At 32.1% G+C, this 65,666-nt stretch overlaps 2 long non-coding RNA genes across 2 annotated transcripts; both read left to right on the top strand.

Annotated features, from left to right (window-relative positions):
* Positions 1-24,419: 24,419 nt before the first annotated feature.
* LOC143238006 (uncharacterized) lies at positions 24,420-42,793 on the top strand. Its single transcript, XR_013020379.1, has 3 exons — positions 24,420-24,629; positions 34,786-34,880; positions 41,997-42,793. It is a non-coding gene; the product is annotated as an uncharacterized LOC143238006 (long non-coding RNA).
* A 5,683-nt stretch (positions 42,794-48,476) lies between these two features.
* On the top strand, positions 48,477-51,834 carry LOC143239539 (uncharacterized). The gene is made up of 3 exons (XR_013021232.1): positions 48,477-48,950; positions 50,556-50,737; positions 51,514-51,834. It is a non-coding gene; the product is annotated as an uncharacterized LOC143239539 (long non-coding RNA).
* Positions 51,835-65,666: the final 13,832 nt, after the last annotated feature.

Raw genomic sequence — 65,666 nt, 5'->3', positions numbered from 1 at the left:
AAATGATACTCATTTATGTCAGATGTGCAATCAGGTACTGTACACTACTTGGAAGGTCGTAGAATTCCAGAAAACTTTGTATAAAAACTCATATTTGAAGTTGAAATTCATTTGAAAAGTTCAAAGTAAATAAATAAGTTACATTCACTGTCAGATTAGCCAGTGGATACTCTGAAGCCTATAAAAATAAATCAAAAGATGAGAGGATGCTAGCTATTGATTGCAAACAACTGTGGATTTGCCAGGCTTTTAAGTGTTATTATGAAATGTAAAACTACTTAGAAACCAATGATATGGGTTTTTTAATAAAGGAAACCTTCATCTACAACACAAGGAGAGACTACTATCTCTTGACTGTGACTTTCTACAACTATAATAAACATGTTTTGACACTGAATCAAATTTTGACAACCTAAACACGTTATTTAAGACAGATGCTTCAGACATTTACGCTAGACACTCAATAATGCAAATAGTAATTCCTGCAAAGCACAACACAGTTCACTCACAACTGTTAGACGAATGATACGGAAAAAAAAAAACATTTTTATTTTATAGATGAGATTATTATAATCTTAGAATCAATAAACTAATTCAGATAACCTGGAACAACGTCATTATTTTTTGTATAGTGATGTAATCCATATACTAGAAGTATGGTATAGGTAGTGGGTGTATTGACATTTACATCCTATGGAATGGTGACAAAAATGCTTCAGAGGAACCACATTCCACAGCCTGTCTTATGTGATATAGTTAGCTTTGACTTTAACTGAGTAATTGATAACATTTACCTTTGCTATCTGCACTGATTAGTGTATTCTATGAAGAGGAAGAAATTAGCAACGAAGTGTATACTCTCAGACTTCAGTCCTATCAGTCATGTATGAGATACTCTGATTGATAAGTTGCATGTTATCCACTGACTAAGGTGACAAACAGTTCTTTGAGAAATTGACTGAGGATATATCATAATGTCACAGCAATATGTTAGTGACCTTGCAATTATACCTATCAGAAAAACATACTAAATGTAAAGATTCTCATCTGTGGTGAATTAAATATACTATTTTACGTTTTACTTGCAAAGTTAGAAGGCATTGTTTACCACTATTTGTTGGTAAAAGAGTAGCCCAAGAGTTGGCGGTGGGTGGTGATGACTAGCTGCCTTCCCTCTACTCTTACACTGCAAAATTAGGGACGGCTAGCACAGATAGCCCTTGAGTAGCTTTGTGCGAAATTCAAAAAAAAAAGAAACAAACAAACTTATGAGATTTAGGTTAGTTCTAAATACGTGTATTAAGCTAACAATACAAAATAATTTAGATAATAATAATAATCAATTAATAACATTTGCTACATAAAATTGCAAAAATAACGCAATGAAATGACAATAAATAAAAGTACTTAAATAACCCTGTCGACTGAAACTATTTAAAAAAAGAAAACGTGTCAAAACCATAACCTTATTACATCATGCATGTTTTTTCTCCCTTGATGTGTGTGTATTGTTTTGCTTATAATAAAGCCACAACGGGCTATGTACTGTGTCCACCGAGGGGAATCTAATCCCTGATTTTAGAGCTGTAAATCTGTACACTAACCCAAGGACTTTCCTAGTAATACAGTAAATCACCCCATAGTAAAACGTCAAAGGTTAATTACATATGTGACAATTTCTAGCACACATTATAGTTAAAAATGTGTCGACTTAGTAAGAGTAATTTTAACATAGTAAAAATAATGCTTATGAATATATAGAATAATAAGTAAATGATAAAATAACGCCTAAACTGTTCTTGAAAACATAACAATATCAAATGTAGAACAGAATAAAAATAAAACATGCCAAACATAACACGTGGTATGTCTGAAATCTTTAGCATTCTTGCTATAACTGTCAACTGTTACAGTCCTCTAGTGGCACAGCGCCATGTCTCCAGATTTCTACCAGTAGAAATCGGGTTTCAATACTCGTGTAGCTTTCTGCTCAATTAAAGACAAAAGCAACAACGATCAACTGTTATAACAGGTAACAAATTTAAATAATATAAGAAATAAAGTTACAACACTCGTTCGAGTGATAAAGAAAGAAATCTTAAAAGACAGTTTAAGAAAACTAATAGGTTAATGTCATAGAATACATGAAAATGTTATATAACTTGTATTAACTATATATATAATAGCAAGTTAAACTAACGGAAAGGCGCGCCTTGTGCCATAGCAGTATGTCTGCAGAGTTACATGCGTGGAACCATGTTTCAATACGCGTGGTACTCACAACAAGTTAACCCATTGTAGAACTGTGGGCTTAGCTACCGATAAGCTAATGGAAGGTAAAACAATAATGTTCGATATACCAAATTGTTTTTCCATAAAATAATATTCAAAGGAAGTACTGGTTATACTTCAAACTTTATAAAAGTATATAATAGTCTTGCAATTACTGAACTCATAATGAGTGTAAAAAACATTTTCAAGTTGATATAATATATACTTTTGTTCCAAACGAATCATGAGAAGTTTTATTTTGCAAAATGAGAGTGAAACTAGGGCTTTATCCACAAAACATTTTGATGATGAAAATATTCTGTTGTATTTAATAAGCTAAGAATAGTAAAAATATAAATATAATTTGCCTTAGGGTGACCAAATGTCCTGTTTTTGTCAGGATAATCTTATTAATTGATATTTTTGAAAAATATTCCAAGAAGTTATCGGATGAACAAGACATCCCAGTTTTAGCACATGCATCAAAATGTCAGTCACACTGAATCGCAAATGTCATGATTCTACTTGACTTGTTCGTTATTGTAACACTTGATCTCTTGCTGCCAAAACTCTTTCGAAAATTTCATCTGCACGTGATGAAAAACTTAGAACCGTGGATACTTTATAGTTAATACTACTGGTGTATCCTTATAGCAGTCAGTCAATATATGGTGAGCGGTTACACATCAGAGGCTGTTCTGTGAAACAACATTTTGAAAGTGGAGGTGAAAATGATCTGTTGAGAACGCGCTAACGAATAGTTACAAATAATTTGAAGTTATAGGTGAAAATAAACTTTATTAATGAAAACTATTGATTCAACACATACAGTATCTTAATGTGTCATTAAAAAAAGAAGGTGTGCAAGAAACCGTATTTATTATTGAAGGGCTTGGATGGCAAATGTTTCACAAACGATTCTCTAAGATATTTTTATTATTGAAAATGTTTCACTTTTAAGTGTTGAAAAAAGGGTGATACAGTGAAAGCAATTGAGATGGTTACTAAGGTTGAATGCTCTGTAATACCTGTTTCCAGATGCTTGGTAACAGGTTATAATATTCGATACATTAAAAACAGTAAAAATTTAAGATATTTGTTAGAACAAGATGCTGCATAACGTCAAAATACGATGTTTAATTTTAAGGTACAGTATATAATACGATAAACAAATTTAAGACGTAGGATAGGATAAAGTGCTTTTTATGTCAGTATTTTTGTAATGAATTTTATGGGTAATTTAGGTAACCGAAGTAATACGTTTTAAAAACTGATGCTGTAAGTAATAGTTGCACGTTTATAAGAGACTATTTCATTATCTATATATAACTCGGATTTATGACCTATATATAACTCGGATTTATGACAACTACACTGATAGTAAAGAAGGGTACTACTGCTCCATTTCTAAATAAACTGACAATTCTGAGTAACTGACGGTAAAGTAAAAGCTTGTTCAGGTATCTGATTCTGATTTTTGTATATCTGGATAATACAGTGTTTGTTTCGTAAATAAACATTACTCATTTCCACATTAATAAAATTTATCAAAATAAATTAAATAATATAATTACAAAAGTAATCAATATTCATATTTGTGATCAGCTTAAGAGCGTATTGATTGACTTATGTCACGTGTTACGTTTAGTCCTACATAATGAAGCTCGAATACTTCCATACAGAATGATTTACTTTTAAAGTACCAGGAACAGACAAGTGTATACCAAATTATAATCATTTATCTGCTATATGTTGTTAATGAAATGTGACTGTGAGTGTTTTTCAAGCTGGTATTAAAAAATATCCCATCCTGCAGTTTTCGTCTGTGCCGTAAATTTAAATTACATGAGACAATTTATAAATGTTTTTTTAATAATTACCAAGAAACGAGAGTAAAATGTAATAACAATTAAACAAAAATTAAATCTGCCTCTTTATTATGACCAACAGATTTCTCATTCGAAAAATTGCTTCCATATAGATATATATATTTAAAGGTGATATGATTTAATAAGATTAATACATATATGTATATGGAAGCAATTTTTCGAATTAGAAATTTGTTGGTCATAATTAATTTGTCAGATTAATTTTAATTAATTGTTCTTACATTTTACTCTCGTTTCTTGGTAATTTAAAGTATTTATTTAATGTTAGCACACGGTAAAACTCGCTAAAGAGAGAAATATACCAATCACCGAGAAGATCTGTATTCATGATATTTTTCAATCTACAGATCCATTCTGTATTGACTTTGGCCAGAGTAAGCCAACACCTGAATCGGTGTGAGACAAAAGTACTAAGCTCTTAGTATCATAATTTTATAATGTCTCGTTTTTTTGTTTACATATATTATTACTTGAACAACCAAAAAATTTCGTTTGACTTCTAACTGTAAAGATACATTTAACAGACTGAGCATACCTAACTCTGGAATACCCACACATTTTGTAAAGAGATTCCAGTAACTTTACAAAGAAAAATGTTTTTCAATTACAATATGATAAAGAACATATAACTGAAAACAGTGAAGCAATAAGTGACATAGAAAGGAGGTATTGCTCAACTTATAGAGAATTACTTTGTGTTGTTTGAATAGTGACTTACTTAGAACATTATGTACATAGACAATAGTCTATGGAGCAGAATAGACAATTCAAACTAAATGTCATTCACCAGGATCATTCTTGGAAGTATGTTGTTGAAAGAAGAGCCAAAGGAACAAATAAGAGATGAATTTGAAAGAGGAAACTCAAACTATGCTTCCTGAAAATCTCTAATGGCTAATGGAGGTCACATTTAGAGAGCTGAATAGAAGCTTTTCTTAATTTATGCTTATTAATATTTTAATTTAACAGAGATGAAATGGAACACAAATATCAGGATCAGGAGAACAGTTGTGGAAAAACCCTGTGAGACTAAAATCTACAAAATTTCAACAGTATTCAATTATTAAAGAATGGAAGGCATTTGTCGACATTTATAACTTTATTCTATTCGTGATGACGAGAAATTCACTTGAAGTGAAAATGTATTCTCAAGGCTGCTGGTATGGGTATTAGCGCTTTATTTAAAATAAAGTACAGAATAACGATCTTTTAGGTCATCTTCAGGTTTGTTAAAAACTGTTAGAAACTGTTTATTTGTTCGATTTTGTAACTAAATACGATTTGTATGAACGTAATGACAAAGGAGTCAGATTACAGAAAACTCACCACACTACACTTACGCAATCACAAGCTCTTCAATCCTGAAAAGGAAAGCGAGAGAGCAAACAACTACTACTATCTCTTCTCTTTGTTTCTGTTACAGATTGTTGTAACTTACTTCTTTCATGGAAATAGCTGAAGAAGCATTCCGTTATTTATTGACCATAAATTTTGCTGTTTGTTTATCGTGACAAAATGTAGAAAATGTTGGCAACTCAGTCTGATCTTAAGTCAATCATTGAAGTCTAGCAGGCTCAGTGTCAAAGAGGAAGAGATCGGGAAAGAGGATAATAACGATCCACAATTGAAGGGCGAAATATTAATACTGATCAGAGGTGTGTCTTTGACAAAATAGGTGCTCGCCTTCATCATCAACAAATGCATGAAAAGAAGTATGTCAGTGCAACAAACTTGAGCCTCTTAGAATGTTTGTTAGTGAAGGAGGTTGTGCTATTAAATTATTCTTATTTGAAGTAGTCAAGGTGACATTTAAAACTATGCGGCCATTAGATTACCTCCTCTGTGCCATTGCAGCACGAACAAGCTTAGATGATTTTTAATGCAGACTCCTTAAATTTTATATGAAACACGACAGTAAGCCAGTGTATTATTTGTCTCTGCACATCGTTTACGAACAAAAATCGATAAAAGTTTTTCGTAATGTCAAAATAATAGTTGTAAATGAAGTATCTGCGTGTCTAGTCTCAATTTGCTGTACATTCATGTAACAGTAAGAGAAACATTTGAAGAGAAAAAGGCATGATTTGGCTTCAGAAACATGCTTTTCTTGGAGACTTTTCTAATTAATAATTTTCTTATCCATAAGCGAATTGCTCAAAAGTTATTTATGAACTAAGATTCACAGTGGATCCTAAGAGAAATGCGAGACAGTGCAGCCTATGATGAACTCTTTATTAGTGAGCAACAGAAAAATAATGTTGGATTGTGTGAAGCATGTATATCCAATTGATAGAACTCTTGAAACACTTCAAAAATGTGTTACTGATGCATCTGTAATAGAAAATTTTGTGAGATTTAGCAATCAGGAGAGAAACGTTTGCTTATTTTTTAACTAGAAAAGTATGCGTTGGCTTTAACAAGGAAATTCTCAAAAGCCTATTACTGAAATACATAAAATTACCTGCAGTTATTCAGTAGTTGAAACAAGTGTGTGTAAATGTAACTGAACAATTAGAAAAACACAACAGTGAATGTATCATGACAGCAACACTAGAAGCCAGAATTTCACTAGCTGTAGCGGTACTTGTCATGCTACACCATAATATAGTCTCCAGAAAATAATAATGGAACCATTGGTAGTGCACTTACAATCACTATAAGCCACGTAGAAAGAGACAAAAAGTAGATTTATGCTTATAAAAACATTACGTTTACAGGAAGTAATTTTCAGTGAGTGTGGCATGTTTTGTCACCATTCACAAACACTAAAGCATATCCATAAACCATGTTATAGCAGACCTTTCAGATAAAACGTTTAGTGAAGGAATGACATATGTAGCATTGTTAAGGGTGAGATCACTATCAATATTTTATTTAATTGCATTTGATCCTCAATCTATTAAAGTTAGTAGGAGTGCCCTTAAAAAGATAAATTGTTTAAGGAAAATATATAAACAAGCTTTTAGTCAGTTGAAAAATTACAGCACAATGCGTATTCTACTCTTAATATAAAATCAAAGACCAAGTAAACCAAATATTAATCTAAAACCGCCAGACCCACATACAATTGGGTATATAAAAGGTGATAGAAACTATTTATTCAATTTATTCCAATTTATCATAACACAATAAAAAGACTAATATGTGGCTGTACATTTAGCTATGAACAAATGATCAAAATGTCTCATTTCTTATCAGTGAGAGATATTTTAACGTTCAGAAATAAACGTAAGATAAAAATATATGCAAACAATGCAGTTTTTTAACTCCAAATAATCGCCTATTTACTAAAACGTTATTTTTCACGTATGACACTGAACAAGTCAGATTAGATAAACCCCTTCTTTATTGACAGAACATTGAATGATGACGTTACTCAAATGGTTATGTAATTATGATACCTAGCTGATCAGTTTGATATTGTACATTTATTACTAAAGTGTTACTCTGACTATCAATTATGATGTTATTAAAATAATGGCAACTACAAATAATGTGGTATTAATATCATAGAAAGTAACTGGTAGCACACTGGGTTGGTGTTTGCTCTCTTGGCAGGATAATGAAAAGGAAACCACTTTAGCTGATGTTTGCCTGTTATTGCAGGATACTGAAAATTAACCTACTTTGGCTGGTGTTTCAATGCCTTGCTACAAAGTAACCCACCTAGCAGATGTTATAAATGACTAATTCAATTAAACCTGTAATTCAGAGTAGTATCACACGTGTGTTTGGGTCAGGTAGTTATTCCATGAAGCAGTCATTCTTCCTCCTTGGTAACCAAATCAAAGAAACTATATCGTACTTCATTATTACAGAAACTGCCTCCATTGTGGTGGTGAAGGTTCTCTCACACAGGTGCTGACACCTTATTTTGCCCAGTATCTCTTCCTCAAACGTGTCCACGGGTATATCCTTGTGATCTGCTAAGATTATTACCGAATAAGCTCTAATATATAAGTAACACATATGATTTGCATAAGCAGTTAAGTTTTCTCAAACATTCCTTTCCAAGTTTTGAATTTATTTTGATAGATTTTTTCTGTTTTCCACTGGGTTAAACCTCTGAAACAGCTTAGTTATGATTCTCTTACAGTTCCAAAGTTGCTTTTCATGCAAGTACAGGATAAAGCCTACAGCCAGAATATCTAAAGTCAAGACCAGGCTTTGAACATCTTGTTTTGAAGTCAAGACATTCCATATAGTTATGCGCCTGAACTGCTTTAGGATATGGTCTAAGTCTTTCTTTTTTGTGTGTATACATTTACATCTTGGTCGAGGGGCTGTGACCATGGCGAGAAAAAATATCATTCGTTACATTTCAATCATTCCCTGACTAAAGTGTCTTTAAGACAAATGGATCAGCAAAGTAGAAGCTTTCAGGGGATCCAGTGCTATATTATGGCCTGCATACAGCAAACAATACCATGGTTTACAGAATTTTCTAAATTGGGTTTATTGTTATATTTAAAAAAGTGTATGACATATAATTCTGAATTACGTAAATTGTATTTTAATTAAACACCTCTGAACTAACAAATGGGCGAAACAAACATAATTCCAAGTGAAAAATACACAGTTAAATATAATGTTCAACTTTGCAGATGATTCAAAAGCACGGTAATTAATGTATAGTGTCTTGGCCACCAATATTTATCTAAATTATTTTCTAAGAAAGAAACCACAATCTACCAACAAAACAAGACAGTTCTTTTGTGTAAGTCAAGTGATACAGATTAATGTATTTACCAAGCAACAACTTCAAATAAATGTGATATGTACTCACAAAAAGTTTCCTATGTTTTTAAATATATCTAAAAATATACTTTTTTCTTTATTAATATTTAAAACTCTGCACCATAAGGTGAAACTATTAAAACGTTTTTGGTCTTAATACATTTTGTGATTTAATTTAAGTGCAATTCTATTTGTTTTGTTCGGATTTATGCAAAGCTACTTGAGGACAATTTTCACTAGTGATCTCTGACGTTGGAGTTATAACAACCCCACTGCTGAAATGGCGAACATATGTGGCTACAAATTTTTTACACCACGATTCGTAAAGAGAGAATCGATATTCCTAAGCACTACACCATGCCAAGCCCAGGTTCCGTTCTAGTTTGAATTGAATGTTTTAAAGTAGACTGTTTTTCAAGCTTCATATGTTTTCCAAAAAAGAAAATAAGTGTAATCTCCAAAATCAGTATCTCTACACAATTTTAAGATCCTATCCTCATTATAATACAAGAAAGTAAAGGGACCAATTTCAAGAAGTATATAATTTTAAGATCCTATCCCATTATAATACAAGAAAGTAAAGGACCAATTTCAAGAAGTACACAATTTTAAGATCCTGTCCTCATTATAATACAAGAAAGTAAAGGGACCAATTTCAGAAGTACACAATTTTAAGATCCTGTCCTCATTATAATACAAGAAAGTAAAGGGACCATTTCAAAGAGTACACAATTTAAGATCCTGTCCTCATTATAATACAAGAAAGTAAAGGGACCAATTTCGAAGTACAATTTTAAGATCCTATCCCCATTATAATACAAGAAAGTAAAGGGACCAATTTCAAGAAGTATATATTCGATTCAAAAGCTCTTATTATTGAGTAAAACTGAATTATGCATATTTTAAATAAGAAATAGGAAAACAGGATTAAAACTAACAACATTCAGTTTATACAACTGATATTGACAATCTAACACTACTAATTTCTTTCTTTAACGTAGAATCACGTAAATATAAAGGAAATTAAAACAGTATACAAAGTTTGAAATATTCGTTTAATTATTTCTAAACAAATTGATTATTGTCTTTATATGTGGTCTTTTCTTTTCATTACACAAACATAAACTAATCTGACAGAACCTAATAAATGATTACATAATTATTAAAAATAATTTGTATCTATTGTTTATTGGAGCTTGAATAATTGGTTTCAGTATATAGCCTCAAAGTCATCAAGGCGCTGTTTATTTAAACAATCACGGAAAAGCCAGGTATGATATATGAATGTATCATACGTTTTGTATCCCAGATCTGATAGATAACGTATTAATGTTTTCGTGTTGAAGGTCTATTTTTCGTTTATAAAATCGCTAAATAGAATTACTAAGTTGTTCACTTGGTTGCTTGCATTATTGGGATTATTGTAGGTGAGTTTTCTTTAGATGAGACCACTATAGTATAAACTAAGCTACGAATATAAGCAGTGATCTATTCAGGCTGCCAAACACTGGACTAGCTGAAGTATGTTCCGTATTTGTTGGCATGAGATTGGCTCTTAGTCACGGGGATGATTTATGCTGCTGATGAAAGAGAACATTGTCGGGCCCGTCTTTTATCTTTAGCCTTAAAGAGGACTAGAAACTGTTTGTTTGTTTATGAATTTCGCACAAAGCTACACAAAAAATTGTTGACATTATGATAGAACAAGTGCAACATCGATTGTATGACCAAACAGTCTTCCTCATCAATGCATGCGAGGCCTTCCAAATGGTCCAATCAACCTGCAGTTTGAGGTATAACGATGTGAAGAGAGGATATAGCTTTTTTGATGGACTGTATGCTGATGACTTGTATACCGACTTGAACTTCTTTAAGTACGTTGCGAGGGAAAAAGAGGATCAAAATAAATAGTTTTAGATCACATGTGGAAAACACACATTGGCTAGGATGATCTGAAAAATAACTGAGTGCCTAAAGGTGGTGTTTGTTTTGAATGCTGGAGTTGAGCATTCTTTCAGCGGCATGAATTGCATTTTAAATAAGCTAAGAAAGTGGGTGGGCTAAGACACGCTTCAAAGCTGCGTGGATATTACCGTCGACGGTCCTCGGTACTTTCAGACACCTTGTTGTCAGGGGTTATCGTGTGATACGCACGGAATAAAAGCAAGACGCATTCGTTTTTTCTAAAAGTAGCTGAATGTATTTTTAGCAATTTTATTATTTTGTCAAGTAGTTTATTTTTTATTTCTTTGCTTTTTGAATTTTGCGCAAAGCTACACGAGGGCTGTCTGTGCTAGCAGTTTCTCCTAATTTAGCAGTGTAAGACAAGAGGGAAGGCAGCTAGTCATCACCACTCACCGCCAATTCTTGAGCTACTATTTTACCAACAAATAGTAGAATTGATCATCTCATTATGACACACCCACTGCTGAAAGGACGAGCACGTTTGGTGCTACATGGATTCGAAACCACAACCCTCAGATTACGAGTCGAGCGCCATACCGGGTCAGTGTTAATTCGTAAAAATTACCTTTAAGTAACGTAGCCAATAATAACAAAATATATCACTGTTATTTGTGGAGTCAGGTATCTTAATTATAATACAGTATTTTCCATTTTGTGAATTTTAAGCTTGAATTTGTTCCACCCAGCTTCACATCTCCTCTGAAGGAAAGGTCTGAAGTCAAGACCGACATTAATACTTTCTTTTCTTGTGATGCGAAATATTTAAAGTTTTTAATTTTATCTTTTATTAGTTCATGAAACTTATTAATAGGATTATTTTACTTATTTCATAAGAACTTTGTAAGAATTTCGATATTTTAAACATGATTGGTTTTATTTATTTTCATAATCTGCCCATTTTTTATTGACTTTATCACATATTCTTGTTTGATTGAGATCTTGTTGTTTTAATCCATGAATGAACTTCTTAACTAAATTATAACATTCTAACTTAATAACATTTCTCTATTTAGTACATTTTATTTTGCTTGGTTTGATTTTCGCGCAAATCTACACGAGAGATACCTGTGCTAACCGTTCTTAATTTAATAGTACCAACAGGGGTACTGACCTTTTGCACTTGGTAAAGTTGACTGCACTATTGTAGAACTTTTTACTTTTTCCGCCTGTTTTGTTTCGCTCTAGTTACTAGGATGACGCATTCTAGATGACTATGTCAGTGTATGTGTATTCTAAACATATTTTAGTATTGAAGAACAATAAAAAATATTTTAAATAATTTTATTCCCCAGAAACATAAAAAGTGGTAAAGGAATGATAATAATAAAATAAGTAATTATTCTAACCTGTATAAAAGATAGTGTGCGTCGCTTTATGTCACGTTTGATTTCTCAAAATAATAGGAGTTATAACAGTCAAGTTTATTTATTCACAAATAACAGTTCATCTAATATCTGCCTATTACGATTTTAGTGATAGGGGGCTCATGGGAACCTTAAAACCTTGTAAGTGTAAAGAATCCTGGTATAATTTAAATAAATTAATAAATACGCCTGAAGTAAAGTCATAATGTGAGATAACCTAGCCTAGAGTCCAGTGTATAAAATTTATCATGCAAGTAAAAATATCGATTCAGTTTTAATAATTAAATGATTTCTGAATTTGATCAACGGAGACTCTAGATTAAGAAATTAACAGATATATATACTTTCCAGTTTTATGTGTTTATACATTTCATTTTGTACTATTAGTATATAGACTGCCCCCCCTCCCCCGCCAGTACAGCTGTAAGTCTACGGATTTACAACGCCAAAATCAAAGATTCGATTCCCCTCGGTGGGCTCAGCAGATAGCCCGATGCGGCTTTGCTATAAGAAAACACGCACACACTTTTTTTGCTAAGCAACATGACATAAAACAATTGTGAGAACGCATTGTTATCAAAACACACTTTCTTGTATTAGAAGTTGTTATATTAGAAACCACTTTTCTCTATGTGACTTCTTTTTGCCACCTTGCCTCATTAAAAAGATGCGCACGCGCGTGGATAAGATAGGTAATAATACCCAAGTGCACACCTTTAGGGTCCACTTAGGATTTCAGGTTTTAGGTATTTTAATCTTGGAATTATGGCGGTTACAGAGACACGTCCTTTGTTATGAAAGATTTATGGGATTTGGAATGCCTCTTTAATATTTTAAGAATTTCTAGTTTTGCTAGAGGGATTTGCACATATGAATAACAAAGTTAGAAAATTACATTTTAGCTAATTATGAAAGAATCTTTATTTCAACCGACGTTTCGCCTTTGTGGTTTCTTCAGGGCTAGTATACTTTTATGTACTAGCACTGAAGAAACCACAAAGACGAAACATCAGTTGAAATAAAATGATCTGAGAGTGCAAGTCGTATTCAAATCACCACACAACAGTCTAAGTTCATTTGGGCGTGTGAATAATGTTGCAGCATTGACTGCATTTCAAAACTGAAGCTTATGTTTTTAACTATATGTCGTTTTACAAAGAGAAAATATTTTCTATGACATCTCATTATGCAAGAGAATTAAAAATGCCTGGCATGGCCAAGCGCGTAAGGCGTGCGACTCGTAATCCGAGGGTCACGGGTTCGCGCCCGCGTTACGCTAAACATGGTCGCCCTCCCAGCCGTGGGGGTGTATAATGTGACGGTCAATCCCACTATTCGTTGGTAAAAAGAGTAGCCCAAGAGTTGGCGGTGGGTGGTGATGACTAGCTGCCTTCCCTCTAGTCTTACACTGCTAAATTAGGGACGGCTAGCACAGATAGCCCTCGAGTAGCTTTGTGCGAAAATCCCAAACAAAACAGAGAATTAAAAATGTAAAGATATAATACTATCATAATTGCAAAATCAAAATAGTAATCTACATTTATAACGTAGACAGACTTATTTTCGTTAATTTCAGCTCTTTGCTATCTCATGTGGATCACAGAAACTGCGCATGCGCTTATTCATAACACAGTCATGTGCTCCTTGCGGGAGTCAGCGGGTCAATCTCAAATTCAGGAAAAGCGTGTGTGAAGGAGGCAAAATCGGGAGGAACGTATAAATAAGAATCATTAGTGATTGGTATTCTAACTATTAACAAGAATTCTACCAAACCTTTCTTTTATTTGGACTTAGATGGGTGTGTAGTTTACTAATTATAACAATAATCCATACACCTCTTTTTTTCTTTGAACATGGACATATCAGTGCAGGCTGATTTTACCTCAGTCTGAAAGTGAAACTGAAAGACTATAGTTCCTTAGTAAATTGCAGTTAAAAACCCAGGTTTATATTTCAATTTTCTTTTCATGAGTGACCTTAATTTTGCTTGCTGTTAACAATTTGTAGGTGTGAGCGATACGCTGAATCATTAAATAAGAACAAGCTAAAGTATTAGTAATACGGCCCGGAATAACCGGGTGGTTAGGGCACTTGACTCGTAGTCAGAAGGTCAAATTGGCCTCCTACTAAACATGCTCGCCCATTCAGCCATGGAGACATTGTAACGTACGGTCAAGTCCACTATTCATTGGTTAAAGAGTAGCTCAAGAATTAGCGTAGGTAGTGATGACTAGCTCTCTTCCCTTCAACCTTTAACCTTCAAAATTAGGTACGGCTAGCACAGAGAAGTCTCTTGTAGCTTTACAAAAAATTCAACATAAACCAATAATAACACTAGTAGGAGAGGGAAGAAATCAAAGGGTTGTTGTAAATGGTATTCAGTCTGACTGGAGTACTGTTACTGAATGGGTTACAACAAGTCTCAGTTTCAGGGTCTTAGTTTTCTCGATTTACAAGAATGACATAGATTAAGAAATGGCCAGTACATTATTTGAATTTGACAATAAAATTTTGATTAATGCTAATCGCATGAAAAGGATGCAACTGCCTCATAAAAGGTGTTGAATTATTTGGTAAGTTTAGTGAATAAATGACAAATGGCTTCCAGTTATAATAAATGAAAAATATTGCATATGGAATATCATATTCACAGTATAATTTTAATTGGAATAACCTTGCAGTGCTATGGATGGAAAAAATCTTCTTGTTGTGGTTGATTTGTCCCAAGCCATCCAAACAATGTACTGTGGTGGTGCTAATATGATTTTGGTTTCTCTAATTGAATATGAGTTTAAAGAGGTTGTAGTGTTTTGTATAAGTCAGTGGTTAGGCCATATTTGAAGCATTATGTTAATTATGCCTTTGACTTCATACATCAGAAAGGATATTTGATTTGTTTTTAAGATTCAGAAAAAAGCCAGTAGGATGATACCTAGGATGGAAAGGTTACCATATGAAGATGATTCAAGATCTCTGAAACTGTTTCCTCTTGAATAAAATAAGAGTGAGAATAAATCTGAGATGTTTAAGATTTTGAAAGGAATACATAGTGTTGGATGCATAATAATTTTTCATATTTAATGATGAGAATAGTGAGGCAAATATAAAATTTTAGCAGGTAAGGAATCATCTTCAGCTAAGTTAGCTTTATTTTTATAATAAGATAGTTAGCTCTTAGATTAGATTGCATTAGATTACATCTCAATAGTTTAAATAGAATCGTTCTATAAAACTCCTACAGTTGAAATTTTTTTTCATATTTAATGATGAGAATAGTGAGGCAAGTATAAAATTTTAGCAGGTAAGGAATGATCTTCAGCTAAGTTACCTTTATTTTTATAATAAGATAGTTAGCTGTTAGATTAGATTGCATTAGATAACATCTCAATAGTTCAAATAGAATAGTTCTATAAAACTCCTACAGTTCAAAAGTTTATCTAGAAGAGTTCTAAAAGTACATATTCATGGTTTAAATACAACATTTTTTATAAAAGTACTACACCTCAACACTCTGAGAGGAACAGTTTTATGAAGGTACACATTTAACGATTTGAATAGAACTGGTCTACCAAAAAATTACATTTCAACAATCTAAAGAGAACAGTTCTAGAAAAGTAATACACCTAAACGGTTTAAATAGAAAACTTCTATGAAAGTACCACACCTAAACTGTTTATCTGGTACAATTCTATGAAAGTACTACACCTAAATAGTTTAAAAAGAACAGTTCTACGAAAGTACTACATTTTAAACGGTTAAATAAAACAGTTCTATCGAAAAATTGCATCTCAACAGTTTAAATGGAAAGTTCTATGAAACTTTTACAGTTCAAACTTTATCCAGGACAATTCTATGAAACTTCTACGGTTCAAACGTTTATCTAGAACAGTTCTATGAAAGGACAACATCTTAACGTTTTAAATACAACATATTTAGGAAAGCACTACACCTCAAGACTCGAAAAAGAACAGTTCTTTGAAAGTACAACACCTCCCCAGTTTCAATAGAACAGTTTTATCAAAATATTACATCTTAAAATTTCAAATAGCAGATTTCTATAAAATATTACACCTTATCAGTTTAAACAAAACAATTTTAGGAAAATAACACAACTCAATAATTTTAAAACAGTTTCACTATTTGAATAGAAATGTTCTATTCAAACAATACAGTCGGATAAAATAGTTACGCAGAGTTAAAATTTGGTTTTCACGTGGTGTTAATCTTATACAGTTTTTAACTTTTTCTTCGGCAATTGCACGGAATTATTTATTTATAGGATTAACTCAATGCAGAGATAAAATATAAATATAATTATTAATCACTGATTTAAACATACAGCTTAACATGGATCAGCTATAAGATATCAAATACTAATTCTGGTATAAACACATAAAATCCGTTAAGGATAAATTTTAGTTTTATAAATGACGTGAATGTCACAATATTATTTGTTCTCAATTAAATATAAGTTATGTCTATTGAAAAAAAATCCAATTTTAAAAAATATACCAAATAATAGTCTAAATCGTAAAAGAAGGTCGTGAGAAATGTATGATATGAAACATGATTTTATTATTTTAAATGACTTTAACTTGGGATAAAATGTAACTTTTTTACTCTGATATCGATATACTAAAACAATAGGGCTGATAACTATATATTTTAATATATTAAAGACAGACTTTTTCTTTAAGTATTAAGAATTGACACTTTCACTGGTCAAGATTATTCGGTTTCTTCCATTTGTAACAACTATCAAAAATTGTTACTTGCTATACACTACCATTTGATTGTTTGTTTGTTTGTTTTTGAATTTCGCACAAAACTGCTCGAGGGATATCTGTGCTAGCCGTCCCTAATTTAGCAGTGTAAAACTAGAGGGAATGCAGCTAGTCATCACCACCCACCCCAACTCTTGGGCTACTTTTTTATGAACGAATAGCGGGATTGACCGTCACATTATAACGCCCCCACGGCTGAAAGGGCGAGCATGTTTGACGCGATGGGGATGCGAACCCGCCATCGTCAGATTACGAGTCGCACGCCTTAACACGCTTGGCCATGCCGGGCCTCTACCATTTGAAGTTAGAGGTTCAGCTAACGGCTTAGTTCCACGTTTTTTAGGTTCTGTACACACTACTTGTTGTTGCATGGGGATTATATAATATTTTTTCTCATTACTTCCATTTTCTCATTTAATTGAAACATGCATCATTAGGTACAAAACTAAAGTGGTCTATTCTTTTCATAAAAAACTATGTTTATTATTATTTAGGTATTTCCTTAAAACCCCGGTATGGCCAGATGGTTAAGGCACTCGACTCGTAATTCGCGTGTTCGAATCTCAGTCACACCAAACATGCTAATTCTTTCAGCCGTGAATACGTTATTACGTGACGATCAATCCCACTATTCGTTGGTAAAAGAGTAACTGAAGAGTCAGCTGTGGCGGTGATGACTAGTTGTTTTCTGTCTAGTCTTACACAGCTAAATCACGGATGGCTAGAATAAATTGCCTTTGAGAAGTTTTTGCGAAATTCAAACCAAACAAAATCTCTTTAAAGGAACAGTGTTATCTTCACTCTCTTTTCTACTGTTATGAGTGTCTTGTTCTATCTTAAAATTATAATATTCAATTCATGAACAGATCCTGAAGGAATTTGTTTTGGCAGAATACTGTACTCTTTCTTTTCTGTTGCATCTTATAGTAATAAAGATTGATTACAAGTTTAGCTTCATGTTTTGATGGCATACATTTTATTACTTTTAATAAAATTTACTTAGGTACAATTCTTTTTTTCATTTTAAGTTGTCATATTAAATCAAATAATAATTCAGTTATTAAATAATTTATAGTGAATTAAAGATTTTAAATTTCATATCCGTTTTCATTAAGGGTAGCAAGGCTTTCCTAGGCTAATGTTCTTTTCAGTACTTGTTGAATATGTTGTCATCAATTAATCAACATTTTAGTGTATAGATTTTTTCTTGAATGATTGTTTTTTTTACTTCTTTATCAAACAATATGAATTCTAATACGAGTAGATACAACATACTGTTCGAAAAAAGTAAATACACATTAGATTCGTGTATTGCATGCTAATATAATAAACTACTTTATGTAAATTTAAATTTGTTATTTGAACATCATATCAACACCTACTTTACGGAGAAAAATCCCAAATAATTACAAGGTTCTGAATTTGTCAATATGCATTTATTTTTATATTTTGTTTTTATAATTCACACTGCGAAATATCGTACGTGAAGATGTTATGATTGATAATGTTTGCTAAATGAATGTAAAACAAGTTAAGACTGACTAAGTATTGTGTATGAAAAATAATATCAGTATCTGTCATTATTTTTGTTTCAAAATTAAAACTAAACCTCTACTTTAAAGAATTTTATAGGTTTTACAATCTCTATTTAAGTTGAATAGTTTCCTCGAATGTAACCATGATTTATACTTATTTACTTATTTTACTCTGGTACATTACATTGAATTATTTTGTATGTTAAGTGGTGGCAAAATATATTATATTATTCTGGTAAGTAAAATAAATAATAAAATATATGTACATATAGTTAATTCATTGGTGATTTGACCTATACCATAGATCATTTTATTTTTCTTCTTCTTTTTAACCTATATAAATGTTAACGTTACTGGTAGACAATTCAAGTAGTAACAGCCATCTGTTGTCATGTTCATAATTTAAATATAATTACATATATTTGTTTATTAGGATGTTTATTTGAACATTTATAGTTTATTTGCAAATACAGTATTAATACCCAAGAAAGCTAACACATTATTGTACATCTTCATTTTGTCAGTATTTCATAAGAATTCGGTGTTTTGAACGAAATATTATCAGAAGTTTTATTTCATTCTTAGAAGAAAAAATAACTTTTTCGCTTTGAGATGCCCTCCGCTAGTACAGCGGTATGTCTCCGGATTTACAACGCTAAAATCAGGGGTTCGATTCCCAGCGGTGGGCTGAGCAGATAGCCTGATGTGGCTTTGCTATAAGAAAAACACAAAAACCCACACACTTTTAATATATGTGCAACCAAGCCTAACATTATTACTTGTTGTTGTGAAAAAATAACAAATATGAAAACACACATAACAGGTAAAGCTAAGTATTAACGGAATTCTGTTTAATAAATGTTTAAGATAGTACTTTCAGTGCTATATATCTAAGATGGTATGTTTCGCAAAATATCCAAAACTTTATCAAATGAGATTAGTGCTGCTTTATTAGCTGATGAGACAAAGTGAAGCAAAAAAAAAAAGAATAAAGTAATTCATGTAAGTTTACAAGCATAATTATACTGTAACCAATGGACCCTTAAACCCTGTTCCATCCGTTATAAGAATCAGCCTGATCTTGTGGAATTCAAACGTTGATTCTTTTGTTTTTAATGAAGGATTTGCAATAATTCAGCTTCGCTGATTTCGAAACTATTCGTTTTTCCTAAGGAATTTTACAAATCGGATAAATATATCGGTATTATTTTGAACAAATTAGTATTTCATTTACCATAATTATCACCTTTTATTAAAATTGAAGAGAAGAACATCGATGCCAAACCAATGTGCATTCTAATTCATTCGGATTTTTGTTTATAAGTAATCTACGTTCTCATTATCTCAGAACTACTTGTTATAGACTTTTACGACGTGTTGCACGTGGAACATCTCATTTCTATAACTTCCAAGAATCAGTCATCATACTGATGTTCGAAATTACCTAATAAGTGCTCGTATTTTGAGTCTTTCTTCTTTTCTAAAACAATTAAATAACATCTTTAAAGGCAATCCAAGCTTTTTTTTTCAACTTTCCGGATTCTCCTATCATATATTTCATACGCTTTCAGTTTCCTTATATGAAACCAACTAAAATCCATTCTTTACGTTTTGCTTATAAGTTGCCTATCTTTATCTTAGGCTTTTATAAACTGTTCCATCGACCCAGTTTTATATGGAGTGCAGGTTATAGGGTTTTCTTTGTGTCAACAAAAGCATCATGTTCAAACTTTTTCGATCCTGACTGACTCTGTATCACCATTCTTTCTTTATCCAGTGCTGATTTCGTGCTCTGCTGTCCTATTCAAATTAGAAAAACGTGAAAATCTGTATAACTGCATTGTTCACCCAACGGCATGCAAAGGACTTTTAATTCTCTATAAAGTAACCGACCAAGGTACTTGTATTTGAATTTGTTATGAAGAAATTCATGATTTTCGTACATTTTCTTCAAATAACGAAATAAACAATAGGAACAAATGTATGTATGCTATCATTGTGATGGAAAGCACATGTAAAATTTCTTTTGTCGGAATCATTGAATAATTATTTGGTTCATAGACTGTAGATCCTGTCATTGGTATTAATTCGGCAATACTTTGATGGTAAACCAGTTAATCTTCTTCCAATAATTTTGATATAAAATCCTTCTCACAGCTTCTGCACCAGCAAATTAATGTTCGAGAAGAAAGTAAGTTCTTAGTCCAAATTATGGAATCCATTTTTTTTTAATAATAAATTGAAATGGTCCGAATCTCTTATTAAGTTATTAGTTTACCTTGGGTGGAATTTAGTACTTTACCAAACTCTTCAGGTTGAAACCAATCCCCGTAATCTGTAAGGAATTTACCTTTATACGTTTATTCTAATGCCTTCTCTTGTTTCTGTATTTTGTTTTTGCATGTGACGAGTATTGTTGGTCATGTATTGTTATCAAAATTTGTAGAAGATACTTGAAAGTAAGAATGAACAATATTTTTTTTCAGAAGATTCTTAGCTCATTTTCGAAAATTGTTGTAACTTAGAGAAAAGCACGTGAATCGTATAAAAACAACTAGCGGAGAGATATTAGAAGAAGAGTATTATCAGACAACTACATTCAGTATGCTGCAGTTCTCAGAAGCGTTTAACAGTATTTAATAGAAAACTGCATAATTTAACCAGGAACGTCTATAGCACTACAAGCATTAAATTTCAGTGAATTACTTCGGACACTATTATTTCTACAAGGATATTACGTATTGCCCCAAATGAAACTTGTGGATACTTGCTTCATGGATAGTCGGTCACCCATCAAAAAAGTGTACAGGTGTGTCAACAAATAACTAATGTGCTCTACATGAACATTGAATAAAGATTCAGTTCCAGACAAGACATTAGACAGTATTTTTACTAAGTTTGTAAAACTCTAGTATATAATACATCATTTGTAATAACTATTAGCAGTCATCGTTATTATAAAGTGTATAGTTTTGTATATTAAAATATATTTTGTTGAGAAATAAAATTGGGTTTTCAGTCTTTTGACTAAATTTATAATTTTAATAGATATTAATACTTAAATAACTTCTATACTAAAATTTCCTTTATATGAAATAGTAATACGTTACCTATATAAGATATGAGACACAGTATTTATAACAGTAAAGTGAAAACCTGATCATGTATCTGATTCTGACTTCTGTGGCCCGGCATGGCCATGTGGGTTAAGGCGTTCGACTAGTAATCTGAGTGTAGCGAGTTCGAACCCCGGGTGAACCAAACATGTTCGCCCTAGCAGCCATGTAGGCGTTATAATGTGCGGTAAAACCCACTATTCGTTGATAAAAGAGTAGCCCAAAGTTGGCGATGGGTGGTGGTGACTAGCTGCCTTCATTCTAGTCTTACACTGCTAAATTAGCAAAGGCTAGAACAGATAGCCCTAGAGTAGGTTCGTGCGAAATTCAAAAACAAACAAACAAACTGGCTTCTGTATAATAGGATAATGAAATGTTATGTTTCGTGAACAAACATTACTCGTTTTTCATGTTAATACATTTCATTAAAACAAATAAAATCATTTGTCTATTTTTAGAAATAATTTGTTTTGATTTTGAAGTCGAATCTTCAAAATAATGGAATTAAAAGAGCGAAGAACGACATGTCTCGAAAAATGGGATAAAAATTTTATATAATATTTCATAGCCTCATTAATGTTATATGAGTATAAATATAAACATATTCTTTATTTAACATGAAGTTGAAGAGAAACTTATATCGTCAGTATGATAAACCATGCTCTTATATTTTATTCTCTTACCGATGTAGCACAAATTTCGAAAGAAAGAGGAAAATTAATTTTATAAAAGATAATTATTTTCTAGAACTTTTGTTTCGTTTCTTTTAAAGAACATTTTTGTAATTATGAAAATACTATTAGCTAACGCATAACAGTAAATGAACAATGACAGTAAAATATGTTCTATCACGTGTTTCAAAAGTATGACAATAAAATGTGAATGTGTGTACAGTTTAACGGGAACCTCATAGACTTATGTCACGTGTGACATTTATTGTTACATAATGAAGTTGGACACTTTAATACATGATGATTTACCAGAAGCAAACAAGTGTATACCAAACTGCAATTGTTCACGTGCTATCCGTTATTACTACAATGTGACTGTTTTCCAAGATAGTATAAAGCAAAGATACAATTCTACATATTTATGTGCCGTGGTATTAGATTACATGAGACAATTTTAAAGGACTTTGAATTAATTCAGAAGGTATATCAATTTAAATATATTACTTCACCGTTTAACATATACATATGTTTGAAAGCAATTTTCGAGATTACAAATCAGCTGGTCATAACGAAGAGGTAATTTAATTTTTAATTACCTAGAATATTTCATTTTAACCTAGTAAAATGGGCTTAGATAAAATCAAATTAAGTGATGTTCGATATGTAAAATTCACTATTCATAAATTTTGAAATTAACGATAAAGGATCGGGTAAGTCTTTTATAGCCGACTATACGAAAGAACTTATATCACATTTCAGTGTAGCAAATATGAAGTTTTATAATTTTATTGTTACAGTTTTGTAAATAAAATGTAAATGTGACAACGACTCTTTCATAATTACATAATACGCCTTGTATAAGATAGGTAGTTCACCCATTACTTATTTGGGATATTAATTTTCGGAACATCAATTTGATATATCGAACATCACTGTTTTCTCTTCCCATTAATTTGATTTTATCTAAGCCCATAGCTCTACAATGGGCTATTTGTGATGTCCATACCACGGATATCAAAACCCGGTTTTTAGCATACAGGATTGCACACGTACCGCTTTGCTACAAAAGAGCCTTTCCTTTAGTTTAAACTACTATTTAAAATTCCTTGAAACTAGGGTAAAATGAGATACTAGTTAATTAAAAAATTAAATTACCTCTTCGTTATGACCAGCTGATTTCTAATCTCAAAAAATTGCTTTCAAACATATGTATATATTAAACGGTGAAGTAATATATTTAAATTGATATACCTTCTGAATTAATTCAAAGTCCTTTAAAATTGTCTCATGTAATCTAATACCACGGCACATAAATATGTAGAATTGTATCTTTGCTTTATACTATCTTGGAAAACAGTCACATTTTAGTAATAACGGATAGCACGTGAACAATTGCAGTTTGGTATACACTTGTTTGCTTCTGGTAAATCATCATGTATTAAAGTGTCCAACTTCATTATGTAACAATAAATGCCGCACGTGACATAAGTCTATGAGGTTCCCGTTAAACTGTACACACATTCACATTTTATTGTCATACTTTTTTGAAACACGTGATAGAACATATTTTACTGTCATTGTTCATTTACTGTTATGCGTTAGCTAATAGTATTTTCATAATTACAAAAATGTTCTTTACAAGAAACGAAACAAAAATTCCAGAAAATAATTATCTTTTATAAAATTAATTTTCCTCTTTCTTTCGGAATTTGTGCTACATCGGTAAGAGAATAAAATATAAGTGCATGGTTTATCATACTGACGATATAAGTTTCTCTTCAACTTCATGTTAAATAAAGAATACGTTTATATTTATACTCATATAACATTAATGAGGCTATGAAATATTATATAAAATTTTTTATCCCATTTCTTCAAGAATTGTCGTTCTTCGCTTTTTTTAATTCCATTATTTTCAAGATTCGACTTCAAAATCAAAACAAATTATTTCTAAAAATAGACAAATGATTTTATTTGTTTTAATGAAATGTATTAACATGAAAAACGAGTAATGTTTGTTCACGAAACATAACATTTCATTATCCTATTATACAGAAGCCAGTTTGTTTTTGAATTTCGCACGAACCTACTCTAGGGCTATCTGTTCTAGCCGTTGCTAGTTGGGTTACTAGAAAGATATCTGGGATGGAGTGGTTATCATATGAGGAGTGGCTGAATTCTCTCATTCTGCTTTCTCTTGAAAAAAGAATTAGAGGAGGGATGTGATATGATAGAGGTGTTTAAGATTGTAAAAGGAATTGATAATGTTGATGCATCATCTTTATTCATACTTAACAGTGAGTATAGTAAGACTAAGGGACCCAAGTATAAACACTGGCAGAGTAGAAGTCACCTTCAGCTAAGATAACTTTATTTTTCTTACAAGATAATTAGCCTTTGGAGTGGGTTGTCTTTGGATGTTGTGGAGCAGAAAATTTAATGGAGTTTAACAGAAAGCTTGATAAGTATATGAATGATAAGTATTGGCCTTAAGATTTTTTAATAATTTATTCATTAATATTTATAGTATAAATTAGAGGGTGTAAGAGCCAGGATGGACCAACAGATTCCATACTGTTCCAATATGTTATGTATTATGTCTAATGCTTCAAACTGCAGTCTAATTACAGAAGATTTAATGTGTTTCTAATGCAACAATAAAACTTTTGTTGATAATGTAGTTTCTAACTCAGCTTTATTGTTAGTATTACATGCTTCACTATGGTATTAAGATTGAAAATAAGACCATACAACATAGAATAATATGGTATTGGGAAAACTAACTTCCAAAAAGTTCTATTCTAACACCTAACTTTGTTTTGTTTTTTTGTTGGTTCAGATATGATTCTATTTCAGTTCATCTGTCCATTTGATTACACACATATCTTCAAAAAAGTTTGGCAACCATAAAGTAAAACATTTTAACTCACCATTTACATGAAAGTTACTTGGTTTATGATAACTGAAAGCTATAAATTTCCTTTTGAACATCCTCAACTTTCAGAATGAATCAGTAAACTATGGACAACGGAAACCCTCTGCGCCACATACTGGTTACATTTTGTATAATGCTATATTTAAAAATTCAAAGTCCTTCCAAAGGTAAGGATACCAAGACTGAACACAGTACTTCAAATATGATATAACCAATGAATCATACAATAAAATTATAACTGCTTTAGACTGATATTGAAAATCTCTGTTGATATAACCTAAAATTTTATTTGCTCTACCACCAGCAATAACACAATGCTTGGATAGCTTCTGAGACTGATCAGCTATTACATCAAGATCCCTTTTACTCTATTGTTTAGATTAAACCCATTCAAATTATTATTCATATAATGATAACCCAGTAGCATTATTTTTCATTTATTACAATTAAATCCCATCTGCCATTTATTTGCCCAATTCACTGAATGATATAAATCTTTCTGTAAATCAGCAGCATTCTCTTCACAGGTAGTAACACCCTATGTCTTAATGTAATTTAATTATTTATTGATCATTCTTTCATCTGTGTCATGGATGCATATCAAAAAGAGCAAAGGTCATAAGACTTGAACCCTGAGGTACCTCATTTGTGACATTAATCTAGTTTGGTTGAACTACATTTGTGACAATCCTTTCTTCCTGATCTACTCTTACTCTCATCAACACAAATAGTAACCTTTTGAAAGAATGTCAGAAGATTTTGTAAGGCAAGGTTTTCCTTCAGTGAAACCATGTTAACTGTCTGATAAAATTCTAAACTTGGTTAAATAACTTTTTGAAGTGTTTTTTTTTTATCAGACTCTCCAAAATGTGATCTACAACTGATGTAAGACTAATGGGTCTGTAAGTACTGGAACAATTTTCATCACCCCTGTTGATAAGAGAAGTTACGTTAGTTAATTTTCAATTTATTTTGTTTCTCATTAATTTTATTTCCAATACTCTTCATGAGCCAACATTGTTTTTACTTGCTGCTACCCTGTTCTTTATGTAAGGAAAATATTTACCTTGAATATTGAAGAATTTTTCTTTAAAGATTTTCCATATTTGCTTTGTGTCTCAGCATAACACAGCTGCCCAATTCACAATGGATAATTTTGTTGCTTTCCTTCAAATTTGACTTTTAAAATTTGGAATCAAAATATTCTGGTTTCAATATTCAGGAAAAATATCAAACTTAATACAACAGTGATCACTTGTACCCATGTGTTCTCCAATTTCCTACCTATATTTTTGAAGCTACAACAAATCTCAAATAGTAGTTTGTAGTAAGACTAAGGGAAGTGAAATTTTAAAAAAAGTTATCGATGCATATATATATATAAATATCAGGGAGCAGTGTGTGTTTACATACATATATAAATACAGGGAGCAGTGTGTGTGTTTCATATATATAAATACAGGGAGCAGTGAATGTGTTCACGTACGTGTAAATACAGGGAGTGCTGTGTGTGTCTGTTTACATACATATATATACACACAACTTCCTATTGTTACAAATGTTAGTAAGCTTTGTTGTGCACATTTATTCGTTATATTGTCAAACAGCATTTGATTTTGTGTTTTCGCTCTACCGATTTATTATTTAGGAAGAGATAAAATAAAAGAGCATTGCCTGAAACATTGTAACAACAAATGTACATATTTTAAAGTGTGTACATACTGTAGTTAACTTTGTGGTGGTTCTATCTTCAACATTTCCTTTTCTTCCATTAACAACCACCACACATAATTTTCTACAGTTTTAAACAAACTATAATATTAATACAATAAGGAAACATAAATAATAAGTTATACATTGTTAGACACATGTTATGACAGACTTGAGAAATAGAACATTACAAGCAGTTTTATAATTTAACAAATATTCTAATATCAAATAATTGTATATATTAACTCTGGTAAATCCGTGAAAGTGAAACATTGATGAAAATAAAATTATATTCCTTGTTATTTATCTGAATTGTAAAGATCAGCTTTTATAAACTTTTATCAAAACTATTGTCTTCCCCACCACAGCAATTAACTACCTCATATTGTCAAAATGTCACGTAGTTTTTTGCTAAGTGTAAAGCTTTAGAAACTGGAACAGTTAACTCTAATCATCATTAAATGCTAATACAAATTAAATGTAGTACAAAATGATATTTGATGAAAATGTTTTCATTTTTCAAAAGGGTTCCTCTTGAACTTTTTATTAAGAACAGTATGTACTTGTTAGTAGTCATTCAGGTTGTTGCTGCACTTTGTTATAACATGCATGATATAAGCCAGGTTATTTTTATTCATTCTCGGTTGATGGGAAACACACTACCACTCAAGGTTATGTCTACTTTTTACATGTTGCATGGCAGTAATGTTAACTGTAATGTGTTTCAGACTAACCAAATCATGCTACTCCAAACATCAGCTCCTTATATTTGTGCAGACATCTGTAATATCACTTTACACATGATGTGGAATAAGTGATCAATGAAGCAGATCGTTTGTGTTAATTTTTACAGTTACTGGATATTTACATTGATTCAATTCAGTTGTTTGTTCTACGTATTTTTGCCAAGTGTATCTATATTATTGGTATCTGTATGAGGCATGATTTATTCACCATTTTACGAAAATTACAGATCTGATTACTTAACATCTTTCAATGTGCTTTCTGTTGTCAGATGTTCTGACTATAAAAGATGCGACCAAGGTTTTCCTGAAGGAGAGAGATCTTTATGCAACTTATCTTCTACAATGCAGTATTTTTTTCGTATCGATAGTTCTTCTGTTATGTCAGTTACCCTTTCAGGAATTATTAGCGATATTTTAACTCAAACCATCAAATGTAGTATTTCTATTGAGAATACCTTAGTCAATTAAATAACACAACATAAAGAAACCAAAACACTTTCATTTGAACCCACTTACATTGATTATCTGTAGAATTATTTGTTGATGATTGGAGCACTAACCAAATGTCAGGATTATTTGTGTAGACTTATTTAATTTTTATAGTTATTAAATGGATTTATGTTGTACCAACAACAGAAGAATAATACAAGAGATTTTATTTATAATAAAAAACATGAAAAATTGATCCTTTGTCTGAGTAAGAGATTTAACTTTCTTTATAAATTTAATAGTGCAGTGTTGAATATTCTATACAGCAAACATTACAAGTAATCTTTGTTGACAAACACAAGTTTGTGTGGTGTACTAATTGTTGTTTTATAATACTTCATCAAAGAGAATGAAAATGACGTGAGGAAATTATGAAAAAGTTAAGTATTGTTTCAATGGGGGATCCTGTGAGAAATATACCATGATAAAACAAATTGGTCAAGGGTAAATTTAAAAGTAACATGTACCTCAAGAGCTTTTTTCAAAAGAATGATAACATGATTTAAAGGTAAATTTGTACTCAGTAGTAACATAGTAGAGATAAAAAGTTCATTTTTGGAAAATAACACAAATTACTTAACAGGTATTATTTTACTTTAACTCTATCACTTCATTCATTAGTTACTTGATGTTTGTATGTTGGAATTTTGTTTAATTTTTGTTGTATATTCATTAGTTGTTTTTATTTAAATTTCAGTTGAGTGAGTATGTGATATTAAGCTAATTATTTTGTAAATTTTGCATCACAATTTTTTTCTTTCTCCTTCAAATACCTTTATATAAAGGGAAACTGAGTTATTGGTTATTATTCTGCTGAATTTCCAAACAATTGTTAATTAAATTTCATATACTAGCTACTGAAATGAGAAACAAGATGGTTTGACAATATCTGCATATTACTTCCAGCTTTGTCAATATTTTGCTTCTTCCTTGTGTAAAAGAGAAAAAAAGAGAGTTGTAAACATGTTACTAGGCATGAGGAATATACTCACCCAAACTGAAAACTTCCACTTTATTTATCTTATTAGCATGACGTAGTTATTGCAAATTGCAAGTGTGTACATATTTTATTCATTGCAATGGCTTACTTCCATACATTGCATTATATCCTTTTGCAAGATTAACTATTCTTATTTAGTACTGCCCCCTATATGCAAAACATGTTTTACGCATATCACAAGCCTCGTACCACCCATCCGTGGGAAATACTTGATTCTAATGAGTTTCTCATACAAATTACCACATGAAAACCTTCCACCAATGAGAATGACACACATTTTGTAATTCATATGATTAATATTTAGTTCTACTGAACTATTTCTTTTTCAGCAGGGTTTTATTGAGTTGTTTGAAATTTTTCTTTAGCATGGTTCCTAATTATAACTTAAATATTTATATTTCCAAAGCAGTCTTTTGCATTAATCATTTTTGATTATGCAGCTTATGTCTTTAAATTCTCTATCCAATCTTTATTGTTTTCATGTGTTTTATTCTCTCACATATTTGTATTTGTCTATCAAACAATTTGTTCTATATATTATATCCCATAAATTTCAAGGTTAATCTCTTACAAAACACTTTTTAGTTGGTGACACATTGGGTCAGTTCTGGTTGGGATTATCTGTGATCATTTGCCAAGATATTGGTTACTATATAGGTCAAACATGTACTCCTGAACTTCCCTCACTTCCCCAAGAACATGTTAAATCTGTTTAGTTTAACTAAGATTTTGATAGCCTCTTACTAAATTCAGATTGTGCCGTGTTTCATGTGCTCCATCTGTAGAATCAGCTCGGCCTAAAAAACTTGTTTAGACATAATTTTTCAGGTTTGTGATGTGTCACCCATTTACTTGATTTCATAGAACCCTGTCTTTCTTTGTTGCATAATAGTTCTTATTTAGTCTTCTTATCTTCCCTGGATATTAGATATCTTGTGGAGCATCTTACTTCCCAACTGGGTGAGAGTGCCAGCATCTCTTTTTTCTCTCACGGACTGCCAATCTGTTCTTAGCAGCTGTAGTTTATTTTGTCAATTTTGGGGCAAACTATGATTTCCTGCAATGTTTTACCCATACCCAGCTTTCGCACATTTGTCTAAATCTCATTTCATTCTGTGGTGTTTATCTACAATACATCATCTATCCCAGGCTATGCACCAAAATCTTGAAGGTTTATCATCGTCATCTCTTGACTTACTCACACACGATTTCTTTGTTCTCAGGATTTTGTGAATCTCGGTATCGTCTTTTCTTCGGTTATTTTGCCACCCACTTGCCTCAGATAATTACATGTTGCCCCCTCTCTTTAGTGGTAGGTATCAACCATGTTCCTGACACACTCAAATCACATGAGGAATCCTCTACCACTTCTTCCTTGGTAAATTGTTTGCCACAGTTAAAACCTCAAAGCATTTATTTCCATTTCCTTCTTATTATTCCTCAGTGCTTACCTGTTCTTTCATTCAGAAGTTCTGTATTTCATTTTCTTTCATGTACATTGGCACAATGCCAACAGTATCGGTGACTACCACGTGAATTCTGGTTTTGTGAGAGTTTGATTGTGAGAATTTGTTCCTCTTTAGTAATTTTTTGCTACAGATGAGTGGATTATTTGAATTCTATCAGAAAGACTTTTAATACAATCTCTTTCTCTAGTTCCTTTGTCATAGAACCCATTTCCTTCTCTCAGCCACAGGATCCCATCTTTGACATGCCATTGAACCTATGGCTCATCTCAGTTTTTATTCTAGGCTGTTTGTTGTCTGTCCTTAAGAAAACTGAAGACTGGCTACCTGTTATGTATTTGTTCCACCTCACTGAATTCCTCATTTTCCCTTATTTCATCATGGAATTGTTTCTCACCCTCAGGTGGGTTTTAACTCAAGGTATGTGGATGATCAAGATGGATGTCATGAATGCTTTCTTACATATTCCAATAGGTCTGAAGTCATCACCACATCTTTGGTTTTGTCCAACAAGGGATAAGTTATCAGTTTTAAAAACTCCTGTTGAGGCTTAGTTTGGGCTCTATGTTTTTTATTTTATTTTAGTATTTTTGAGCTTTTTCTCATCATTGCCAAACTCATTGGAAGCATTTTCATTATGATATGGATGACTTGTTACTGTTATCTCCTTGTGAATTTGAACTATACATTTTAAACTATAAATGTCGTACATTTCAGCTGCTCCAGGAAATAACTAAGTGAGCTGGTTAAACATATTGGAACTCCTGATGTGCTATCGCTTTTGGGGCTGTGTTTTTTTTGTGGTTGCCACAATCCCCTTTATTCAGGGTCTTCAGTGATTGGCCAGGATCCACACTTAGACAGGTGTTACACTTTCTCATCCTCATCTGGATTTTCATCTCATGTCTAGAGATGGAGGGCATGGGTTGATCAATGGGAGGCTTTAGAGTGTTGGTTTACAGCTGAGGAGAGTTATTATATCAAACTGGAGCATTTAGCTGTATGTCAGGCTTTGGATCATTTCTTCCATCTGGCCAGACATTGTCTGGTCATGATTCATTCCAAAAATTCCACAGTGGGTACTTATCTCAGTTACAAAAGTGGCATTCATTCTGGATCTGTATGTTCTTATATGTTGCATCTTTTTTCTGGACTGATATGCAAGATATCCATATCACTGTATGTTATATTCCAGGTGTTTCAATATTGTCACAAATCATCTTTCCCATTCAGACAAAGTCTGTCAAATGAAATGATCTTTCAATCATCTTGTCTTCCATGGTTTTGACTTCAGTATGGTGCTTCTCACATCAATGCCTCTATAACATCCTTCAACCACAAGCCACTTCCGTTTCGGTCTATGATTACTCACCCTGGCAATCAACACATTCAGTCAGAATTGGGTTAACAAATATCTGTATGTTGGTTTTCCTCATTCACCTTCTTTATTGAATTATTTAATTTCATCCATCCCACTCCATGTCAGGTTCTTCTGATTGCTACTTACTGACTGACACATCTGTGTTTTTTAATTATCCGGCTACCTCTCTCCTTCCTTTTTTGGTAACATTGATCATATCAGTCTTCTTTTCCTCTGTCTTCATGCTTGTTTTTTTGTTTGGTCCTTGGTAAGTAAATCAGATTTATTGTGATGTGTAGTTTCATTTCTGGTGTGTTCCACTTGCTTTTCATCCATGGAAGTGTATCAGCATAAATGGAATGTTTTCTACCATTCATCTCTGGAATGGAGGTTTTCACCTGATTTGCCCTCTGTTCCTGGTATTGTTGTGTTTCTTACTAGGCATTTTAATCCAGTATCTTCTGTCTCTTTGGTTTCCAGTTATCAGGTGGCTTTGTACCACACCTTTCATTTTTTTCCCAATAACTCTGAACTGATAAATTTCATCCAGAATCATTGTCCTCAATGGCAGGCTACTCTTCTGGACTGAGATGTTTATGTGGTTCTCCATTGCCTTACTCTGTTTTCATTTAAACCACTTTCCACCTGTTCCTTGTTTTACCTTTCCCTTAAGATATATTTTCTTCTTCTCTTAACCTGAGGACTTTGGTCTGATTTACGTACCAGCATTCTTTCATGTACTCTTTATCATCCTACATATTTCTACTTCATCTGAATCATTCTTTTCTCCCCAAAACTACAGTGGCTAGTGAGGATACTCATTGATCCACTTTCCTTCCATTAGTCATCTTTATCATATGTCTGATCCATAAAGATGTTTTGATGTTTTACCTTTTCTCTCATATTTCATCTTTGTCATCCTATGGAAGAACTTTTCAACTGCACGTATTGACTACGTCTAACACATTTGTCTCTCACTGTTTGCATAGTATCACCATTTCATCCTCTTTGGGCTATTTTCTTTGATGTGAAGCCACTCTTCAAATTTCCATGTGACTTTGGCTAGGTAAGTTATTTGTTATTATTATTTAATTTTTCAGGGGTGTTATTTACCTTTTGATGGTAATTACTCATTGTTATTAATGTTATTACACCTTCTGAACTTGAAATGTTGACTGTATGCTCCTCACCCTATCCCTGCATAAATATCAGTTCCCAGTGACATGAATTTTGGATGTAGCTTGCTTACTGAGTGTGATCTTATGTCTTAGTCACTTTACTCCTAGAAGCAGTTCCATTGTTTTCTCACACATCACTTGGACACTGTTTTCCATCCACATGTATCATAATTTTCTTCAATGTTACAAATAGTTCAGTTGTGGTATAGTCTCTCACATCAGTTCTTTGCATCTTATTCTCTTGTTTCCAGATGTTTTCTTTCTATGCTTTCAAAGGATGCTTCTTTTATTCTGTTGCTCTGGTCCTTTTGATTATGGAATATGGATTCTAGGTATTTATATGAATACAGGTATAATATTATACTTTTCTGATACTGAAATTGGATTTTCGATAAGTCCTTACATCTTTTCATACATCCCACTTTTCTTTTTTGTTTAAAGCACAATCTTCCAATTTCTGGCAAAACTAGTAGTGTTAGTTTGGTACAATTAAATAGAGGAAATGACATGGGTAACCCTAAATATGTGGCAGTTTCACTGGTTGAGGGTTGTTTTGATAAATTGCAGGAGACATATTAGAATAAATCATTTTAATGGAGGGAGGCAGAAGACTTGTGGGATGCATGTAAAAATGTTTTACATATAGAGGGCAGCAATGCATGTGAATAGCTATGTATATAAGAAAAGGTAAGTAGTGCATGGAAATGCATTTTCAGTAGAGAAAGTAATGACATTTATAACATTATTACACTATATGTGATGAAGAGGGAAATGTATGTGCTGCCTAACCAGTCTATAGAATGATATTCCTGATGTATTGAAAGTGTGATTTAAATCATAAAATATAGAACTGTTCAATATAAGGAACACCTTGCCATTTTCTGACCTACCAAGGAATTAACAAAATGCAGAATAACAAGTGGACAGTTTGATTCATCTCACACAAATACAGCTGTTTCACTTTACATCAACATAAGTTTGTGTTGAAAAATAACTATTTAAGTCCCAGCAAAAATACTTACATAGTTCATAAAGTTAAAATTTGAAATTGAATAACTGCATATTTTGATTAAAAGAGAGCATTTAGTAACTTCTGAGAAGTAAAATAACCGTGTATAAAGACATCATTACCTTGTGAAATTGTAAAGCATATTTGATCATACACAAATTTACAAGATTTATAGAGCAGAATAATCAATAGTGTCATTGATATTCTTATTCTTAAAAGCATACATTTACTTCAATGGATTAATTCACTCACGAATGATTAGCTGAAAATATTCTAAAATCGTCCACGTTGCTTACGTGTGTCAATTTCATCTACTGTTTAATTTTTATTGATACTTTATGGTAGTCTTCATATAATGAGAGACATTTAGTTATATATGATATTGTTTCTTATATGATGAGATCTACAATAATAAAACTGTATGCATAAATATTTTAAACAGGTGATTTTCCATTGTTCATTTGTTTTTTAAAGCATAATAATTTTATCACTAGAATCTGGAAATGTCTTTATAAACAAGTACATTACAGATTCTGATGATATTTCTTTAATTGTTTTAGTGATTCAGCAGGTGTATATAAAGCCATAGATAGAGGAACTGGGTTGGAAGTTGCTGTTAAGAAGATTTCTCTGACTGAGCAACCAGATAAAGAAGGTTTAATTACTGAACTGTTAATATTGTGTGATGTGAAACATCTTAACCTTGTGAACTATGTGAATAGTTACCTTGTAAGAGATGAACTCTGGTCAAGTGTTCTTAGTGTTACATAATAGTTAATTCTCCTGTAATTTTAATTTTACATTCTGTAGAGTGTACATTAAGGTAATATCTATTAAACTTAGTAGATCGATTTTGAGTGACACTTGGTTTAAGAATAATTTTACGTATCACTCTCACAGGTTTGTTTTTATAAAATGTTGGTTATAAATAATACATAATAATTTTCATGTGAGAGACTGTGGGTTACAGCCACAATTGCTTTTGATACACTGATTTTTCTTTCATTCTATATATAGTATTACCCTAAGTTTTCAAGCCATAAACAAAACACTTTCAAATTGAACTAAATACGCTGCAAATTTTTATAAAAGGATTCCAGGATACAAGCTACAATGTGAGATTAAAAAATTTATCCTTGGTTTTGGAGGTGACTGATGAAGTAGGAACCATAATGCAGTGGGGAAATACAGTTTTTCAACCTTAACCTCCAATTTGCTAGTCTTATATAAGAAAATTAGAAATCAGGAGAGTGAGATGTGGGTGCTCGAGCCCACAATGTCCCACAATATCTTAAATTTATTTGAAGAAAGTGTCCAGTCTCAACCGTTTCACTTTTTTTTAATTGGCTTCCTCCTGCAGTTGAAAGAGAACCCCAATTCTACGGCTTTTTCATGAAGTTCGTTTTCCCTCTTCATTTTTGCATACAGTTTGATAGTGTTAATATAACTTATCATGTGCGATGAAGTTGGAATTTATATTTCCTCATTATCTTTTCCATTTTTTTCATCTTCTGAATCTCTCACACTGTCACCATCTTGTGATTCTATTATAGATTTTAAATCAATTTCATTAGTTTCTGTTAAAACATTCTTGGGAAGTTTCACAAAACTTTCCACATTTACAGAATCATCTGCATCAATCTTCTCAAAGTTTGGATTTCACTAGAATCATCATAACAAATAACTTCTCCACAATCTTTGCCATTATCAAGAATAAATCCACAGTTTCCAAAGCACTTTATTACGCATTCATCTCTTACGTATTTGATTGAATGATTTAAAAATGCAATTACATCTAACACGTCAGTTTTCATGGTCATTTCAGATGCTCCCTTACAGTCGTCCATACTTGGAACAATATGCTGAAAGATCAATATTCTGTATTTCAATTTTATAAACTGTATAATTCCATTATCCAGTGGCTGTAGAACTGATTTTGTACATGGAGATAGAAAGACTAAAGAAACGTTTGAAAGTTGAACTTTTGGGTGACAAGTTGCATTATCTAGGAAAAGTAGAATATTCCTATTTTCTTGTTCCACTCTCTTGTTTAATTTGTTCGAAAATTTCTGAAATGTAGCACTTGTCATCCATGCTTTATTATTCACTTTCCATTTCACAGGAAATTGATTCTTCCTTAAATTTTTAAAACAGTGCAGATATTCTCTAGTTTTCTATCAGCAAATGCAACCAAAAGTACAGTCAGTCATTTATTTGAATAGTGACCTTTGGAATAATGATGGCAGAAAAAAATGAACAAATGTATTTAACCAATATTTACTGAAACAAAATGTCTGAGAATTTATTAATATTTAAACAAATTATTATTTAAACAATAATTTATAAATATTTAAAGAAATTATTAATCAAATAAGAAATAGATATTTAATCAAAAATATTTTTTCTGTCTTACTCAGGTTCTAATTTTACTTGTTAACAGATGAGGTAGGTGAAAGATAGTTTTACATCCATGTTACACAAGTTCCATCATGTAGAGAGCCTTTTATAAAAGAAATCTTAAGATAATGCTGCAAAATGTTGATATTTCCTGCTTGTACAGGTTTCCACCTTATGCAGTTTCTGGCTTGAACAGGTGTTACTGCATGTATTTCAAAACATTGTTTTTCTCATCTCAAAATGACATTGTTATAACAAAGTTAAAATAACTTAAGAATTCATGCTATAACTAATAATAAATATAATTGGTTTAAAAATGAATCCCTGAAAATAAGTTTCTTAATGAAAAGAATGAAACTGTTTACAATTTTTGTCATATTTTTGTTTCAGCTTGTTTTCTAAGTTATAACAAACTAATACACACAAAATTAAATTATTCTATTGCCCTTCAAACCTGTCTGACTAATACTTATGGGATATAAATTGCAACTCACATGGGGAATGTGTATCCCACTTCACAGTACTGAATTACATAACACAGAACTATTCAAGAGCATACCTCATAAACAATTATTTTTATTATTACTATTTATTTTAATTTATCGATACTCACATTTTAGTTACTTTTATAATAATAAATAAAAATATACAGGAAAAAAAAACAAAAAAGGTCTGATAGAGGAAAAGCTAGAACAAAGTAGAATGCCAGTCTTAAAACAAAGCTTACTAGAAGTATTAGAAATGTGTTGTTGAAATAGAAAATGTTCATACCATAGAAACAATTGTGATGTGGCTAGATTTAAGTGGTTTTAATCACATAACATTATTAAAAATACATGGCTCAAGGTTTAACTCTCTGTATACACTCTGTCCCTTTTAATTGAACTTATAAACACCATGTAACTACGAAACTGTAAGTCTTATAAGTGAATGTACCAGGTTACCTTCATGAAATTTCATAAATTTCTTAGTGAACATTACCAGTCTTTTATATACACAAAGAGTAAAAATTTACAAAACTTTTACTGAGATATTCCATGCAATAGGTGATTTTCATGGTAAAAATAAAATTACTATTAATATTAATATTTCTTTCACATAATATGTAGAACTTCCCAAACAAACAAACAGGTTTCATTCAAACTCTCTCTTATTTTCTTTATTTTACTGTTAACTGTATCATAATAAACCATATCAAAAGTTAAAATTTAAGTAATATAATCAAAAATACTATATTTATTTTAAAAGAGAATTACTTAGTTGATTCTGGTCTATAACAATTATTAATCTTAAGAGCTGTAGGCTTGTTAACTTTTTATAACTTCTCTCATTTTATTTTGTAGTGTTACTTCTCTTTAAACCATGAAACTTTCAGAGTTTTATATTCAGAAATTAATACAATGCAAACCAGTAAGGATGGACATACAATTGGTAAACAAAAAGCAACTGTATGTTACAATAACTTTATCAGTTTATAATTAAACTTGTTATAAAACATTAGAGTTAGGTCTATTACATTTTTAAACACTGCATTCTTTACCTAGTCCCCCAGGAATTTAAGAAGTAAGACTAAATAACTAATCATTTGCATTTCATATTAGATTACGTTCTTTAGAATTTTTTATAACAGGAATTTTACCTTATAATAACTAAACTATTACGAATTTCAGTCCTTTTTCAGATATTTATTAGGGTACATATGAAAAGTTCACACACTTATCATAAGTTATGGCATAAGTTAGAAAAGTTCACTTGGGTATAACAAAGTTGAATTAGTTATAATGACTAATAACCACTTGAAGTCAAAATAAGCAAAAATTAACTGATAAATGTTTTTCACCACATGTACAATATAGTTATTAGCTTGTAACTCTTTGGTGAAAGTGCACAATTGTTTAAACAAGAGTTTTTATTTCTATTAAAAGGACATACATGTATTTACAAAACTGACTGAATTCAGTGGATTTTGATTTTCTATTTTATAGAAATTCAACAAGTGTACAAAATTACTTGCCAAATATGACTGACATTTCTTCTATAAAATAGATGAAAGATTAAAATATTAGTTTTTTAGAACAAATAATTACGTTTATAAATTCACCAGTAATGTGTATCAGTTTTCATAAATGTTCCACAAATCTATCTACCTTTTAACAGTTAAAAATTACACTTTTACTCAAAACAGTATTAATTAATAAGCTTAATATACCAAATATGAATTTCTTGTTTTGAAATTAGAGGAGCCTATGAAAAACAAAATTCCTTACAAGGAATAAAACCTATAAAACATATGATGAACAACTTCTAATGTTTTAATTATTTCATAAATTTTTCATGAAAAATCTAAACTCAGAATTCAGTAATTTTGTTTTCAACAGTTCAACAAAAATGTCATCTTTTAGAAAACTTCATTATTCAAATGTTTTCTTTCTTGATATATGTGTGTGAAATTCACACACGTTAAATATATACACAAACATATATACAACTTTAACTAAGCTGCAGAATCTTTGAAAAATATTACATCAAAAGGGAAGAAAACATGATTTTTTTAAAATCGTATATCCATACCTCAGGTGAAATATACTTAGAAAAATTTTAGTTTCTTGAAAATACAAAAAGCAAAAAATAGAACATAGAAGCAAATTTCTGCTAGAAAACAAACTTTCAACACTGAGACACAAACCATAGGGTGATCATTATAAAATAAACAAGTCCTGTTACTGGGGTACTAGCAGAAGTAAGACCTAAGCTATTTTCGACTATCTACTTGAGTTAACCTCAATTTTGTTGACCTTGCATGCTTAAAATAAAAAAAAAGATGAAAAAAAAAAAAGAGAAAAGTCAAGAACATCCCACATCTTTGGTGTCTGCAGCTAGAAATAGGAAGGCAGTTGCTCTCTAGTTATATGTAAGAAAAGAAAAAAAATTGTAAAAGGAATAATAATTATAGTATTACACACCAATGGGGAAGACAACAAAGCTGTTCTTGAAATCAGCATTTTGGTCCCCAGTATAATTTTGGACAGAAAGCCAGAGATAGTATGGTACCATTATATTAAATCTAAGTTGTGTGTTTTTGTATAACTCCCATCTTCCATTCTCCTGTGCTACTATCAGTCTCCTCAGTAATATTACTTAAACAACTCTAAAAATATCCACATATTAGGTAGGTCTTATACAGGTAAGGTGATACAACTAGATTGAACAAAAAAGTTAAGGTTTTTTCTTTAGAGTCTTCAACAGAATGTACTTTGTGATCACGAGAAACCTACTTGAAGTTACACATATATTTCAATAGGTTAGTGTGGGTATTAAAAGTGTAGTTGTAATTTATAATGCTAAATTTGAATATTCATTTGATAAAATAACCGATTTTAATTTAAACTTATCAAAACTTCTGTGAATCAGTATTAAGTTTAACAATAAGAAAAGTCAAATAGTATTAATATTTAGAAGTTCAAATGTTGTTTGGGGTAAAAGATCTGTTTGTAATGACCACTAGGTAGAGCTAGCAGCAGTGCATGTGTAACGTTGTACACGCTTGGAGTACGGTTTGGTTTTATTTTTTATAAATTAACTTTTGATGAAAGTTAAGCTATATTGCCAACGTTGAGCTAGAATAAATTTGTGTCTAAGAGAAATACTCTCAGATTTAAAGAACAATGGAAAACATCCAAGAATCGTTATAAATTTGTACCGGTACATCTGTCTTAAGTAATGTGGTACTGGTATTAAAAGTCGTATATTAGTTATTTACTTTTTCTAAATTTGAATCAGGAACAGCAAGATAGTTGTGCAATATTTTTGATCCATTTTCCTTATCGTGAAGAAAATTAAATTTGATAACAGTGAATTAGTTTAGATGTTATCATTTTTATGATATGCAGAGTTTATAGTGTACATTCGGTTAGATTTGATTAGTATGTAGCTTACCTAGTTGCAGCCAACAGTATGTAATATTCCACAGTTAAAGTATATATGGATGAGTGCAAAGTGAATTGTTTTAATTTGACTGTATGCACAATGTGTAGTTATTCCAAATTTACTGTATACATGACAACCATGTATATACCTTTTCATAACTTGTAATGACTACATTACACTACTGCAAACAGTATTTTGCACTTGATTACGTAGTTCAGACTACATAACTTTAAAATTCCAAGACAGACATGTATGTAGTCAAAGTTTAAAATCAACTGTATTATGGTTATCTATTTATTTTCATTTACCTCTGCACAAATAAATTGTGTGTAAAACCTTAGCAGATATTTACAACTATGTTATAACAATAACTTGACACACATAAATGTACAGTTATAGTAATATTGTCTTACATGGCATATTTTAAACTTGAAGTGACCTAAACAAATCATCTTATTTAAGGCATAATGAACATTAAAATTTTAGCACGTGCATAAGCTCTTAAATTTAGGTTTAAGTTAGTTTTACTTCTGTTTAGCAGTGTTTCCACCAAAATTGTATATTTCTACTAAATAGGTTTGCCATATATTTTTATGTAGAATGAGCAGACTTGATAAATTGTGACCTTCAAGTCATTTGTAAAAAGTGGTATGGGGTATTATCCATATTAATGTTTAGAACTCTATTGTTTCTTGTGAGTGTGTTTAACTATTGGTTATCGTGGAGGAGTGAATTTGAACTTGAGTACAAAAAACAAAACAGGTTATTGCAATATTCTAGATGTAAGAAATAGTGTGTTATAAGGAATTTTACAAAATCATACTGTTTACTAAGATTGTGGGAGTTTTAATATTTTCTTACAAAACAGTAAAAATGTTACTATATTTTTTGTTTGAAATTTTTCCACGATATTTTGCTTATAATACTGTACTGGTATCTCTCACTTACTTAATATTTTCTTTGAATGTTAGCTGTGATTAAGTTTTCGTGTGCCATTTGTTGTATTACTTTTATATTGTTTTAATAATTTAATATTGCACTTTTTGCTGGTTTTTTTACCTCATGAATTGTTTGTTCTGTCTTACTGTATGGGTATTGTAGTTTGTAATTCAGTCTACATATTGCCTGCTGTGGGTGAAAAAGTACCTACTTCAAGTTTTTCCATTTAAGAACTTTGTAAAGATTTATACTTAATACTATTCTGTTTTTTCTCAAAGGTAATTTTTTATAGGAACATTAAATGAATAGCAGTAAAACTTGTTAAACAGTTAACTTTCTTATAATTTTATATTTAACTGGAAAAGAAAAACTATGCAAATTTTAGGTGACTTGAATCTTGATTGTCCAGGAATTAGTTAAAATGTTAAAAATAAATTGGGACAGAATTGAGATTTTGTGTTCAGAACAAGATTTAGTGTGAACAAAACTGTATTTTTCTTCTTTACAGAACTATAAGATTTTAAGCCTTTTTCACTGTGTGAATGGCCTTCAAGTTCAACTTTCCAGCTCCTTGTCATCATGTCAGTGAGGCTGAACAAGATTAATGTGAAGAAACCTGTGAAGGAAGAATCTGTCCATCAGAAGGAAACGTACCAATAAATTCTTCATGAAAACTCTAAACTCAGAATTCAGTAATTTTGTTTTCAACAGTTCAACAAAAATGTCATCTTTTAGAAAACTTCATTATTTGAATGTTTTCTTTCTTGATATATGTGTGTGAAATTCACACACACACACGTTAAATATATACACAAACATACATACAAATACAACTTTAACTAAGCTGCAGAATCTTTGAAAACTATTACATCAAAAAGGGAAGAAAACATGATTTTTAAAAAATCATATGTTCATACTTTAGGTGAAATATACTTTTATTTTAATGTGGACACTGGTGGTGTGAGGTTGCCTGGGCAGAAAAGAAAGACTTCTGCTATTGTGGATTGTTCAAAAATAAATGAACTATTTCTTCTCATAACTTTAACAGCTGAATTGTGGCTCTCCCTGACGGTGATAAACCGAACTTCGACGGCATGTTTGAATTAACTTGGGATGCCAAACATAATAAGTTTCGACTTATTCCAAGAAGTTAATTAAAAGATAGCCATAGTTTTTTAAAGTTTCGGTGAACAATGAAATGTCCAAATGACTCTGTTTTTTAACCATCTTCTCACTCATACATTATATTAATAAAGATTTATTTGATGAAATTAAGTATGATTTATAGCAAAATATTCTCTATAATACAGTTGTTAGTAAAACATTTTCTGTTGTGATGCAGGGATCTATGCACGTTATAAAAATTCAAAAGGTCACGGAGGAGTTAGCTCGAAACGAAGCATTACTTTAGTGGAACTAAACTCATGATTACTTCTGCTTACAATTATACCCTAATTCTTCGGTACATAATATTTCTTTCATTTCAGAATTAGAAAATAATATTTTTGATAAACCACATTCTTTTAAATTTCAAGAGTCGATTCATTAGAATGTGTGAAGATGATTTTTTGAATATTATATTATTTGATTAAATGAACCGTTCTGTTGATGCTAAAGTAAATATGTTAACTTACATCTGTTTCGAAGCAGTGACTACACTGTTAAATATGTTATTGCTTTATGTTATTTGTAACTTATTGACTTGAGTTTTATTTGTTTGATCTGCCCTCTCGTGGTACATGGGTATGTCTGCGAACATACATCATCATTACCAAAATGCTACAATTCTAAAACCTGTTAAATTACTGTCGTTCTTAATAAAAATTTCTTCCATGAAAAATCTAGGTACTAGGTACATAGCAAGTAATAAACTTCATATTTTATAATTGTAAGTGTGAAGACTTACCGCTGACCAGAGGATGTGAGTAAGAATATTACAGATAAAAAACCTATGGAAGTTACTACAGGGAAAAAAATTGCAGAGATAGAAAAATGGAAAATTATGTGCGTTTCATAACTGTGGGATAAATGCTTGTTTGTTTGGGCTACCTGTTGTGTCTGTCACAGAGAATCGAACGTTATAATTCCACCGGGGAAGAGGAAGAAAATACATTAGGTTTTATTCATTAATCAAAAGAATACAAGTCATGAACTGCTTAATAATATTACGTGTGTTACATATTATAATTTATCTCAGACGAGCTTCCAATTTATTATGTTATGTATTACGATTCAAATTAGCGTAAAACTGAGTTAAATTGTAATTTAAATTTGGAAGTTAATTAAATGTAGAGGTGAATAGAATTTGTGATATTTATCAATAAGATTAATACATACAGTTCTTAATACAAATATATTTTTAATATACAAATAATAATACACTTTATAATATTGGTTATTGCAAATAATAATTTACATACAAAGGTTTTGCAAACTTACAAACAATGCCGAGTCTTGTATCTTGTGTTGAACTGAATATATTATCGACGGTTTACGAAGACGAATTAATTTCTGGTTGGCATCAGTACAGCTTAACTAACGGGTCGCTATCTAGCTCTTCAGCCGTAAGTTTCTCTACTGAAGTTATACTGTGTTTGCGTTGAAATACCAAAGTTTAAATTAATCTCCTAAAATTTAACAGTTTGTAATGTTCAAAATCTGCAAATGTTCCCGGTCAAATGTCTGTAGGTTCCCGATTAATAAGCTTTCATTACAGTTGTTCCTTCCGACTTTTATAGTATACCAAGGGTAACAAACCCAACAATATAGACTGTCTCTTGGTATGTCAATTTATAAACACTAGCCAAGGTTCTAGAAATTTCATTTGGTCAAAGAATACTAGACGATTACCTTAATGCTTTCGTAAAACATATCCTCTACACGTGTAATGAATAGAAGGGTATTTCGCAAAAAACATATAACAGTATAAGTTACATGGATGTTTAAATATAGATATATAACTCAAATAAGCATCGCTGTTAAAATAAATATATATTAGTAAGTCAGTGACTTAAGAATGATCAAAACTTTACTGGTATACAAGACGGACTGAAGAAGGCGAAAGAAAATGTTAAAACTACTTTCACTGCACAAATCTTTTCATAAAATTAGTTTGTTGACGGTTGGTGTGTTTTGTTACCTGCTTTCAACGTCCAGCTTTTAATGTTCTTCCAAAGTGTTCCATATTATTAATTAATTGGTAGACATTGGCCACAGAAGTGTCTTACAGGCCAATGTTGAAACGTCACGAGTCAAAGACGAAGTAAGTATAACTCAATAAACTGCTTTTCATATCAGTCTTATGGTGGCTGTTAGAGTAGAAACTTCATCTGTATTTATGTATTAATGCAACAGCAACATTTTCTTCTTGCATTCCTCCTTATAGAGCACTCACAACTATGGCAGGTGTTTAGGAATAAGATTAATATTTCTGACGAAACAATAATCCCCTGGGGTGCTCAAAGACTAAACTGTCCTCCTTCTACCCCGCACTTGGTAGGAATTATGAGATAATTAAAATCGAGGTTTAATGAATATAATTTTAGTCGCGTAAATGCTTGTCTGGGAGGCGTGGAAGAAGACTAAGTGAAGACGAAGCGAACCCCCGACTGAAAAGGAAACAAGAAGAGACGACGAGAAGCAGGACGGATAAAATATAAACGATATATCAAACTTAAACGGGCCAATTCAAGGCCGGACGTGGATCGATGGATCAAAGTGCCCTGGCAGGGATCTATAGATCCAATGCCTAAGATTTGGTGTTGGAAAACGGGAGTACCTCGAGAAAACCCACGTTCACTAGACGGAACCGAATGAAGCCCGCCTAGTGCTCTTGAGATGAGCTGGTCCTGAAAAGTGAATTGTACCTGAAACGAGACTGAAAAACATAATAAGTTAGTAAAATGACAGATTGCAAGAGTTACGATGTGTTGGACTGATTCAGGATAAATGTATATGGGTATAAGTATTTACATCAGGATTTGGGAGTGGCTGCTATGTTCTTGAAGCTGGAAGTGAGTGAGTTGCGATGAGTGGATTTTTTGTAGTATTTTGTTGCTAGTTTAATAAATCGTTCAAAGACTGGCAGAATTTTAGTGTGTCTTTGAACCTATTCTGCTGGTGTGTAGTGTGGTAGACGATGTACGAGTCGTATTATTCGATTTTGAAGTCTCTGTAATAGTAATAATTGGTTCTTGTTAATGTTGCATGTTACCATGGCTCCATATTCTATTAGAGGTCTAATGAATGTTTTGTAAATATATAATATAGCTTGAGATCTGCAACCGTGGGTATAGTGACTACTTTTTTAAAGGTACGAGATTTTGGTTAAGACTTTCTTCTTAATGTTTTTGAAATGAAAATTCCAAGTAAGTCTCGTGTTGATTATTAGTCCGAGGAATTTAGCGGTATTAGAGAAGGAGATAGGGGTATTATAAAGATTAAGTTTGGCAGATTAACGTGTTTTAATCTCTTGTTAAGCCTACGGTGAAGGATTATAGCTTAGGTTTTAGAGGGATTGAGTGTAACTTTCCATTTCGAAAAAAAAAAAATCGAAATAGAAAATTTCGTGGCAGGTATTTAGTTTTTAAAGGAAGATGATCTTCCCGACTGGGGTGTTCAGGGATATTTATATCCCCCTTCGCCCCGTTCGCGTTAGAATTTTAATAATGTCATAAATTGTGTTTAATTTCTCCTGACGATGCAGTATGTCGGATGTTTGAGAAGTTGACCTACTGAAAATAGTTTGGAAATAGTTTCAGAGGAAAGCAAGGAAAAGGCCGGACGAGTGAAGGCAACAGAGCGGGAGTAGTCCAGGCTGAAACAAAGAAGAACGAAAAGAAGCAGCAAACCAACAACACGCCAAACGCCCCCTGTTCAGGGACACCGAGTGGCGGGGATCTATAAATCAAAATGCCTCAGAATTTGGTGTGGGGGAAAGGGGAGTACCCCGATAAAACCCACTTTCACAAGATGGGCGCCGAATAATCTACCTGTCTTGTGCCCAATGCTGGAATTAAAGGAAAGCATCGAATTTTGATTAGACAATAAATTAAAATAGTATTTAGTTTAACTAGTTGAGATCTTGAAGACTAATTTTCCTGTCTTGTGACCAGAGCTGAAATAAAGAAGAAAAATTAGTTATTATTCGTCATTCAATTGAAAAATTATGATCAGTTTTACTTTTTTGAGTTCTTGGAAACTAGATATGCGTTATATGGAGATGTTATTTTGTGTGCGGCGCATGTCCTGGTATGTAATTTGGCTGTTAGGCAATTTCGTGTCTCTGAGTTTTTATAGTATTTATGGGCTAGTGTTGTGAGGCGGTCAGAGATAAGAGGTATGTTGCAAGTATCATGTATGTATTTGATAGGAGTGCATATGGGTAGTCTAAGTGCCATTCTTAATACTCTGTTCTGTTTGAAGTGATCTGACTGTGGTATTTTTTCATGTTGTATGTGATTGGGGCTCCGTAGTCAATTTAGAGGACGAATGTTGGCTTTATAAATTTTAATAATGGTATCGGGTGTGCAGCCTTTGTCGCTTTCAGTTAAAAGTTTTAAGTGGTATATTCTATTGCTAACAGATTTGTTTATCGTGTTGAAATGTTGTGTCCAGGAGAGTCGCGTGTCAGATGTTGAGTCGTGTGTCATTCCTAGAAATTTAACATATGAGCTTAATTTGATTTTATTGTTTCCTAATTTTAGATTTATTTTTTTCAAGTTTTTATGATGTTTATTCTGGCTGTGCCTGAATGCTATGGCAGTGGTTTTGTTAGGGTTTAGTAGGACTCTCCAATCGTTACACCAGTTGACTATGGCATTAAGGGTTTCTTGTATTCTGTTACTAGCGATTATTGGGTTACGCGATACACTCCAAATGGCGATGTAGTCAGCGTATTGAGAGAAGTATGTGTAGGTCAGATCAGGAAAAAGTATGTTGTTTACGAAGATAATGTATAATAGCGGAGATAGAACGGAGCCTTGTGGAACACCAGCAGTGATATTAAATGTCTTAAATATAGTATTGTTTATCTTAATCACTGCAGTGCAGTTAGCTAAGAAGTTCGAGATCAATCTGGTTAATTTTTTGATTAATGTTTAAAGAATGAAGTAGATATCTAATGGCGTTGTGCCATACTGACTCAAAAGCTTTTTTGACATCAAGGAAAACAGCGATCGTTGTTTGGTTATTGTTAAAGGACTTGTATATTGATTCTGTGATTCTCGTTAAGTGATCGGTGGTCTGTCTACCTTTACGTGAGGAGTTTTGGATTTCGGGAATTAGGTTATTGTTCTCGCGAAACAAAAGCATTCTTCTTGAAATTATTCTTTCTAAAGTTTGCCAATGCAGCTCAATAAACTTATGAGCCTGAAGTTGTCCGGGTTAGAGTTTTCTGTATTAGTTTTTGGAATTACGATTATTTTCGTCTTTTTTCCAGACGTCGGGGAAATATCCAGTTACTGGAGATAAGTTCAGTATGTTAAGAAGATGATGTAGAAGGTTAGTGGATGCCTTTTTTAGGATGATGTTCCTGGTACCATCGTCCCCAGGAGAAAAGTTTTTAAGTTTTGAGATGTTAGTTTTTAGTTCTCCTATTGTTATTAATCTGCTGTACATGTCATTGTCCGTGGGTATATTCGTATTATTTTCTGTGATATTGGCCGGAAACAGAGGAGTGTATAAGTTCGGTTTACTTGACACATGGTTGTCTATACTGAGTTTGGGTAATTGGTTATTGATATCTGCAAAAGAAGTGGTAAAATAGTCAGCAAGTAAATCAGCTTTGTCGACGTCAGTTTTCCAATATTATTGTATTTGATGTGTTGGAATAGTTTACTATTATTCTTTTCTCCCATTAGTGACTTAAAGTTTTTCCAGAATTCTTTTGGGTTGTTTCTACTGTTATTTAATATGTTACAGTAATTGGTCCAATTTTCTTTTTTCAGAATACTTATGTGGTGTTTGATTAAGGCATGAGTTTTATTTATTTTTGACTTAGTGTTTGGTCTCTACTTTTCATGTCGAGTCGCCTGAGTTTCCTGCGTTTTTTAAAAAGATTATGTATTTCTGGCGTCAGTGTCCAGTGTTGCGTGGGAGTTTTCTTTTGTGTAGAGGGAATGACTGTATCCATGGCTTTTCGTGACGTCGTTAACGTACGTGTCTAGTTCAGATTTGTTTGTAACACTTGTTATTTTGTCTGGTAACAATGTGGTTAGGGTGTTGTTGAAGGTTATCCAGTCAGTTTTAAACTTTCCATTTTTGCACCAGTGAATGATTTTATCTAGTGCTTCTTGTACTTTCTTAGCTGCTAGTGGGGTCCCATGAAGTGCACCATAAAGCAATGTCATTGGCATATTGTGATGCGTGAGTGAGTGACGTAGTCGGCTGCGGTAGGTCATTAACAAAGAGTGTATACAGTAGAGGACTAAGGACTGATCCCTGTGAGACACCTGCATTAAAGGTGAATGACTGAAATAGGTTTGAATTGATTCTGACTTAAGCTGTACGGTTTTCTAAAAAGTTTAAAATGCATCTGATGAAAGTGGAAAGTATTTTGAACTTTAAGAGTTTGTATTTTAAACCATTGTGCCAGACTGTGTCAAAAGCTTTTTGCACATCTAAGGATACAGCGAGTGGAGCTTGAAGTTTGTTGAACCCCGTAAAGCTTGTTTCTATGAGCCATACAAGTAATATTAAGTATTAAGTATCAGTAGTATTACACATAAATACTTCAAATACACACATCATTCTCTTAACAGCTTTTTCGTTTTCTTTTCATAATAAACTGGCCCGACATGGCCAAGCGTGTTAAGGCGTGCGACTCGTAATCTGAGGGTCGCAGGTTCGCATTTCCGTCGCGCCAAACATGCACGTCCTCCCAGCCGTGGGGGCGTTATAATTTAACGGTCAATCCCACTATTCGTTGGTAAAGGAGTAGCCAAAGAGTTGGCAGTGGGTGGTGATGACTAGCTGCCTTCCCTCCAGTCACTGCTAAATTAGGGACGGCTAGCACAGATAGCCCTCGAGTAGCTTTGTGCGAAATTCAAAAACAAACAACCAAACAAACAAACATAATAAACTCTTCATTGCACATAAACATGCAGCTTAACCCCGTTTTCTTCGGGTTTTCGAAAAACCTTGTAGTATCTGCTTCTCATTCAAAATTTGATAGACTAAAATATATTTTGCAAATATTTTAAAGAAAAACTTATGTTTGATTTTTGAAAATAACCTAAGAACATTTTTTTAAATCAGGGCTTCCTTATTAATGATGTTTTGGTTGTTTTTTTTCTTTCACTGGCAATGAAAAATAAACCCTGAGGAGAATATTTAGATTGTCTTTTGTGTGCGAGATTAAATATATGATGGAGTAGAGGTATAGTTAATAATCTATAACTAAATTGAACCCTTTGAACATGCGTATATTAATGATAGAATTATCGGTTCAGATATAAGACGATAGATGCGTATGTCAAAAAAATTGTCGTTTAGTACACTTTCAGGTGATGGAAGTGTCACCTCAACATTGAACGCAGCAGACAAACAAGCCAACAAAGAAACAAAAGAGATTTTGAGTTTTATGTATATACATATAAGTAAGTGTTTCGGTTCCACCACTGATAAACGTTTGGGAGCATAAACAGTTTAACTTTTTGCACATGTTCATAGATCTTAACATATGGCTAAAACTTAATACGAAAAAGAATTGCTCTTGAGTAATTCCAATCTCTTAATGTTAATTGGTATTGCTTATAATTCAACGAGGGTGCTTGAATTCCTGGCATTATAGTAATTTAGTCAAAATCATTAATTAAAGGTAAACAGTTCACAGACCTCCAAATATCTGGTGAGTTAAACAAAACAAAAACAAACACAAGCATTATTATTTGAGTTCTCTATTAAATAACGAAAATCAGTTAATCTTCACAGTTTCTAAGATTTGGGAATTTCATTTCATTTGAAAGTACACAGTTTATTCTATCAAAGTATGAGTAAACTTTGTTTTATGCATCAGTTTTTATATATTTCAAATAAAAGTTACAATTTAGTGTTCTCTTCATTATAGAGTTCCCTATCGCTACAACAGCTCTGGCCATCATAGGAAAATGTGGATATATTGGTGTCTATCTTGCCATGTATCAGCAGGCAACAGAACTCTACCCAACCCCACTCAGAGCTCTTGGAATGGGAACTAGTGCCACCATTGCCTGAGTAACAACGATTTGTGCACCTCACATCGTCTATCTGGTAATATTTTCTGGTTCAGTCTTTGTATTGTAAAATACAAGACGAATAACATAACTGAAAATTGAACACTGTTGAGAGATATATCATAAAATCATATTTATATCTTGTTCAATCGAAACTTAAGGCTATGCATATTACATTAGTCAAATAATTGAGTCTCATTTGTATTTTTTTCTCTCCAATAATTTTTTTAAATTTATTTTTTCAACAATTGGATCTTTCGTATCAAGGAAAGCATTGATAATTATGATTTATCAGATTATGCTTTAAATAAAATAATTTAATTTAAACAGAAAATATCATTTTATAATATGAAATACATGGTAGCCCAAAAGAATCTTTTCTTTTTTAAATGCAGTAATTAATTAACTAAGGATATAACATCTTGTATTCCAGCGTAAACAGATTTTAATGATACCTCAGTAGACTTCAAATTATGTGCATCATTAGGGCTCTCACAAGTAAAATACAAAAACAACTTTCGTTCATACTATTGGTTGTCTCAAATACAAAAACATAAATTAGAGAAATTTGTAAAAAAAAAGTATAATATATTAATAATTTGGAAACGGTTAACAGATAGACTGAGTTAGATTTTGCAGAATAATAACGTTCATTCTTTCTCAGGTGTTTTATAAAAGTGACTCAGTAGTTTAACAAATCTATGTCAGAATGTCTTCAGCGTAACTTTATAAACAATACAATAGACTCTGTGTTGTTCGTTTATCAGGATATTTTATACTTCGGATACGTTTTTATGATTTGTTTTTATACAGACTACACAGATCTAGATGTGGAGTTAAAAGAATTGACAAGAAGAAAGTCGGTTCTACTGTGGAAGAACAAGATCTGGAACCTTTACCAACTGTATAATCTTGACGTTGTATTTACTCAAAAGTTGATGAATGAATTTTCTCATTAATATTAGTTTAAGTAAACTTTTAGCTTAATTATTCTAACTTACGTAAAATAAGATATTTGAACATATTTTCTTGGTGTGGTTATAATGATTCTCTATAAGTTTGTTTACTAAACGTTTATTTCTAAATATTTATTCAAACGAATCTTTACTTCTAGAGCCTGAAACTCACACCAAAAACACCTTAATTAGTCTAATGGTGGTTGTAATGTTTATTCTGCTAAAGGCATGGCCAAGCGTAAGGTAAGGTGTGCGACTCGTAATCCGAGGGTCGCGGGTTCGAGCCCGCGTCGCGCTAAACATGCTCGCCCTCCCAGCCGTGGGGGTGTATAATGTGACGGTCAATCCCACTATTCGTTGGTAAAAGAGTAGCCCAAGAGTTGGCGGTGGGTGGTGATGACTAGCTGCCTTCCCTCTAGTCTTATACTGCTAAATTAGGGAAGGCTAGCACAGATAGCCCTCGAGTAGCTTTGTGCGAAATTCCAAAAACAAACAAACAATTCTGCTAAATAAATATAATTATAGAGCAACTAGCGTGTGAACAATGAAATATAATAAGGGTGACTTATTTTACATAAAATATTTTCGTAGCTCTAACACAAGGATAAAATAAGAAAATCGATATTCTGATCAAACTAGAAGAATGAGTACCTTTATGTGACTACAAAACTGATATAACTCTTGGGGAATTAAAGAAACTATGTTTTATCTTCTCCCTTCACATTCAGCGGTTGTTGTGATTATGTGTATTTTTATAGGAATTAGAGAACATTGTACAATGAAATATTATACTATAATTATATGTGTAGCAAAAACAACAACTATTTAATGATTTATGATTTTAGTATAAAATATTTTATCACATTATTTTAAAATTTAAGCGGATATATAACTTCTCATCCCTCTACTTTACAAGTCCCTGTCAAGATACTGTTTGTTAACGTAATGAATAACACGTATATTAACGACAATGTTGAAATATAAACCTACATGATATAGGGGTTAGGGGAAGCTGGATTTACCAAAAATTAATAAACAATTAAACAGTAACAAGTAATTCTTAAAAGGAAACTAATAAAAATATATCACATTTTCTTGGACGTGTTTGTGACATCACACGACAATGAGATTTGTAATGATTTATTTTTAAATCTTTTTTCATTGGAACTATGCCATGTGTTTCCAATAAAAAGAAAACAATATCATCTTGACCTCTTCGCCACTCCTCTTGCGCACGCGAGTGTCGGTAATATCATTTGTACGATATCATAATTCATCAGGTTGAATGAAATACATTCGATAAAATAGTATGGGGGCAGTAAAAAACATTTGTGACAAGATAAACATTCTTTGTGTGACGTAATGACACACAAATACAATAGATTGTATGAAACATTATTTACTATCATAGATAATAGCCTGTATAGTGTCACCAGCTGATACAACTTGTGTTCTATTTACTCCTTATGTCTTTTGTTTTTGTAGTGCTATGTAAAACTTAAATTATATCAAACAGCTAACTTATTTCTCATAATATGTCTATAATGGATTAAAAGTAGAACATCTCTCACATTTTTATTTGATTCTTTTTTTTTGCTTTGATGCATGCGGAAATGTGAACATTCAATATGATTTTTGTCAACGTATCTGTAAACGTATCGTGGGTTCTTGGATAGTTTCCCTTCATCTTCTCTCTTCATTTCACTCAATTTACACTCTCAAGCTATTGCATGGGTTGCACCTTTTAAATCCGGTACTGTCTGTGGTGTGGTTTGTACATTATTCAAGCTGAGAGGTGACTTAGAGCGTTGTATGAGTTACCATCACTTCCTTTTTGTTCGAGTTTTCATTCTTCTTCGTGTCTTAACTATCCTTGCAAAACGTCCATACTGGCACAGCGGACTCACACTGCTTGAAACCGAATTTTGATACCCGAGGTGTGCGGAGCACAGATAGCCATTGTGTAGCTTTGTGCTTAATTCCAATTAATCATTCAATCAATCAGTATTTGCAAAATTTATTCTAAGTCAGCTATATATTAAGGATCCTTAAACTTTAACCTGCAGAGCATAAATTTGCCTTTATATGTGCCCCCCAGTGGCTCAGCGGTATGTCTGCGGACTTGCACACTAAAATCCGGGTTTCGATACACGTGGTGGGCAGAGCCTAGATAGCCCATTGTGTAGCTTTGTGCTTAATTCCAAACAACAACTAAACAACAACCTTTATATGTGATTTACATGTAATACTGTGTCATTAACTAATGTTTCATTTAATACAGTTTGTTATTAATTAATATTTTGATTTAATACTGTTTATTATTAATTTATGATTGAATTTAATATTGTTTGTTATTAATTATTATATTGATTAGTACTGTATGTCATTAATTAATATTTTAATTTAATACTTTATGCTATTAATTATTATTTTGATTTAATACTGTATGTTATTAATTAATGTTTTAATTTACTACTGTATGTTATTAATTAAAGTTTTAATTTCTTACTGTTTGCTGTTAATTAATATTTTAATTTATTACTGTTGTTATGAAATAATGTTTTGTTTTAATACTGTTTGTTATTAATTAATGTTTTAATTTAATATTATTTGTTATTAATTATTATTTTAATTTGATAGTGTTTCTTAATTTTTAATGTTTAATTTAATATTGTTTGTTATAAATTAAAACTTTGTTTAATACTGTTAGTTATTATTTTATGTTTTAACTTAATATTGTTTGTTATTAAGTAATATTTTGATTTAATACTGTATGTTATAAATTAATGTGTTAATTTAATACTTTATGTTATTAATTAATATTTTAATTTAATACTTTATGTCATATTTTGTTACTAGTTTTTGCCAAATGTTGGTTATTTGTCTGCTGATGTCGTGAATATACTTTATGTTATTAATTAATATTTTGTTAAGTATTTATTATTTATTTATTACTTATTCATTTATTATGGTCTTTAATGGTAATACAGGAAGGCTAATGTCTCATAAGGTTTGTTTGTTTGACTTAAAGAACAAAGGCACAGTAGGCTATATACTTTATCTACCGCGGGGTATTGAATTCAGAATTTTAGATCCATAGACATACCGCTGTCACACTGCAGGGCATTTCAATTTGATAATACAGTGATTAGGCTATTTAATACTACTTTTTCTTAAGTTTTTACGGATAAATATTTAATCAATATTTTTCCTGAAAACAAGAACCAAATAAGATGATTACATTAATTATTATCTTGTTATGAACAAATTTAGAAGTTTAATGAAAGATATGTATACAAGGGTTTTGAAAGTAGGTAAGAACTGAACGTGTAAACCATTTTTTATCATATTTGATATATGTTTGAACTGTAAACAGGTGCCAAAAGATCGGAACTTGGCTTCTGTAACTTCTTCAAGGGAGGTAATAAAGGCTGTTCTAGTAATTATATTGATGGTGAAAAAAGATTCTGAAAGTCCCTTAGGTGAAAATCTTGTTTTTCTAAATAAATTTTGACATGTACCTAAAGAATTATTGATTATGTAGTTGATAGTACGGGTGTGGATTTCATGTGTCTAGATTTTTAGAAACCATTTTATAAGGTGTCAGGAAAAGGCGTTAAAATTATCCCTGGAAATCTGGTGGGTGGGTGTGTTTCCTTATTGCAAAAACACATCAAGCTATCTGCTGAGTCCATCAAGGGAAATCTAACCCTTGAATTTAGCACTGTAAATCCGTAGACGTACCGCTCTATCAGCGAGGGACAAGTCCGAGAGATAAAATGGCCATATGGAAAATAACAGACGGTTGATACATATGGAGATCTGTCAAACTGGATTAATATTACGAGTGATGTGGTACATCAAAACTTACCGCTATGTTCTTTATTTGTTTGTAGTTAAACACAAAAGCTACAGAAAGAGCTATTTGTGCTCTGCCTACTATGGGTATCCAAACCCGGTTTCTGGCGTTTAAGTCTCGAGACATGCCGCTGTACTACTGGGAGGCAGGGACTTTGATCTCTTTTGATTTACATCAATGATATAGATAAAGGAATTGTCAATAGATTACTTAAATTTAATGATAATAATACAGTTTTTGATGATGTAAGTTATTTTGTGAGTTGGGTGAATATATCCATTTTGATATCATAATTTGATATAATGATTCTAATGGGAGAACCAATGAAAGAAAAGAATCTTGGAGCTATAGTTGTTCAGTATCTTAAGCCATTCAATGAATGTACTACAGTGAATTTCCTACCCATGAACAAGAGCTCGCTGTTTTTCTATTGTGCTGGTTTACTAACAATGACTCGTGGACAATAGTTTGCTGTATATCGGTAAGAAAAAAATATTTATTATTGAATCTTTAACTGTGGAATAACGAATTCTAATCAAAAATAATTGTTCGCATTAACTATAACTTATTATTTTAATCAAACAGTAATTTCGACAAACAAAACTAAAATACTGTACAGTGTTTATCATAAAAGTAATTTCAAAAATCATTTTTGGTTAAAAACATAAATTAGAGAATAATTAACAAAAGATACAAATTATTTTGAAACAGCTTGTAGAAAAAGCTTGTAGATGCTGTAGAAAAGAGAAACACTGAAATACCTGTCAAACATTAAAAACAATAAATTATATCTTCCAGTAATATCTAATGATGAATAAACATTTACAACATTTTAACGACAGGTAAATACTGTTCAAACGTTGGGGATAGTAAATTATACATTTCAGTAATATCTGATGATGTAGGCAAAAACACAACCAGCATGCATGGTGACAGTGGAGATCAAAGCTAGTTCCAAAAGTAGGACGAGGACTTGTTTCATGTCAGTAGATGGATGTTAGTCGTTATTGTTACTTCAAGTTGGTTGTGACGGTTTTATAATAATGATATACTTTGTAAAATAGAGTGGTTTATATCCGTATTTTATTGTCCTTGTGTATCGTTTAATGAGTAATATTGTTTCACATTTTGTGTTTCTTGGTATTTACTTGGGAATGAATCATCTACTAGTGTAATAACAAGTCACATTGAAAACAAAGCTGAGAATTCTTTAACAAACGTGTTTACTCTGTATTTTGTATTTTTAAAGTATAATAATTCTCTTTAATGTATATTTAAACGTATATTTACAGTATATTAAACTCTTACGATTTTACTCACTTAGTTAACAATCACTAAATAAAACCTAAGTCTGTATAGCTTTTCTACACATATACTAGATAAACAGAGATATGTATGCAAGCTACCATTAGTGTACAACTATATGTGGATAAATACAGATAATGACAGATGTTGCTTTTGTAATAAGTACAAATACGTCATCTGTCAGGTGTACAAATAAGAATAGTTATTCTCTTAGCATCAAATTTTAAACAATGCAATAACAAACCGTGTTTTATTCAGTTTATGAATATTCGTTTTAATGTCTTGTATGAAACTTTCGTTCATATTAGTTTACTAAACAAAATCAGAATTGTTTTTATTTTATTCTTAATGACGTAGTCCTGAATGAAAAGATAACTTTAACAGATTCCTGTCTCATTCGAGATTTCATGTTTGATACGAAGCGCATCTCACTGATTACTATTTGTGATATTGTATCATATTAAGATATTATTTTTTTGTCACGCTGATCCTCACACGATTTACGATTTACAGACTTAGCATACTGCCATTTAGTTTCAAATTAGTTTCTCATTAAAATGGAACATAAATAGTTCCAACAAACACACCCATAACTCAAGCATAACTTGACGAAGTTATGTCCACCTTTTGAAAGTGCTCTGATTAAAGTGTTTTTAGTCATTTCTGTCAAGACTTATTGACCCTACGTGTTTTAATAACATGGTGGTTTATAAGGGTTACTATATTAGCAAATTTGTGGTCACAATAACATTTCGGTGGTAAGTGACATATTAAAATGTATATCCAAAATTGATATAAAAAATAAATACTGTTTTCAAACTCTCAGTAGCTGACAATAAATATATAATAGGTTTAGTCGTGTTTTATGTTTTTAGGCACACGTTTCCCACTGTCACAATACCATCCTGTTAGGCAAGCGGATACAATTTTAACATAACACATGATGATGACATTCAATCTAATGATAGTCGACTTAGAATGGCAGCATTCTATTGTATAGTTGGTATATCTAATTTTCTTGAACATATTAAGCATCCCGTCGCTAAGGAGGCAGACATACGTCATGAAACATACAACGAAGAAAGGTAGATTTTAAAATTTAAAAGAAATTGTTTTGTGTTTTAATTTTTCCTTTCTATTAGTCAATAATATTATTTATTTATCTCAGTTTAATTTTTGCAACAATTATCTTCAACTTATTATAAAGAATAATTTACCATGTTCAAAAATCAGTATAGGAGCGGGTCTCAAGATTTTAGGTAGTAAAGTGGTGGCTGAGTTGTTTTTATTAAGGAACATAATTTACGACCACATTGTAAAGAAAACAAAATGTCAAAATGTTCTACTTCTAATCCAGTTTAGCCACATATCTCTGGACAATGTTCAGATGCACAGTCTTTTCCTAGTAAAGAAAGAATTTCAAGCTTTTATGTCCATTGTAAAATCTGACTACTTAGGCATATGTTGACAAAATTTAAAGTACCTTCATAAATGGCGTCACGTCCTTACACATAGAGTGTGCTAACATTGTTTGTGAAGGAATGCAAGAAACAAATCTCGCCGCTATTGCGTTCACACATACTCTCAGATGACTTTTTATTCCAACAGCCACTTCTGTGGCTAATTAGTGCCAATTAATTAAAAGTGTGAAACACTGTGGAAGAACATAAATAACTGAATGATGAAAACAGGTAACAAACCACCATCCTTATTTGTTATATCCTTACTCAGATCGTGATTAAGAATAAGTCTTTAGACTTACAATTATAAAATCCGAAGTTCTATTACTGATGACTTACACAGTGTTAAGAAAATGAAAATAGCCAGAGACAGAGTAACCTGAAGATGTAGACACGTTTGGCATGTAATTGTTTGTTTGTTTTGTTTTTTTTAAATTTCGCGCAAAGCTACTCGAGGGCAATCTGCTCTAGCCGTTCCTAATTTAGCAGTGTAAGACAAGAGACCTAGCTATGCCGGACCTACAAAAAAAATAGTAATACACTGTTAAGTGAATTATATCTTCAGCAACTCAAAATTCATCACGCTCAAAGTGAACCCTCGATAAGATATCAAGGAAGTTTCAGACGAGATAAGAGACTCAGTATTGTTTGTAAATAACTTTGTACATAGATTACATTTATTTGTAATAAACATTATTGTTTGTATATTAAAATATATTTGTACTAACATAAATAAATGTTTGTAAGTCATTATGTATAAATTGTCATAACATTGTACATTGTGCTGATGAATTCTTCTATATCATAAATAGAAGAATTGGTTCGTTCACTTTTCTACTAGAACATTATTCGAATTATAAAAAGAAAAATTTTATATGAATAATTCCACATCAATACTCGAGAAATATGTCTTATTTTTACCTATTCTTATTGTGATTAGATTATTATGCAAATGTTAACATGCTAGCAACTGTCAGTACTACACCCTTCTATCAAAAAATTCATTTTATTTTTTGTATATGTCTATAATTTGAATACTCTTCTATTAATAGTTAATAAAACACTTCAAATTCTTCTTAACTCTTTGATAAACCATTTGGTTTTCTTCATTCAAAACATTTTTATAAAACACGAAAATAATATAACAGGTTTTATAACAGTAGCATTTTAGTAATGATGATATCTGTAGGTTTTAAAATACTAGTGTCTTGGTCAATGAATAAATCGTTTTAAGGTTTTAATTCTCCTGAAAAGAAAATTTCTGAAAACAAGGAAGGAAGGAACAAGAGCTTTTTCCGTTTCCCTCCTCACACAAATAGTAACCCAAAAACATGTAGTGTGTCATCTTCTGCTTTGAACAACCTTAATATAAAAGAAAGGAAGAAAAACAAAATTAGTTAACTGAATAATTTTCTCAAAACCTGCAGACGTGCAAGATCGGGAAAAGAAAGAAACCTGTTTTGACATGGGTTTAATAATAATTAAAAAAAAACAATGAAGACTAGAAGATGTGAGAGCAGAATGAATAAACCGAAAGAAGCGATGGAAGAAAGTAACATGTTGCCATTAAGATACAAAACTAATTTTTAGATCTATCTATTATTGATTAGAGTAAAGAGAATGTAATTTAATTTTGTGGTGTTAGTGAAGATTATCATGGAAAACATTTTCAGAGTCAGAGTTAAAAGACAAGCATAAACAGACAGAATATGAGTTAATGACGGATATAAAGCAGGGTTATAACGTTGATAGGGTTGATATAATGAAAAAAGCATTCATTTGCAGTTGGTTAAATTTTGCAAAAGCGATATGGATGTATTTTCTATTTTTTTCAAAAAGTAGTGTTAGCGGAGGAATGTCAGCTACCAGATATGATAAGAGAATCACTTATTTTGTTATCTGGGGAGGCATTAGCATCATACATTAAGATTGGGAGCAGAGAAAAATTGAAAATATTACGAGCTAGGTTTAACAGACGGAATTAATTCTGTAGATTTATTGCAGGAAGAAAATTTGACATTGACAAGACTGTACATTTCATGTTAAAATAGGAAAACTTGATCAAATGACAAACACAATTAGTAATACAGTTAAAATATAGCAAGTCATCAAATTCACGTAATATAGTGACGTCAACAGAATAATAAGTTTTGACGAGGAAACCAAGTGTTGAAAGTAGGTGAAAATCAAGCCAGCAGACATACTTACCACAAATAAATATAACTAGATCACTTCTGCCTGAGTAAACAAAGTGATACATTACAAACCTCCATCACCTTGTTTCATGTGCTGTCTAGTTAAACAAGTATTGTTCAAAGAGAATACGAAAACTATGGAGACAAAGAACACAATAGCGTATTGTATTGAAGACAGAGAGAACAAATTTCGAATAATAGAAGATATTATGATAAATGAAAAAGCAAGAGCTATTGGTAGTTGGTAGATGAAAGTGTTATTAAAATACTCACAGCAACAACTGATTGCTTTGATAATGGCGTAAAAGTTATCACGTTGTAAACGACAATAGTAGTAGTGGTAACACATACATAGTGTAACAAATCAGTTAGATAGAATACTGAAACATGGACAGTAGTTAAATAATAAATACTTCATGAAGTAAATAATGACGAAATGTAAACTGTTGATAAAATAGATGAGAAGAAATAATAAACGGTTATTATAATATGAGAATCTGTATATATGTCACAGTGAAGTTATCACTAGTGGTTAGAAACCTACGGTAAAATTATTATAACTGATGGGAAGGCATTAATGTAATGAGAATGATACAATAAATACCAAGGAAGGAACGTTACTCCAAAGGAATGTTACAGCCAGCATTAGAATTAGAACATTGCACAATGTTTGTTGGACATTCAAATATGGATACAACGAAAGATGAAACCATTGAAAACTATTACTAGCCATCTGTGTATGGAGATAAAGATTCTTATATATAAAGCTGTCAAAATATACCAGTTAGTTGGTAAGATACATGATAGTAGACATGCATAACAAGCAGAATGAGATTCTATACAATGATATTAGACATGTAGAATAAGCTGAATAATATTCTACAGAAGCAGAAAAATAGCGTTAAAACTTACAGTGATAATCTCGTAGGTTGGAATTCTTCAAGAGCTGTTGTTAGATTTACGTAATAATGTTTACTAAATAATAATACAAAATTTAGGCAGGCAATAGAACTATAAATAAAACACTTTGGTTTTTTTTCCCCTATGGAGCAGTCAACTCCTGAGATATGTTTGCAGGTTGCAGACTAATATGAATGTGGCACATTGTGGGTTTCAGTACCCACAACTTGTTATATTTATGTTTTTACTTTACTTATTTTATTATTTTTCGTTGCATGTGACCGTTTGAGAAAAGTTAATACTCATAGATGATGCATCCCACTGCTATGTGAGTCATACTTTTGCAACCACTGGGGAAAACAATCCACATTATAGCCTGTGTTCTGTGACTTTGTTTTTGTGCAGAGTTTTGATTGCTTGTTTTATTACAAATATGTTTTATTTCATTATAAGTTTGATTCTGCTATTTAGCTCAGTCCTTCCCTGATGTAAATATTAACTAAACTGTCTAGATAATTGATTAGGAGTTAAAAAGGAGATTCTAAACTGTTATAGAAGAGGTCCAGTGGTTAAATACACCATGGAATGTAACAATATGATGTGGTATTTCACACAGTATTATCTCTATAGACATTAATGTGTCGAGTAATTACAGTGTTACCTTAGTTTGAAGATAATGTATTTATGAGGTTTAATCTGTTTCCAGGCATTTAAATTCAACTGTGGGGACGTTAAAATGGTACGGTTTATTTCACTATTCGTTGGTAAAAAAGTAGCCTAGAGTAGGTGGAGGGTGATGATGACTAGTTGCCTTCCCTCTGGTCTTACACTGCTGTATTAGAGGGCTAGCGCAGATAGCCCTTGTGTTACTTTTGCGCACAATCAAACCAAACAAACTTAATAAAACTAAACTATGTCCGACATGAGCAATAAGTTAATGCAGGGTCAGTCTACAGATATTATGAAAAATATAACTTATTTTATGTTGGTAATTCACTAACAAACAATAATTTATTTGTACTCTGTTCAGATTAGAGATAAATATATTATGTATGTCAATTTGTAGCTGATTAGCTCAGGGTTTCCTTCAGGGTCGCGACCCCTGGGGTCGCGGAAGCTGGCAGGGAGTCGTACTTGTTAGAAGTAGCTTGGGTAACATTAATTTTATTTCATCAATTACATTTTCATGCTCTTACATTTTTTTTGTTTCGGTGCAAAGCAAACGTGTGCTACGTTAGTTCAATGTCATTAGGTGATATTATGGTGTATGTATGCGTGCTGTGTGAATGTGTATGTCTGAACTGTATGTATGTGTGTACTGTGAGTAGCGAGTATGTGAGTGCATGCGCATGTACGTATACTTGTGTGTCTGTTTAACTGTGATTGAGTGTGTGTGTCGCCGTCGACACGTGAGTCACATGTCCGTTGCTGATTGGTAGATGACGAATCGCGCGACTGGCCACGCCTCCAATACTTACCCCATCATAACTCTACCTGCACCCCCACAAGTAGTCAGTAAGATCTACAGTTGCCAAAGCGTTCATTATTCAACATTTTATTTTATTTTAACATAAGTAAGCAGTAGAGCTGAGTTGTGTCCATGGCTAAACGGCCCAGATACTCAGAATGCTACCTCAACATTGGCTTCACCACTGTGCTCGCCAACGACGGCATCGAGAAACCACAGTGTGTTTTGAAACATCCAGAACACGCAAAGAAGGGTTTGGATTTCTTCAAACGGCATGAACGGTGTCTTAAAAGCCAAAGAATCGATAGATGTGGGTCGTTTCAGCAGCAGAGTGCAGCCGTAGGAAGCTTCATATGAGATTGCATTCGAAATTGCTAAACAAAAAAAGCCTCACACGATTGAGAAACACTTAAACCCTGCATGATGAAAGCAGTAAATCTTATTCTTGAAGAAGCCAGTGCAAAGAAGATGCAGCAATCCCTGTCAAATATATATAGAGGCTCATTTCTAAAATGTCTATGGATGTGAAGGAACAGATTTTGACTGAAATCAAGGGTTCCCCTTTTCCTTCTTTCAGCTCAACGAGTCAACAGATGTAAGTTCATGTTCTCAGTTGCTTGTCTTCGAGATACATTAATTCAGGTGACATCAAAGACGAATTCTTATTCTGCAGTGCAATTTGAAACCACAACAAAAGCTGATGATGTCATGGAAAAAGTTTCAACTTTTTTTCAAGACGAAGATCTTCAACGGGAAAACGTGTGTGGGTTTGTACGGATGGGGCACAGGCTATGCTGGGATCGAAATCAGATTCCAGTCGAGAGGAAGAAGTTAGCACCTCAAGCAAAGGGCATCCACTGCATGATTCACCGATATGCTCGCCAGTAAGACTCCCTGCCTCTCGCAGTGCTTGAATCTGCAATCAAAATTGTAAATTATGTGAAGACTCAAGCACTCAACACTCGCCTATTCAAAGAACTATGCAAAGACATGAATGCTGACCACGAAGTCCTTCTCTGCACACAGCAGTACGTTGGTTGTCGAAAGGAAACGTTATTAATCGTGTCTTTGAAATGAAAGATGAAATAAATCTATTCCTGAAACTCAAGAAAGGATAGATCTTTGTAGCTCACTTCGAAGATGAAGCATGGAATAAAAGGGTTGCGTATCTATCCGACATTTTGACCAGCTGAACAAGCTCAATTTGAAGCTTCAAGGAAGGGAAACACATGTTCTCCTTTTCAAGATAGTCTTCGGGCCTTTGTTTCCAAACTGCAGAACTGGCGTCGGAAAACCAATCTTGGAAACATCGCTTTTGAAAAACTTTGTGAGTGACGGATTAGTCTCAGATCCAACTGGATCAGTTCCTCAAGGATGAGATTACCGAACATCTTCAGTCTCTAGAAAAGGAAGTCGAGCGTTACTTCCCTGAGCTATCACAAGAACAGGAGGCCCTGGTGGAACTCATTTTGTATTGAACTTGATGTATCCAGCATCCCAGATGATATCCAAGATGAATTTCTGGATCTAATGAACGACTCTTCAGCTCGTGATCTCTTCAAGGTGAAATCCGTGACTCAGTTCTGGTGCGCTATGTATCAGTCATACTCCAAAGTCAGCATGATAGCTTTACGTGTCCTTGTTCCATTTGTTCTACCTACTTGTGTGAGGCAGGATTTTCCACTCTTGTCAATATAAAAAACAAAGAATAGGAACAGATTGATGTTGAGATATGAGAGACTGGCTCTAACAAACGCTCGGCCACGAATTTCAAAGCTTGCTGCTGAAATGCAACATCATCAGGCATCTCTCACTAGCTGGGTTGGATAGCTGTTCAAACCTATGTTAATATTATTTTAAGAAATATATGTTCTTTTTTTGTGAATTCAGGTTGACCATTTAATTTGCTAATAAATAATTACAGAATTTTAAAATATTTTTTAGATGTTTATTTCCCTCCTTCACAGAAAATAAAAGAAAAATTAAGCTGCTGATAGTAAGCCCTAAGTAGGGGTCACATGGGTTTCAAGTTATGGTAAGGGGTCGCGAGTGCCAAAAGGTTGGGAACCCCTGATTAGCTGTTTATAACCAGAACTTTGCTAGCGTAACGTAAGTTTGGGATGATTAGTAAAACAAGATAATGATTTTCTGTGGTAATTATGTGAAACTTATGGTTGCCATTTGCTTGGTAACAATCTATGATAGTTAGATAGTTCCCTTGTACGAACAGACCGTTTCAATGTAACTAACTTTACATTCGTCATGAATGGAATTCTAGGGATCATAAAGTCATGTATGACTAACATGTCGGTTTGGAGGTTCGTGTTTATCTTATTAACCAGAATATTTGGAAGTCTGTATTTATCTTATTAACCAGAATATTTGAAGTCTGTGTTTTTTTTATTAACCAGAATATTTGGTCTGTGTTTATCTTATTAACCAGAATATTTGGAAGTAATATTCCAACATACTGGTAAGAAACTTGTATTCATGTAAACTTATCATGAAAAACTATCGAATATAACATTTATTTTATATTTGATCTCTACTCTGAACAGAGTACAAATAAATTATTGTTTGTTAGTGAATTACCAACATAAAATAAGTTATATTTTCATAATATCTGTAGACTGACCCTGCATTAACTTATTGCTCATGTGGACATAGTTTAGTTTTATTAAGTTTGTTTGGTTTGATTGTGCGCGTAACACAAGGGCTATCTGCGCTAGCCTTCTAATACAGCAGTGTAAGACCAGAGGGAAGGCAACTAGTCATCATCACCCCCCACCCAATACCAACAGGCTACATTTTTTTACCAACGAA

This window comes from Tachypleus tridentatus, chromosome 13, assembly GCF_004210375.1.
Source record: "Tachypleus tridentatus isolate NWPU-2018 chromosome 13, ASM421037v1, whole genome shotgun sequence".
NCBI lineage: Eukaryota > Metazoa > Arthropoda > Merostomata > Xiphosura > Limulidae > Tachypleus > Tachypleus tridentatus.
Note: the sequence above shows the minus strand (reverse complement) of the source record. Positions and strands in the feature narration are given on the sequence as shown.